This window comes from Dendropsophus ebraccatus, chromosome 1, assembly GCF_027789765.1.
Source record: "Dendropsophus ebraccatus isolate aDenEbr1 chromosome 1, aDenEbr1.pat, whole genome shotgun sequence".
Lineage (NCBI taxonomy): Eukaryota > Metazoa > Chordata > Amphibia > Anura > Hylidae > Dendropsophus > Dendropsophus ebraccatus.
Genome location: NC_091454.1, coordinates 220,731,838 through 220,800,380, shown reverse-complemented (window position 1 = coordinate 220,800,380; position 68,543 = coordinate 220,731,838). Strand labels below are relative to the sequence as shown.

General features: G+C 42.8%; 4 protein-coding genes across 4 annotated transcripts; all 4 read right to left on the bottom strand.

The window, feature by feature from the left end:
• Window positions 1-8,170: 8,170 nt before the first annotated feature.
• On the bottom strand, window positions 8,171-15,611 carry LOC138784784 (extracellular calcium-sensing receptor-like). The gene is made up of 7 exons (XM_069960473.1): window positions 15,572-15,611; window positions 13,691-13,934; window positions 12,442-12,733; window positions 11,530-12,363; window positions 10,432-10,659; window positions 9,288-9,411; window positions 8,171-9,084 (listed from the first exon to the last, which is right to left on the bottom strand). The coding sequence occupies exons 1-7, from the start codon at window positions 15,609-15,611 to the stop codon at window positions 8,171-8,173; spliced, it is 2,676 nt and encodes an 891-aa protein (XP_069816574.1).
• A 6,443-nt stretch (window positions 15,612-22,054) lies between these two features.
• Window positions 22,055-37,969, bottom strand: LOC138784773 (extracellular calcium-sensing receptor-like). Its single transcript, XM_069960465.1, has 8 exons — window positions 37,847-37,969; window positions 31,691-31,771; window positions 31,489-31,559; window positions 29,852-30,143; window positions 24,211-25,041; window positions 23,588-23,815; window positions 23,354-23,477; window positions 22,055-22,959 (listed from the first exon to the last, which is right to left on the bottom strand). Exons 1-8 carry the CDS (start codon window positions 37,967-37,969, stop codon window positions 22,055-22,057), a joined length of 2,655 nt encoding a protein of 884 aa, XP_069816566.1.
• Window positions 37,970-41,333: 3,364 nt separating this feature from the next.
• On the bottom strand, window positions 41,334-54,268 carry LOC138784767 (extracellular calcium-sensing receptor-like). The gene is made up of 6 exons (XM_069960453.1): window positions 54,183-54,268; window positions 53,098-53,389; window positions 50,610-51,449; window positions 49,642-49,869; window positions 44,209-44,326; window positions 41,334-42,238 (listed from the first exon to the last, which is right to left on the bottom strand). Exons 1-6 carry the CDS (start codon window positions 54,266-54,268, stop codon window positions 41,334-41,336), a joined length of 2,469 nt encoding a protein of 822 aa, XP_069816554.1.
• A 4,058-nt stretch (window positions 54,269-58,326) lies between these two features.
• Window positions 58,327-64,162, bottom strand: LOC138784757 (extracellular calcium-sensing receptor-like). Its single transcript, XM_069960440.1, has 6 exons — window positions 64,053-64,162; window positions 62,804-63,095; window positions 61,378-62,202; window positions 60,868-61,095; window positions 59,765-59,888; window positions 58,327-59,231 (listed from the first exon to the last, which is right to left on the bottom strand). Exons 1-6 carry the CDS (start codon window positions 64,160-64,162, stop codon window positions 58,327-58,329), a joined length of 2,484 nt encoding a protein of 827 aa, XP_069816541.1.
• Window positions 64,163-68,543: the final 4,381 nt, after the last annotated feature.

Here is a 68,543-nt window from a genome sequence, read left to right as displayed (position 1 = left end):
ATGTCTCACTCCATCAACCAACATCACGTTGCACCACAGACTTTCCAGGAGTTGGTGGTTGCTTTAGTCCAGGTCTGGGAGGAGATCCCTCAGGAGACCATCGGCCACCTCATCAGGATCATGCCCGGGCCTTGTAGGGAGGTCATACAGCCACCTCATCAGGAGCATGCCTGGGCCTTGTAGGGAGGTCATACATCCACCTCATCAGCAGCATGCCTGGGCCTTGTAGGAAGGTCATACAGCTCATCAGGAGCATGCCCGGGCCTTGTAGGGAGATCATAAAGCCCATCAGGAGCATGCCCGGGCCTTGTAGGGAGGTCATACAGCCACCTCATCAGGAGCATGCCCAGGCCTTGTAGGGAGGTCATTCAGCCACCTAATCAGGAGCATGCCCAGACCTTGTAGGGAGGTCAAAAAGCCACCTCATCAGGAGCATGCCCGGGCCTTGTAGGGAGATCATACAGACACCTCATCAGGAGCATGCCCAGGCCTTGTAGGGAGGTCATACAGACACCTCATCAGGAGCATGCCCGGGCCTTGTAGGGAGGTCAAAAAGCCACCTCATCAGGAGCATGCCCGGGCCTTGTAGGGAGGTCATACAGCCACCTCATCAGGAGCATGCCCAGGCCTTGTAGGGAGGTCATTCAGCCACCTCATCAGGAGCATGCCCAGACCTTGTAGGGAGGTCAAAAAGCCACCTCATCAAGAGCATGCCCGGGCCTTGTAGGGAGATCATACAGACACCTCATCAGGAGCATGCCCAGGCCTTGTAGGGAGGTCATACAGACACCTCATCAGGAGCATGCCCAGACCTTGTAAGGAGGTCATAAAGCCACCTCATCAGGAGCATGCCCGGGCCTTGTAGGGAGATCATACAGACACCTCATCAGGAGCATGCCCAGGCCTTGTAGGGAGGTCATACAGACACCTCATCAGGAGCATGCCCAGACCTTGTAAGGAGGTCAAAAAGCCACCTCATCAGGAGCATGCCCGGGCCTTGTAGGGAGATCATACAGACACCTCATCAGGAGCATGCCCAGGCCTTGTAGGGAGGTCATACAGACACCTCATCAGGAGCATGCCCAGACCTTGTAAGGAGGTCAAAAAGCCACCTCATCAGGAGCATGCCCGGGCCTTGTAGGGAGATCATACAGACACCTCATCAGGAGCGTGCCCGGGCCTTGTAGGGAGGTCATACAGACACCTCATCAGGAGCATGTCCCAGAGTTGTAGAGAGGCACGGCACGTGGAGGCCACACACAATACTCAGCCTCAGTGTGACTTGGTATAAGGACATTAGTTGGATCAGCCTGGAGTGTTTTTTTCCACTGTAATTTTGTGTGTGACGCCAAATCCAGGCCACCATTGGGTAATACATGGGATTTCCCATAATGATGTGTTTGGAGGATGTTGTTGTCAGCACATTCAGCTTTGTACATAAAAAATTATCACTGAGAAGGTTTCATTCATTCAGATCTAGGAGTTGTTACTGGAGGGGTCCCTTTATTTATTTATTTTTTTAAGTGTATATTTGTGTCTATGAGATAACTATGCAAAAGGACTATGGGTGGCCGGTCCTTTCAGAAGATGGCCAGCATGTATGGAATATGACTAAACTGAAAAAGTGGTCTAGATAAGGGGGGCAGGGGTCTTCTGAAAGAGGTGCCTTTTTTTTTTTAGAGGTTTCACTGTATAATAAACACGTCAGGTGATCGGCTGTTAGAGTTATTGAAAGCTACCGTATGATCGGTCACACATGTTAAAAGAATCCATGTAATCCATGGATCATCATCATTTTAAAGGATTTTTTCAAACTAGTAAATTGATTCTCCAGGATCACCAGGACCTGAGTCTACAGTTGGAATGAAGTTGCGGGGTAGCGGAAGTGAGCCATTTTTTTTCTAGTTAACTCCTTATAATGGGGTACTCCAGCTAAATTTTTTGTTTTCCAAATCAATTGTTGTCAGAAAATTATGTAGATTTGTAAATGACTTCTATTTTAAAATTCTCCAGTATTCTAGTACTTAGCAGCTTCTGTATGTCCTGCAGGAAGTGGTGTATTTACAGTGCTCTCTGCTGTCACCTCTGTCCATGTCAGGAACTGCAGAGCAGCAGCAAATCCCTATGGAAAACCTCTCCTGTTCTCCAGACTGGAAAGGATACACCACTCCCTGCAGGATGTACACAAGCTGCTAGGTATGGGATGGATTGAGATATTTAAATAAAAGTAAATTACAAATCTATATAACTTTCCAACACCAGCTGATTTGAAATATAATTTTTTTTTTTTCCGGAGGCCTCCTTTAAAGAGGTGAAAGAATTAGAACACTGTGGTGCCCCCATCCCCCCCGCTCCCCCCCCCCCCCCCCCCAAAAAAAAAAAAAAAAAAAAAAAAAAAATCACTATTCCCCAGTGTACATGTGATTTTGAAACTAAGTTTCATCGAATTGAGTGGAGCTTAGTTGTAACAACCTGGGGACAGGGATGGCGTTAATTTTTTTGGGGAAAGAGCTGTTTTATTTTTCTAAACCTACAGTAGATAACCCCTACAAGTTACATTTATGTAACCTGAATGTAATGAAATAAATAAACAAGGCAACAAATCTGCTACAGATCCAGTACTTACCTTTTTAATACCCTATGTATCCTAGCATAGCTCTATTCCCCTACTGGACAGCATGCGATGAATAGGCTGCGGTGTAGCTGGGCATGGAGGATACACCAGATTCCATCCATCACCATCCTTTCTAGGTATAGAGTCTATACTGAGCTTCCATATCCAAGATTTCAAGATGTTTTAAAGTCACTGGTGGCGACAGAGAGCAGGCGGCCCGGAACCTGGCAATAGCAGCGGAGCGGGACAGGTAAGTATAACCCCCAACTAACCCACATACACACACACACTCTCCACACGCATCCTCTGCAGCAGAAAATACATCAAAATATTTTATTCAATAAGGTTTATATGAATTTCTTTTTATTATTATTATTATTTTTATTTTATTTCAGACTACAATTAGTTGGTGTCTTTGGTTGTATCTATCCTGTTTTTATTGCCTTCTTGTTGTTGGTCCTCTGTCCATCCTATAGAGAAGAGTCCCACATACAGAGGTCATCAATACGACCATAAAAGGAAAAGGAATTTCACTCTGACCTTTTTTTTAAAATAGCCGAGCCAGAATCCTGCTCCACACTAATGAGGGGCAACACCCCGAAACAGCTGTCTGTGGATGGATACCTGGCTTTGATATTTCTTAGACTTTGAGTGTATATTGACTAAAAAGGGCAACTTAATATGGTGGTGTTGGTGGTCTCCTTACAGGAGTCACCCCTCGACTAGGTTCTTCCTGGAAAGATATCTAGCTATTCCCATGTTTCAAGACTCTTAAATGAGGCTTCATGGACTCTTTTTGCATATTTGTATTTCCCAGGGGGCAATGCACCTAGGTTATCACTGTGTTGAGCACTTTTACTAGCAGCCTACAGTGTCTTCTATAGTTGGTCTCCCTGAGATAAGTGATTGTTTTACCATGGTGGTCTACCAGGCATTGCTCCTGCCTAGCTAGAATCCTGCTCCATATTAATGAGGGGCAACACCCTGAAAAAACTGTCCGGGAATGGATACCTGGCCTCTGTATTTCCGTTTGGAACCGAATCTTCTACCCAAAATTTGCAAGAGCAACAAACCAAACTTCAAAAGTCTGCTTATCTCTAGTTTATATATCGGTACATTAAATCCTTGTAAGGATTCTCCTATATTGTCTCCAATTGTGAAAAAAAAGAATCTCCCCTTCCCTCTCAGTCTTGGTGATTTTTCTGATTTCACACCATCTAAGGCTGCGGGCTACAATGTGTAACCTATTTTCCTAACTACACTAGATATAAGATGGCTATGCAGTGATCAAGGGGACCCGGGGTTAAGTGCTTGGGCTAGTTGTTGAAGTGTGGTAGGTTGCAAACCTCCGGATACACCGACACGTCTTCTCTTGGGTCAACGGGTTGTGTGTAGGGTGGTGTACAGCACGCTAATGAAGAATGAGTCCAAATAACTTGAAACAGACAAAGTCTTTACTGAGAAAGCTTGGTAGTGCAATACAAGTCATACATTCTCCTGAACACAGGTGTAAATGGTACACAATACAACACTTGTGGTGATTGAGATCCCTTGGATGGGGTTTGACTTTTTGATATATACTTGAATAGGTTGTTAATTGAAGTTGCAGCTAGATGCTGTTGAGCAGATACAGTAGGATGGATTCGAATTTAGCTATAATGTAGTGCAGGGGGGGGTACTCGAAAAGATGGCTTACCCATATCCAAAGAGAAAGGTCTGACCACCATGGAAGTGGCAGCAAACAGTACATGTGCCCAGGGGGGTGAATGTCCCCCTTTGCTATACTGTGGGCACAGAGTGACGCATGATCAGGAACAAAGGTTCCAAATCCAGGCAAGCTAGCAATTGGAGGGACCCCTTAGGTATCCTTGTGACTTGCAATAGAGTCTTGGTTTAAAAAGTGCACTTAGCTAACTGCTGCATCGACCTATGTTCTATGGAAATCCTCCTTAAAACTCCTCCGATAGCCCTTCTGTGTGGATAAGATATCCCCTACCTCTTTCACTCCATTAAGGTATCTCTAGCCACATGGCTAGCTCAGGAACTCTTTTATATACTAGATAACTCACTCACTGGAACCTCACTAGTCTACACTCTTCTCTTCTCAGACTAATAACTGGTAACTGACTGAAATTAAAACTTACTTTTCTCTTACATCACCAGGGAACTTTAGGATTGGGGGAAATACACCTTGTGACTTAGAATAAGGCCTCTGATAGGCTGGGAGTTAGGGGAGGGCTTTGTTTCCCATTGCATACAATACACCTAGTATTATACGTCGTCCCGTGGTTAATGATCAATGATTCATTCCATTCTATCGAGGCCCACAGTTCACAATATTACAATTAGTATATGTGATTTATTACAGGAACATAAATATCACAACAAGTGTAGGTAATCTTTATTAATCATCAGAAGACAGTGACAATTACATCACCAGCTACCTAATCTTCTTGTATCAGATTAATAACACATAACAATCCTCATTATGCATAAATATTAGAATCCGTCTTTCATTCTAAGTGCTTGTTATACTTCCCATACACATTCAATAATTGTTTGCTTGACAGCTATTCTTCCCATTCCCTGCTCACACATGCTTACCTGGCTGGTCTGAGCATGCGTATGGCTTCATTACAGAAAGAAGAGAGAGCTTCTGTCAGGTGCTATCACAAAATATCTGGAAGGTTGAATCCGATAGCCCAACACTTCTATCTTTCCAATATCATGGGTTCGTCCAATTTAAAAAAATGTATTCCATCTAGTGGGCCACTATATTTTTTCTTTTATTATTACCTTGGCATAGATATATGTATAAAACAGGCAGGTTTACATTCACTTACTGTAGATTTACCAACCACATCTGCTCGAGGTTTCCCCCAAGCATCTACAAATTATTTGGTAAAGTAATATTTCCTCAAGTTGTTCAAGTTCATGTGTTTGGATTCTTTCCTCCGGGATCTTATTTAGACCTTTCACATATAAGGGTTTCCATCATGTCCTCCTTTCCCTTCTTCCTCCTGTAACATATACAAAGGTTTCCATCATGTCCTCCTTTTCCCTTTTTCCTCCTGTAACATATATAAAGGTTTCCATCATGTCCTCCTTTCCCTTCTTCCTCCTGTAACATATATAAAGGTTTCCATCATGTCCCCCTTTTCCCTTCTTCCTTCTGTAACATATATAAAGGTTTCCATCATGTCCTCCCTTTCCCTTTTTCCTCCTGTAACATATATAAAGGTTTCCATCATGTCCTCCCTTTCCTTCTTCCTCCTGTAACATATATAAAGGTTTCCATCATGTCCCCCCTTTCCCTTCTTCCTCCTGTAACATATATAAAGGTTTCCATCATGTCCCCCTTTTCCCTTCTTCCTCCTGTAACATATATAAAGGTTTCCATCATGTCCTCCCTTTCCCTTTTTCCTCCTGTAACATATATAAAGGTTTCCATCATGTCCCCCCTTTCCCTTCTTCCTCCTGTAACATATATAAAGGTTTCCATCATGTCCCCCTTTTCCCTTCTTCCTCCTGTAACATATATAAAGGTTTCCATCATGTCCTCACTTTCCCTTCTTCCTCCTGTAACATATATAAAGGTTCCCACCATGTCCTCTCTTTCCCCTCTTCCCTCCTGTAACATATAGAAAGGTTTCCATCATGTCTCCCTTTCCCTTCTTCCTCCTGTAACATATATTAAGGTTTCCATCATGTCTCCCTTTCCCTTCTTCCTCCTGTAACATATATAAAGGTTTCCATCATGCCCCTCCTTTCACTTCTTCCTCCTGTAACATATAAGGGTTTCTATCATGTGCCCCCTTTCCCTTCTTCCTCCTGTAACATATATAAAGGTTTCCATTATGTCCTCCCTTTCCCTTCTTCCTCCTGTTACATATATAAAGGTTTCCATCATGTCCCCCCTTTCCCTTCTTCCTCCTGTAACATATATAAAGGTTTCCATCATATCCTCCTTTCCCTTCTTCCCTCCTGTAACATATATAAAGGTTTCCATCATGTCCTCCCTTTCCCTTCTTCCTCCTGTAACATATAGAAAGGTTTCCATCATGTCCTACCTTTCCCTTCTTCCTCCTGTAACATATAGAAAGGTTTCCATCATGTCCTCCCTTTCCCTTCTTCCTCCTGTAACATATATAAAGGTTTCCATCAAGTCTTCCCTTTCCCTTCTTCCTCCTGTAACATATAAGGGTTTCCATCATGTCCCCCCTTTCCCTTCTTCCTTCTATAACATATATAAAGGTTTCCATCACATCCTCCTCTCCCTTCTTCCCTCCTGTTACATACTGTATATAAAGGTTTCCATGATGTGAAACAACAATGCCAATCAACAAAACCCAACAATCACTGAGCTTGTGGAGATCAGTGAAAAAAATCCAATGGAGCACTCATTTAAGAGTATCTACTGATTGGCCCCTACAAAATTTGAATATGCAAGGAAGGGGTCCGTGAAACCTCAGTTGCAAGTCTCAAAACACGGGAATAGCCAACAAAACAATGAGATCAGTGATTGTTGTGTTTTGTTGGTCTATTTTTCATTGCCCCTGAACCCAGAAACCTGCTCCACACTGAAAAGAGGCACATTCCCTGAAACAGCTGCCTGTGGATGGATGCCTAGCTTTGGTAACCCTCTTCTTATGTTGTTACACTCGCAACAGAGTTAGATTTTGACTTATAGGAGCCCTGGTGTTTCCGTATTTAGGTCCCAATGCTCGCAACAGAGCGAGGACCTTAGGGGCTACGTATCAGGGTGGTTTGGTGTTCTCCCCACTGGGAGGCATCCCTTTGCAATAGGCTTCCTTCTCGAGGGATATCTGGCTATTCCCGTGTTTTCAGACTCGCAGTGGAGTCTCCACGGACCCCTTCTTTGCATATATTTATAAAGCTTTTCATCATGTGCCCCATTCACCTTCATTTCTCCAGGTTGTACAAATTATCCATTATCCTTAGAATTATGGTTTACAATAGCTCATCGGTCAGGGTCTGAGTGCTTGGACAGAGATTAACCCTGAAAATACAGAAAAAAAATGTTCTGAAGCCCTATAGAGAATGAATGAAAAAGTCCCAAATATCGGTTGATTTGGCTTAATATAAGTGTACTGTTCCTTATTACTAATTTGCAGGGGTTTGCCTAGATATAGCATTGACTTCCATATCATGGGTACAGCATCCAACAGAGAACCCAGGGATGTTGTTATGTGGCAGAGGGGACATGTTCCCAGGTGCAAGGACTGGAAACCAGGCCTTCTGTTGCCCAGTCTCCCCTTTTTTTTACAGGTGTCTGTATGGTCGCAATAACGGTACATGGGGGGGGGGGATTTTTCCACTATGTGCAGGAAAACCTTGCTATCTGTCTGCTGCATGGAAAAGCTTTATCTATTGGTGTTTCCTTTAAAGTACTGTTATAATTTTTAGATACGGTAGCAACTTATCACATAGTGCTCTCACAGCAACTCACTGCAATGGGACAAAGTCAACTGTTGGCACCTGTGACACTGGTATCATCAAATAAGTTATAAAAAATCATATCTAACAAAACCAAAACTACACAGTTTTTAGGACATATTTAGATTTCATAAGATATTCTCTAGTATTCTTCTGAGGCTTAAACAATAATATGAAACACTTAGGAAGAAACATGCAGATGATCAAAGCCCAGCTGGAGGCAAGGATAGCAAAGATCTCCATAGCCACTGTGTATTTTCCTTGGGCACTCAAGGTGGCCGGGATATAAGCTATCCAGACACTGAGGAAGGCCATCATGCTGAATGTAATAAACTGGGCTTCATTGAAGGTATCAGGTAGTCTCCGAGCCATGAAGGCCACTATAAAACTTATGGTGGCCAGAAGAAAGAGATAACCCAACATGATCCAGAAGGCAATCGGTGATCCTTCATTGCATTCAACAATGATGATGGTTTGAACTTTAAAACTGTATTGTGGGAACGGAGGAGAGACAGATAGCCAAGTAATGCAAAAGATTAGCTGAATAAAAAAACATATAGAAATAATCAAGTAGGATATTTGAGGACTTGCCCATTTCCTAAGACTGGTGCCTGGTCTGGTAGCCATGAAGGCAAGGACAACCAAAATGGTTTTAGCCAAAATGCAGGAGATGCATAGGGTAAAAACCAGGCCAAATGTAACTTGGCGTAAGAGACATTGGTTAGGCTGGGGGTAACCAAGAAAAGCTAATGAACAGAGGAAACACAAGGACAAAGATGTAAGAAGAATACAGCTCAAGGATAGGTTGTTGGCTTTAACTATGGGACTGTGTTTACATCGGAGAAATAATCTCAGAACAAAACCTGGTATCAAAGAAGAGACAATGCTGGTAATTGTCAAGGTCATGCCCAATGGATCTTTATAGGATAGATAATCTATAGGCTTCTGAAGGCACTGGGATTTCTGAGGATTTGGCCACTGATCACTTGGACACGTAAAGCAGTCAAGGGAATCTAAAAGGACACAATCAACATTGAAAACAGAGAACTGAGCAGGCCGGTTACAAGATGGCAGCAGCAGCACTTGATACTTGATTGCGTGAAGTAGTTGGTAGTATTTTCATAACGACAGGTAGGCTATGCGCATGTCTATTGAAATACTAAGCTGTCCAGGACTCATACGTGTCCCTAAAAGGACAATTACCTCCTCCACCTACCTGTGTGATTCGAGATCTCTCCTTGTGGACAGGAAACACATTCAAAGCAGCAAACAGGCTGTCCTTTAATAGGAGCTTTCCTGAATCCTGGAGGACAACTCTGACTGCAGACCGAGGGAGGAACCTGGAAATTGCCATATGACTTAAAAAGAGCAATCCATAAAAAAGTACATTTTATAATAAATATCATAGGCAATCCTAAAACAGTGTGAAGGCAGTGATCATGAACCTTCAAGGTAAGACATGGAGCTTGAGATCCTTAGACCACATTCAGAGCAAGTAAACAATAAAGGGACTGTGAGTGAACATTGTCATAAAAGATTGAATGTGGCCAGTGGAGGTTAACTTGCAACTAAGAGCCCAAGATGAGCTCTTTTTTTTCACCAAGGCAAAGTTTAGCTTGCAGCCCAAGCAAAGTACTATTGGTCAAGACCTTGTGGCACTCACCAACTTTTTGGACCAACCAGGTATTCCGTACCCAGGATGTCGGGATGTAAAACAAGACATAAAAAAAGTCTGCTTATGCCATTACATACTAAGGCCATGTTCACACACCGTATATTTTGGTGAAAGTACGGTCATTGTTGCTGATTGCAACAGCAGCCATGACTAATACAAAAATATACGTTACGTTGACATCTTTGGAATCCCGGCTGGAGCGTATACACATAGTATACGCACATAGTATACGCTCCGGCCGGGATCCCTAGCAGCGCCGCGAGAAACTGACATGTAAGTTTTCTGTGGCTGCTATTTATTGAAGAGCGGCCGCAGAAAACCTGTTAGTGCACACAATGAAGCATGCGGCTCCAGTCGCAAGCTCCATAGTGTGCAGTGGGGAGTTCTGATGCGGGCACAGCGGGCATGCAGAACTCATTGGCGCTAAAAATCATCCGGCCGGTACTGCAGTACTGGTCGGGATGATCTTATCTGACACCGGTCGCTCCGGGACCCGGCCGGGTCACGGAACGGCTGGTGTCATACAATGTGTGACCATAGCCTAACTTTGTGTATATGTTATGTATAATGGTGATTGCAAAGGTGGTGTTCTTTAATAGAAACAAAAAAATGAAAACATAAATAGAGTGGTTTCAACTGTTAATTTTAATGTTTAAAAAAAATAAAACAAAAACATGCATCCTACCTGGTTGTCTCCTGTGGCCCATACTAGGGCACTAGAGTTGATGGTAAACACCTGACCATCTGGCACAGTCATATCATAACTCCCAACCTTGACTTGCTGTAAGGTTCCTTCGGGACTCAGCTGCCAGTTCACAATGTCATATACGGATGGAGGGTCCCCATTCTCATCGAAGTACAGTTCTCTGCCACTGTTAAGTGTCAGTCTCACTCTCTTCATATAATGTAGAAGCTACAAGGAGATAAAAAATTTCATATAAGAATCTTTTCTTATTTCCATCATTTATCTACTAAAATCACCACAACGGGGCTGATTTACTAACAGGTTCATGGCAGCAAATTGCCAGATTTTTGTCCATTTTCCCTGTTGGTTTGGTGTTCGGATAAATTTACTAGAGGTATGTCACACAACCCGACAAAATAACAACATTTTTGTCCAAAAAAAACACCACTTGGGTGTGTCGTGGGTGTGACATGTGTTAGTTAGTTTTGCAATATTAATGAAATGATTAAATTTATTGATGCAACAAAAAAACAACACATACAATAGCATAAAGGCTTAAAATTGATGCATTGTTAGTAAATGAGGTCATATGACTGTAGGCCCTATACAATTCAGCATTGTAAAATACAATGCCATAATAAAAACAAAATGACCATGAGCATGCCTCCTCCTCGCCTTGCCGCTCCCCCTGCCCACCCATCAGGCGAGTGGGGCATACGTCAGGCATACGCCAGGGAGAATGGGTGAATTTGTGCCTTCTCCCTTGTGTACTCTGCTGCTAGACCCTTTGTAAATATACCCCTTAGTTTTACCGAGTGTCCATCAGGTCTACTTTTCAGATGTTGTACCATACCATAGTAGGTATACCATAGTAGTTTTTTGGCTTAAAGAAAATTCCTTGACATTATCAACATTGATCAGTATCGGGAAGCATGGTAGTTTTGTATACTGCCGGATATTGAACAGTACACAACATTAGGTTTTGGGGCTTGTACAGTATATAGAATGTGTTATTGTTGGATTTACTTGGAAGAACCCCTAGATTTTTTGTGCCTTTGCCTTTTGTTTATGTTATTTGTTCATCACATATTACATTACCTGCCATGGTTTGAAATTCCAAATATCTTTACACATGCCTTTATGTAATAGATATGTATGATCACCACAGCTTCTTAGATCTTCCAGAGCTTTGGCTAAAACATGTACTGCAATGTAGACTTTGTTGGTGGTCCTTAGGTTGGAAACATCAGTGTAGCTGTTCCGGACACTATGCAGAGTCTCATTCCCATTGCATTGTTTTTCTGCAGTCTCTACAGAATTTATATGTGTTTGGTTGTCCATGACAAAGGTGCAACCAAAGGTGTATTTCCAAAACAATCTTGCCCAATCCTGTCCTAAAGACATAAATGGTTGGACATTATAAATAAAGTCTTGAAATCCTGGAATAACACCACTGAAGAAGGTCAACCCAACGGTACCAGGAAGAAGCTGTGAAAATTTCTCATTGGAATATAACGTTGATGTGGACCATCCCTCACTAGCCAAAAATGTTTTTCCAGTTAGGTTCTGCTTTAACATCTCTTCCAAAATGGGAGCCAGATCAAGATCGGTAGAAAAAAGAATCACCACCTCTGCAGTGGATGCCTTGATGGTCTGCACTACACGGGGAGCATTGCGGTCTGCTTGACTTATGAGAATATTTTCTGTGAAGGCCACACAAGCTCCGGCTTTGGTTATCTCGTGTTTGACCAACTGTATTCCCTGCTGCCCATAGTCATTGTCAACAGCCACAAGTCCCACCCAAGTCCATCCGAAATACAGCACAAGCTTGGACAGTCCTTGAGACTGAAAGACATCATTGGGAACTGTCCTGAAGAAAGATGGGAATTTTGTCCTGTCACTCAAAAGACGGCTTGTAGAAAAATGACTGACCTGGGAAAGAGTGGATTAATGTCAAATTCCACTTTTTGATATATACTTTATTTAGGAAAAATGCCATTTAGGTCTTACCTGAGGATATCTGTACAGTCCCAAGATGTGGGCTAGAAGAATGGAGTGAGTGGAGACAGCCGGTCCAATGAAACCGGAGAGGAGATTATTCTGAACACATCGGTAGTTAGGGATGGCCTTGTTGGATCCAGTCAGCACTTGTAAGGCGCCCCTCAAGTCGTAATGAAGAACATTACAAGAATCATAAACCTGGAACCCAAAAGTTATGTTGGGCAGAATATTGAGGTTACTGTTTATCTCCTGTATTGCAAATGTCAGAACTTGGATCTGTTGATAAGTTTCAAGGTGAAACCTTTAAGTAAGAGGAAAAATAAATCATCAGAAAAAGATAAATCATATATGTGGGATGATCTCACAGCAAATGGTCCTGATGCATGAGTTATGGAGGACTGAAAATCCATCACATATAATGTTGTCTGGAGAAGGACGTGGTCTTCTCAATGGCCTTGTAATCATTGTATAGGATTTGATTAATATAATTTACCTTAAAGGTGTTTTACATTGATGGCCGTTTCCCAGATTAGGCCTTTAAAGGGGAAGTCCTGCCAGACCCATTTTTTTATCAAGTGCTGGGGAGGGAAGGATATATAACTTGCTTTTACTCCCCCACACTCCAGCTCAGGTGGCCGTATGCTGCCACTCCGGTCTGAGCAGGAAAAAGCATGTTATTTCTTTTATCCTCCCCCTCCCCAGCTTTTTCTAAAAACAATGGGTCTGGCTGGACTTCTGATCACTGGAGTGTGAACATCAAGTACCCATGCAGATCAGCTGTTTGGAAGAGCTGCAGCTGCAGAATACGCACAATGAATGTGGCTGGAAAATGGCTTCATAAATTGTGTAGTGGGTTACTGCAGCTCATTTCCCATTCACTTTAATAGAGGCTAAGCTACAGAAACCCTACACTGCCACTACACAAAGGACAAAGCCTACTGCTTCTTGCCCTTTTTATTGTGTATACTGTGTGTAGAGAAAAAGACTCTGCCGGTGTATCCTTTAGTACATGGGATATGGGAGGAAAATCTAGAAGACAATGGTTTATTGGGTATTTCCTTGAATGGGGCTCACAGCGTAACCCTTGTAGACCCTCAACATAATGGCATGTTGGTATACAAGCCTTTATATACAGTAAATTAAGACGGTTTCTGTCATTAGACACATTGTGTAATATAGTCTTAGGAAACCTATTAAATTTAATTGTACTAAATTACAAGTTATTAAGGCAAGCAATCATTACATTTCATAAACATACATTGTACAGGTAGTCATTGGTGGTTTCTGTCGAAAAGAGATCTCTTGGTAAACCTTATCCAAATGAAGAGGCAACACCGCTCCGAATATTATATCTCCATCCTGCGATAAACCTTCCATCTGCTCAACCTCCAAACGGCAACGTTGGTCATTAGAATAAAAAACAGGGATGAGCTGGCAAAAGATGAGGGTCCATATGGTTTTTGGTAGAGAAATCATCATCCTTCCAAGACCAGTGAAGATTCCTGTAAATGTAATTATTCCATTAATCATTAATCAGGTCAACTGATGGAAGAGTGATCATCTATAAGGACTCACTGGTACCTACCTCATCAAGGCTCTTCTTTATCATATCACAGACTCCAGGTACTCTAGCTGCCAATTAATAGATCAGCATTATCTGGACAGACCATACAGAGCTCTTTATATATCCTCTCTATAATTGTAGAATTCTGCCCTTTTAAACTGAATATCTCTGTGGAATTTTCTAGACTTTCCCAGGAGACAAATTTGTGCAGATGGGTTCTCTATTATAAGTCTTTGTATATTCATGTCATGTGTGCATCCATACGGAAACTCCAATTAAAATTAATATTAATTATTAAAATATACATGGCCACATAAGAAAATGTAGTCCGCAGCCAGTCTGTCCATAAATATGTGCGAAGGTGCACATGTGGCATATTTGCCCTCTAGTTAATATGTGTATACATCCTTTTCCTATCTGGTATTGTATGTTTATACTGAAGTGTAATGGCTTTTTATATCATGGTTCTGCACCCACAGAGGATGCCGAGCCACTGACCTGATGGTGTTGCTACCTCTATATTGTCTTATAACAGTGGGAGCTGTTCTCTTGTTTACTATTCACATTAAAGGGGAAAATCTTTTAGGAAGAGGACCACTACCATTGGAGGCCGGTGCTTACATCTTTGTGAATACTGCAGTGCCGGATACTGATCTGTAGAACCTTTTTGGGTGGGGAGACCTTACTTGTGACTATGTGTGGTGCCACTCCTAGAGCTGTTGTGTGTGGATGTAGAGGGAAGAGCATAGGGCCCAAACTCAAGATAGGGACCCACTGGGAAATGAAGGTTTAGGAAGGTGCTAATAAAGAACATCCATACAATTTAGTGAGGCCCAAGTGAAGTCTGTGGAAACAAAGAAGCTGGTTGGCTGCCATGCTAGCGGAAGAATGGAGCTAAAACCAGTCGGGGTCCAATCCAGATAGTTGACAAAAGCGTATTTTATAACAGTCAGACCCTAGGGACCTAGTAGACCTCAGAAAGAGACATTTATCAAAAAAAAGCATCCATCTATGCATGATGACAGCCGCAAATAATGATCACAATCATTATATGCAACCCTCATTATTTAAAGACGGGAACATAACCTTTGGGCCAATGGTATTGACATAAGCCCGAGATACTCAAGCACCTTCCTGGAAGTCATCTGCATTGCAGAACTTTTGTCTATTTTAGTTGCTTTTCTTTACTGCAGCTATATTTACCTCCTGTCTGTATCCTGTATTATTTTAGATATCATAAGTAAATTTTCAGTAATTAAATATTTTGACTGAGAAGTAAGATGGGATAGTATAAATATGGCTAAACAATAGATTGTCAATGTAGTGACCACAGTAGGGTGATAACCACTAAACTTTTTACATCTTTCTCAACTGCCTACAAACCTTATAGGGTGTGGTAAACTACAAGGCCACAAGTAACTTGTGAATACACACCAATCATTTCCAAGTCATTATGATTGGTACTATACATGTGGCCCTTATCCCTCACCTCAAACAGGTTCTTCCTGTGTGAGGTATACTGTAGCTTGCATGATAGGTATTCAGTTGCCTCTATCTCCCCCTTGGAGCACATACTTCCTAGGAACAAGACCTTACTAGCAAATACTAGAACCATGTCTGCTGAGGACAGTGCCGGAGGGGAAATGTGAGTGTGTAATTCTGCACAGGGGGCTACAGATTCATTGTGCCTGTATCTCATGAATAAGAATGAAATATTGTAGGTGCATCATACTCAGGTGTTGTATTGTGGCCTTCAGTCCAGTGTGACGTTATGGCTGTCAATGCTGAGGGGTGTGTTTGGGCCAGGTGTTGGGTGGTGGTAATAAAGCTGGGGTGGGGGCAGCCCTGGCTGCATAATAGGCTAGCTATCCCTCTTTAGTTTTAATTTTAAAATAAGTGTGTTTTTATTTATATTAACCATATACTGTATAGACAGAATATCTGTCTAAAGATTGTAAACAGTCTGAGGTGGGACAGCAAGATGACCAATCTGGGTAAGGGAAAGGTGGGATGGCAAGATGACCAGTCTGGACAAGGGAAAGGTGGGATGGTAAGATGACTAGTCTAGATAAGGGATAGATAAGGGAAAGGTGAAGTGGCAAGATGTCCAGTCTGGGTAAGGGAAAGGTGGGATAGCAAGATGACCAGTCTGGGTAAGGAAAAGGTGGGATGGTAAGATGACCAGTCTGGGTAAGGGAAAGGTGGGATGGTAAGATGATCAGTCTAGGTAAGGGAAAGGTGGGATGGCAAGATGACCAGTCAGACCAAGGGAAAGGTGGGATGGCAAGATGACAGTCTTGGTAAGGGAAAGGTGGGATGGCAAGATGACCAGTCTGGATAAAAGAAAAGTGGGATGACAAGATGACCAGTCTGGATAAGGGAAAGGTTGGATGACAAGATGACCAGTCTGGATAAAAGAAAAGTGGGATGACAAGATGACCAGTCTGGATAAGGGAAAGGTTGGATGACAAGATGACCAGTCTGGATAAGGGAAAGGTGGGATGACAAGATGACCAGTCTGGATTGGGGGAAAGGGGAACGACAAAGTGACCAGTGGCAATTGGTGTTCAGTAACTTCCCAATTTTCACAGAGTGGTGGCATTGGGCAGCTATTGAACATCATGATTGGGTGTGATTTTATCTGCTCATGACAAGCTCGGGACAAGCACCTACCAAGTTCAAGGGTATGAATACTTTTTCAAGGCACTTCTCTTTTTTCAGATGAAAAAAGAGAAGAATTGCCTGCTCCATAGCACAACAGGCATGACTTTCTTCTGCTCCCAAGAAATTTCTGCTGATCTCTACTACCTTGTCTCATCTTATATAGCAAATGAGCGCTCAGCCAATCACTTGCTGCAGGCATGGATCACGTCAACTAGTTATTTGTAGAAACATGTCAGTGTGGGACCAAAAAGTGGAGTTCAATGGGGTCTCAATCCCCAGTTACCAGAATCACACCAGAGAATCCCTTAAAGAAGTATTTCGCTCCACAACAAGATGTTTTTTTTAACTCTCTCTTACAGGCTAAGTTGAGTGGGAGAAAATGTATAAATAACAGGATTCCAATAACAGTCCACAAGGGTCACATCAGAATTTATTTTTATCAATATAGTAATTTTTACAATTTTTTTATATTTTCATGCCAAAATATTTACAAAGACTATTAAAGTTGTCTCAAAGAAGAAGTCCATCGAAATTCAAAATCACAGTGAGGGGTGGGGTAGACATAATAAAGAAACTACTTAACCCCTTAAAGACAGAGCCTGAAATGGCCTTAATGACAAATTTTATGAATATGACCAGTGTCACTTTATTCATTAATAACTTCGGGATGCTTTTAACTATCCGGCTGATTCCGAGATTGTTTTCTCGTGACATATTGTACTTTACATTTCTGGTAAATTGTAGTCAATACTTATAACAAATCTTTATGAAAAAAAAAAACAAATAACGTGAAAAATTGTGAAAAAATGCATTTTTCCAACTTTGAAACTTTTTTGCTTATACAGAAAGTGGTTATACCACATAAATTATATATTAAATAGCATTAGCAACATGTCTACTTTATGTTGGCGGCATTTATTAAACTATATTTCATTTTTTTTAGACAATAGAAAGCGTAAAACATAAGCAGCAAATTTCCAAATTTTCTGTAAAATTTTAAAATCAGATATTTTTAGGGACCTGTTCAGGTTTGAAGTGTATTTGAGGGGCCTGTATGTTAGAAAGCCCCACAAAGCACCCAATTTCAGAAACTGACCCCCACCAAACTCTGCAAAAGCACATCCAGAAAGTTTTTTAACCCTTTAGCAGAGTCACAGAAATAAAAGCTAAGTGCGTAAGAAATTTGAAAATTTTAATTTTCTGTGCAGAGATTTTATTGTAATCCAATATTTTTCATATTTATAAACTTATTACCAGAGAAATGCACCCCAATATTGATTTCCCCGTTTCTGCAGTTTATAGAAATACCCCATATGTGGCCCTATTGCGCTATTTGACGCAACCACAAGCCTCAGATATAAAGGAGCGCCTAGTGAATTTCAATGGCTCCGTCATATTTGGTCATTTCTGACTGTACCACTTCAGGTTGGCAGAGGCTCTGGGGTGCCAAAACCTAAAAAACACCCCTAAAGGGACACCATTTTGAAAACTAGACCCCTCATGGAATATAACAAGGGGTGCGGTGAGCATCTGGACCCCACAGGTGCTTCACAAATTTTCCTAACAATATGGCGTGAAAAAAAGAAAAATTTATTTTTTACACTAAAACGTTGTTCTAGCCTTCAATTTTTCATTTTCACAAAGGGATGAAAGGAAAAAAAAACACTAAATGTGTAGCGCAGTTTCTCCCAAGTACGGAAATACCCCACATGTGGACATAAAGCGCAATTTGGGTGCAGGGCGAGCCTCCAAAGGGAAGGAGCGCCAATTGGCTTTTGGAAGCTGGATTTCACTGGAATGGATTTCAAGGGCCATGTCTCATTTACAAAGCAATTGTGCTGCCAAAACACTGGAAACCCCCCAAAAGTGACCCCATTCTGGAAACTACACCCCTCAAGGAATCTAATAAGGGGTGCAGTGAGCATATGGACCCCACTGGTGACGGGCACAAATGTAGAAAAATGTGACGTGAAAGTGAAAATTTTCATTTTTTCACTTTCACGGCACATATGTGCCCGTCATCCAGGGGTACATATCCTCACTGCACCCCTTGTTAGATTCCTTGAGGGGTGTAGTTTTCAGAATGGGGTCACTTGTGGGGGGTTTCCAGTGTTTTGGCAGCATGAGGGCTCTGTAAATGCGACATGGCGTTCATCATCCATTCTGGCCAAATCCAACCTCCAAAATCCAAATGGTGCTCCTTCCCTTCGGAGGCTTGCCCTGCACCCACATTGCGGTTTATGTCCACATGTGGGGTATTTACGGACTTGTGGGAAATTGCTCTACACATTTTGTGGCTTTTTTTCTCTTTTAACCCCTTGTGAAAATGAAAAATTCAAGGCTAGACCAACATTATAGTGTAAAAAATGTAATATTTCATTTTAACGCCACATTGTTCCACATTTGTACCCGTCACCAGTGGGGTACATATGCTCACTACATCACTTGTTACATTCCCTGAGGGGTGTAGTTTCCATAATGGGGTCACTTGTGGGGGGTTTCAACTGTCTTGGCAACACAGGGGCCTTTTAAATGCAACATGGCCCCTCGAAATCCATTCCAGCCAAATCCAGCCTCCAAAAGCCAAATAGCGCTCCTTCCCTTTGGAGGCTTACCCTGCACCTGCATGGTGCTTTATGTCCACATGTGGGGTATTTTCGTACTCAGGGGAAATCGCTCTGTGTTTTTTTTTTATCTTTTAACCCCTTGTGAAAATGAAAAAATCAAGACAAGATCAATGATTTAGTGTAAAAATTAAACATTTTTTTACACTAAATGTTGGTCTAGCCTTGATTTTTTCCATTTCCACAAGGGGTTAAAAAATAAAATGAATGCAAAACGTGTAGGTTAATTTCCCCCGAGTACGAAAATACCCCACATGTGGACATAATGTGCTGTATGGGCACAAGGCAAGCGACCAAAGGGACGGAGCGCCATTTAGAGTCTGGAATGGAGGATGGAGGCCATGTCGCATTTACAAAGCCACAAGTGACCCCATTCTAGAAACTACACCCCATAAGGAATCTAACAAGGGGTAAAGTGAGCATATGGACCCCACTGGTGATGGGCACATGTGTAGAACATGTGCCATGAAAATAAAAAATACAATTTTTTTCAATTTCACGGCCCAAATGTGGCCGTCACCAGGGGGCCATATACCCGTGCCCCCCTCGTTAGATTCCTTATGGGGTGTAGTTTCCAGAATGGGGTCAATTGTGGGGGGTTTCTACTGTCCTGGCCGCACAGAGGCTTTGTAATTGCATCATGGCATCCTCTAATGGGAATGGAGGCCATACCTATTTAGCTGGGGAAAAGGGACAATTCTAATTTATTTGGGGGTATTAGGCCAATTATTAGTTTATAAGGTTGAAAATGACAGGTGCCCATCAAATTCAACCTGTGTTGATCCAGAGGAAGGCAAAAAACCCTTGTGAGGCAGACGACAATAGCTTCATCACAGGGGAAAAATTCCTTCCCGACTCCATAATGGCGATCAGAATAATCCCTGGATCTACATGACCCCTGAAATAGGAATAAGGGACAGAATTTAGATAATGTAGAACCCCAGTGACGTGTGGTGCACCTTGAAGCAATCCAGTATGCAGAGGACGGGGTGATCAGGACAGGTGTCACACTGGAAAATGGTGTCCTTCCTGATCCCCCTGTTATGCCACACTCTGCACTTCTTCTGGGGTCTCCTGTTTTCCAGTGTGGGGGACGTCACTTGGAAAATGTTGTCCTGGTGCGATACGGGGTCCTTCATATCCAGAAGCGCTGGGTCCACTCCATGGCTGCTAAATATTAGGACTCTATTACTACTTCTGATATTTTCGGATCGTGCCGCAAGCTACAGTAGCTCGGGCAGCGAGGGACCAGAAGAGGGGGCGCTGGTATAAAAGTTATCTCCGTACAGGTGGTAACCTCTATCCAGCAGTGGGAAGATCAGTTCCCGAATGATCTTCCCACTAACTCCGAGGATGGGGGGGTCATCTGGGGGCTGGATTCGGGTGTCCCTTCCATCATACACTCTAAGGGTACGTGCACACTACGGAATGGCGAAGGATAACCCTTTGTGCATTCCGCAGCTGGCACCCACCGGCGGACTGATGGAGGCGCGCGTCTCCACTCATGTCACACTCCATTCTATGTACAGGCGTGTACATTCGTGTACAACGTGTTCATTCTTTGGACGGACAACGGAATCCGCCCGTGCATAGAATGGAATCTATGACACGGGCAGAGACGCGCCTCCATCAGTCCGCAGGTGGGTGCCAGCTGCGGAATTCACAAAGGGTTATCCTTCGCCATTCTGCAGTGTGCACGTACCCTAAATCTGTAAGTGTACCCTGAGGTATTCTCACAGAGTTTGGAGAATTTCACGCCATACCGTGATCTCTTATTGGGACGGTACTGGCGGAAAAGATATGTCTGGGGGGCAGCGTACGCTACGCTACCCCCAGACACGTCACTGGATGAAGAGGATGATGAGGATGAATGGAGAAAAGAAGGATCCCCCCATTCATCCTCACTGGCTGTTTCGATGTTGGAGGCAATAATAACGTATGCGTCCGACACCGAAAACACCCTGGGGGCCATCTTTATACCGAGACTAGAATATGGGGTATGTAAATGTGTAGTGGTGTAGTGTAAAACTTTATTTCATGTAGTGTGATGTAGTGTAGTGTTTTTTAGGTTTTTTTGACAGTAAGAAAAAAATATCTCTACGCCAAAAAAGAAGCAGCTGATAAATGCCGCACTTGTGTGCGGTACTTATCAGCAGACAGTGGCGGTAGGATATAGGGGGGAAAAACGCCGATGCTGATCAGTGCGATGCTGATCAGCACTCAGCGCTGTTAGGGCGAATAAAAAGTAAAAAAAAAAAATTGGAAAAAAAAAAAAACTTTTTTTTTTAACCTAAAGCAACTGATCAGTGAATGATATTCACTGATCAGCCGCTAGGGGGCAGTACAGAGAAGCTGAAGAAGACTGCCGAAGATAGGGACCAGGGAAAAGCCAGAAGAGCCGGAAATTGCCGACGGGACACGATCGAACCCGGAAGTGAAGACGCGAGGACGCGCGGGACCCGATCGCTGCTCCGGACGCCCAGATCTGGTGAGTATAGTGCACCTAGCATAGCCCATTCAGCAAATAGCTCATTCAGCCAGACATTAACTGCTGCGGTGTTCCACCTCAGTGACTAACCGGCTAAGCAGGGAATCCATCTGCCGGGTCATGATGTTGTAGGAGGGAGAGATGGAAAATGCCGAGGGAGGTCAAGGAGCTAGACACGGAGCAGTGGGGACATGGGGACCAGCAAGTATACCTTCTTTATTATGTTCCTCACACCTCCTGCCTGTGCTAAACATTTTTTTGTCACCTGACTTAGATTAAGTTTTAATCCAAATCTTTCCTTGTGATGTGAACTTTTGAGTTCAAATTTGGTCTTAACAATATTATAAAACATTTGGGAAGAAACATACAGATTAACAGAGCCCAACTGGATGCCAATATGGCAAATATTTCCATGGCAACTGTGTACTTGCCCTGGGCGCTAAGTGAGGCGGGGATATAAGATATCCAGACACTGAGGAAGGCCAACATGCTGAACGTAATAAACTGGGCTTCATTAAAACTGTCAGGAAGTCTTCTAGCCATAAAGGCCACAATGAAACTAATAGTGGCTAGCAGGAAGAGATAACCCAACATGGTCCAGAATGCAATGGAAGAACCTTCATTACATTCAACGATGATGACAACAGACTGGGAATAGGTGCTGTATTGTGGGAATGGAGGTGCAAGTATCAACCAAGTAATGGACAGAACTAGCTGTAACAAGAATCCAGTAGAAACTATCATGTAAGACACAAGAGGTGTTGCCCATCTCCGTAGGCTGGTGCCTGGTTTGGTGGCCATAAATGCCAGTACCACCATGATAGTTTTGGCTAAAATGCAGGAGATGCACAGAGCAAAAACCATACCAAATGTCGTCTGACGGAACAAACATTTCTCATACTGGGGGTAACCAATAAAAGCCAGAGAGGAGAGAAAACACAAGGACAAGGACATCAGGAGGACACAACTTAGGGAATAGTTGTTGGCTTTAACTACTGGGCTCGACTTATGTCGAACAAAAAGTCTAAGAATGAAGTCAGGGACCAGAGAGGAAAATACACTGATGGCCGTCAAGGATGCTCCAAGTGGATCTTCATAAGAGAGGTATTCTACAGGTTTGGGAAAGCATCTGGATTTTTCAACATTCGGCCACTGATCCAATGGACACTTTATGCAATCAAGAGAATCTGTAAGATAAGCAACATTATCTATGAGGGGTTTCAAATACAAACCAAGATTTACTAAAACCGTCAAATTTTTCAGCATTCTGAAAGCAAAGATGGATACATGAAGGACAACATGTTTCTACTTGACCTAACAACTACCTAACGGTGTCAGCAGTTTAAAACATGAATTGAAGGAGACAGATCATAAGCCACACTCTTTTGCCACAACCACGTCCCTTTACAGAGGTCACACCCTTTTCCAAAAGATTCAGAAAAGTTTCTGAAAAGTGTATACAAAAAGTAAATGTGGCACAAGTTGTGTCAGACAAAAGTCTGTCATATTTGCATTAGTAAGTCTGGCCATTTGTGTCACCTCTAGTTTCCTTGAGAGAAGAATGGAGAAGAAAATACTTACCTGTTTTATTAGTGATCTCTCCATGAGGACAAGGGACACACTCAAAGCAGCAGACAGGTTCTCCTTCTCTAGCTGCTTTCCAAAAACCATACGGACAGCTCCGACTACATACTGACAATGGAGTCTAGATAAAAGGTAGATATGGGATAGATAGATAGATAGATAGATAGATAGATAGATAGATAGATAGATAGATAGATAGATAGATGTTATTTGTAAGTACACTCGTCTTACCTGATGGTCTTCAGTCGCCCACATCAACAGACTTGTGTTTATGGTGAAGAACTGACCAGTGGAGTCAGCCATGTCAAAACTTCCAACCTTGACCTGTTGTAAAGCTCCTTCAGGGCTCACCTGCCAGTTCACAATGTCGTAGACTGAAGGCGGGTCCCCATTCTCATCAAAGTAGAGTTCTTTTCCACCACTTAGCTTAACCCTCACTTTCTTCATATAGTAGAGAAGCTTTATGGAAGAAAAACAGGAAGACATAGAAGATTACCAAGACAATGACTGATGACATATATTGTTGGAAGACGCAACTACAGTGGCTATTATCATAATTAGCTTCATGGATGTAGCTTTTTGGGATGCATAGGTAGTAGTTGTACCCAGACCTTGTTGTCTAATGGGGCCAATAGATGGTTTGTAACAAAAGGAACACTAATATTATAAATCGCACATGGTAGGTGGTCGGCCTATAACAGTTTTGCATTGGAGCCCAGAAGGGGTTGTCCGGGTTTTTAATATTGATGGTCTATCCACAAGGTCTGAATATTAAGGTGACAATATCTGTCAAGGAATACCTCTAATAAGGAAAAAAGGTCTAATTATGCTGGGAGATAAAGTATGATATTTACCTGCCAGGGATTGAATCGATAGATGTCTGCACAGTTATATTGTGATAATGAACCTTTGGTTATCCTACAATTATTCAGATCCTCCAATGCATTGGCCACAACATGGACTGCCTTGTACACATTGTATGTTGTCCTTAAGTTGGAGACATCAGTAAAGCTATTCTTGATGTTTTCCAGATTCTCTTGGCCTGTACATTCATTGACAACATTGCCCAGTACATTTGTTGAGTTCCTTTCAGGGAAGAACTTGCAATTAAAAGTCTCTTCCCAAAATATCTTTATCCAATACTTTTCCAAGGATGATTTTGGGTGAACTTCATTGAGGAACCTGCTGAGTCCTGGAATACTTCCACTGTAGAAGGCCAGGCCAATGGTGCCAGTCAGAAGTCTTGAAAATCGTTTGATGGAGTGAAGGCTAGTGGTGGACCAGGCATCACTTGCTACAAAGGTTTTATTGGTAATGTTATGTCTCAGCATTTCTTCAAGAATTGGCACAAGTTCTACATCTGTGGAAAAGACTACGATTACATTGACAGTAGACTCCCGTATCACATTCACAATGTGAGGAGCGTTGTGATCTGGTTGATTCATAATAATGGTCTCTGTAAAAGCCACACATCCTCCACTTTTTATTATTTCCTGTCTGACCAGCTGGATCCCTTGTTGACCATAATCATTATTAATAGCTAGCAACCCAACCCAGGTCCAACCAAAGTGCAAGACTAGTTTGGCTAGTCCCTGAGACTGGAAGGCATCACTGGGAACAGTCCTGAAGAAAGAAGGAAACTTTTTGCGGTCACTAAGGAGATGACTTGTTGAGTAATGACTGATCTGTAACATAATAATAATAATAATAATAATAATAATAATAATAATAATAAAAGACAGTAAATTATATTGTGATTCTGTTCCATTTTAAAATACAAATGTTCAACGTACAAAGTTTAACGTGCAAAATGGCACAATTTGTGGGATGACCTTCTGTCCTATATTAGGTCTCTTGGTAGACAATGCAGGGAATAGCGTGTTAAATAGTTATAATTTCTCCTAGCAGATATGGGAAAATGTCAATGTTCTCTAAACTTTCTTATATGATATTGTCATATCAGGCTTTAGATGAAGCCTAGTAGACGAGGACAAGGACTTTTAGTAACACAGTATCCAAGTAATATTCACATGATATACACTATACATACGTAGTCCCTACAAGGTACTGTAGTTGGGTAGCATGGCTTAAAAGCTTTGTAAAATTAGGTTTTCATTTGTTAACTAGACAACAATTACTATAATACTGCCCCTATATACAAGAATATAACTACTATAATACTGCTCCTATATACAGGAATATAACTACTATAATGGAGTAGAAAAATTGAGGCGGTCACTCACCACTTTAGATGCCGAAGGTACTTTATTCATCCAGACATGAACATAGCAGGGAAGGGGGAAGATGGAGGAGCCTACATTGTTTTGGGAGGGGTAGAATGTTTTATTAAACAGTTTATTACCTGTAAAACTACTCACGTAGTATATGCCGTTATCTGCCCTTGTCACAAGTACTATATAGGGAAAACTAAGAGGCCCTTGTGGACAAGATTTAAGGAACACCTCTATTCGCTACGTTCGGGTAAAGGGGTCCCCCGCCTTATCAACCACATACGCAACGATCATGCTAATGATGCGAAATGTTTAAAGGTGATAGGTTTAGAAAGGGTTAACCCTCCCGGCAGCGGTGGGGACTGGTTGAAATTGTTGCTTAAGTGTGAGACCAGATGGATCATCCGATTGGACGCTACGGGCGTCTCTGGCCTCAACGAGAGAAATGATTTAAATGCCCTACTATTCTAATTCATTTGCTGCGGCTTGTTTTTAATGTGTTTTTATAATATATTTTTGTAATAGTTTCATACTATTTTCACTTGTATCACATTACCTATAAAACACACCCTCACCTGTGTGACGTAGCCAGACCTGACGAAGCGGAAGTCCGCGAAAACGTTTGTCTGATTGCACCCGCTCCTCCATCTTCCCCCTTCCCTGCTATGTTCATGTCTGGATGAATAAAGTACCTTCGGCATCTAAAGTGGTGAGTGACCGCCTCAATTTTTCTACTCCATTCTTGCTGGACTGTTTTTCTTTGGCACTGGGCACCTCCACTAGCCGTATATTTTATCCAGTCTAGAGCTTGCCTGTCTGTTACATCGCAGTCTGGTTGTGCAGGTAGTAGTGCCAGCCGTTCTGTCTCTACCACATTTCATAACTACTATAATACTGCTCCCTATATACAGGAATATAACTACTATAATACTGCTCCTATATACAAGAATATAACTACTATAATACTGCTCCTATATACAGGAGTATATCTACTATAATACTGCCTCCTATATACAGGAATATAACTACTATAATACTGCCCCCTATATACAGGAATATAACTACTATAATACTTCTCCTATATACAGGAATATAACTACTATAATACTGCTCCTATATACAAGAATATAACTACTATAATACTGCTCCTATATACAGGAATATAACTACTATAATACTGCCCCCTATATACAGGAATATAACTACTATAATATTGCTCCCTATATACAGGAATATAACTACTATAATACTGCTCCTATGAAAAATATTATAACTGCTATAATACTGCTCCTATATACAAGAATATAACTACTAAAATACACGACATGGAGAGAAAGGAATGGCTGCACATCCCATCTATGGCTGATACTAATGCCGCTAGGCCTATTTTAAAATTCAACACCATGGTGTCTGTATATAATTTGATCAAACCATAATAGCACTGTGTACAACGTGCAGGTCCCCTGGTTCACACAAGTCCCTACGCTAACTCCACACCGTGTCGGTCAGTGACCGCCAACCCCGCAAAGCGTGCACATGCAGGGAAGGGAGGCCATGGAATGGCCCTGCAACCCCAATGTCACAGGACAACCCAAATTGCCCAACCAGAACCCGGCCAGCACACCGGTGGGGAAGGCTGCCCCCAAACAACACAATTATGAATATGGTTTTACACTCACCACTGCTGCTCACACAGAATGAGGAAGACATAAGGTACTGCCATGTGAGCACAGACATATCCTGCTAATTTTGGTCATGTGGGTCTTATAAAGGAGTGCGAGCTGTTCAGAAAAGGGAGAACTGTAAAACCCGACATGAGGAGAAAGGAACGGCTGCAGATCCCATCTATAGCTGATACTAATGCCGCTAGGCCTATTTTAAAATTCAACACCAGGGTGTCTGTATATAACGTGATCAAACCATAATAGCCCCGTGTACCACGTGCAGGTCCCTGGTTTACACGGGTCCCTACAACAACACAAGTATGAATTTGGTATTACACTCACCACTGCTGCTCACACAGAACGGGTTCTGGTGGGGCAATTTGGGCTTGGTCCTGTGACGTTGGGGTTTTAGGGCCATTCCATGGCCTCCCTTCCCTGCATGTGCACGCTTTGCGGGGTTGGCAGTCACTGACCGCTAGGTGTGGAGTTAGCGTAGGGACCCGTGTAAACTAGGGGACTTGCACGTGGTACACGGGGCTATTATGGTTTGATCAAATTGTATACAGACACCCTGGTGTTGATTTTTAAAATAGGCCTAGCGGCATTAGTGTCAGCCATAGATGGGATCTGCAGCCATTCCTTTCTCTCCATGTCGTGTTTTTACAGTTCTCCCTTTTCTGAACAGCTCGCACTCCTTTATAAGACCCACATGAACAAAATTAGCAGGATATGCCTGTGCTCACATGTCAGTACCTTATGTCTTCCCCATTCTGTGTGGGCAGCAGTGGTGAGTGTAATACCATATTCATAATTGTGTTGTTTGGGGGCAGCCTTCCCCGCCGGTGGTGCTGGCCGGGTTCTGGTGGGGCAATTTGGGCTTGGTCCTGTGACATGTGGGTTGCAGGGCCATTCAGTGGCCTACCTTCCCTGCATGTGCACGCTTTGCAGGGTTGGCGGTCCCTGACCGACACGGTGTGGAGTTAGCAAAGGGACCCGTGTGAACCAGGGGACCTGCACGTGGTACACGGGGCTATTATGGTTTGATAAAATTGTATACAAACACCCTGGTGTTGTTTTTAAAATAAGCCTAGCGGCATTAGTATCAGCCATAGATAGGATGTGCAGCCGTTCCTTTCTCTCCATGTCGTGTATAATCACTATAATACTGCTCCTATATACAAGAATATAACTACTATAGTACTGCTCCTATATACAAGAATATAACTACTATAATACCGCTCCTATATACAAGAATATAACTACTATAATGAACAATGAATAAAGGATAAAAGGAGGCACTCACCAGCAGTGTATTCAGACCATCCGGCTTTTATTGCTGTGCGCAGGGGGAGCGGGGGAGACAAGGTGGGTGACCGCAGTTTCGCGGCTTAGTGCCGCTTTGACGTCGGCCGGATGGTCTGAATACACTGCTGGTGAGTGCCTCCTTTTATCCTTTATTCATTGTTCATACAGCATGTTTATTTCGGATTGAGCACCACCACATACCGGACCCAGCCTGAGATAGTGCCATCTAGTGGAGAGCCAGGCAGTGCCATCACTTTTTTCTTGTTTGTTGGATAACTACTATAATACTGCTCTTATATACAAGAATATAACTACTATAATGGAGCAGTAGAGTGCAGTCGGCACTGCCAGCAACACTAACAGTATAGGACGTGTAGCCAGAGATATGACCTGTATATGCTTGTACTTGGGGTGCGTATGCAAGAGATAGCGTATGCAATACAATCGAAGATAGCAGAAACTGGGGTACTCACCGAATCTTCCAAGATAAAAGTCCATTATTGCATTAGACTTCAATCCAATAGGTGAGGGAGGACAGACGGACTTGCGGGCGCTTACACCCCTGGAATGATGTTTCACGCTCACTCAGCGCTTCTTCCTGCAGGAAGAAGAGCCGAGTGGGCGCTGGCCGGGATTATCTTTTCAGAGACGTACTCATATGAGGTCTGAACATGGCCAAATACTGCATCTATATACTAAGAATATAACTATTATAATACTGCTCCCTATATACAGGAATATAACTGTTATGAATGCACATGATAGAACTTTGGCACAGTCCTCGGTGCGTAAGGTACGACGGAGACTGTATTTTTGGCCATAACCTTCCACTTATTCTGTGTTTTGTTTGCCTTTGTCTGTGCCCGGTCTGAACTCTGTCTTATGACCTCTGGTCTGGTCTAATTCTTTTCCCTGCCCCACCCGTGTCTGTTCTGCTAGGTTTACTCTGGTCATCATGGGCAGATTAACTTTACTATAGGCCCCGGGCTGGTCTTCAAGCCTGAGTGCTGACAATTCTTATTGTGTTTGTTCGTCTTGTCTTTTGTTTCACGTATCCAGGCCAGGAACCGTCACCATTTGAGGGCAGATAGCGGCAAGTAGGCAGGGACAGTGGGCGGGGCTGAGCTTAGGGTACACTGTCCGTGTCTCTCCTGCATCTCTCTGTGACCTGAGTTGTGACAATAATTTCTATAATACTGCTCCTATATACATGAATATAACTTTTATAGTCTTCCTTAGATTTGAAGAAAATACAATGTCATAGTAGAAGCAGAGTTGCACAGTAATGGTGTTACCTGAGGATACCTGTAGAGCCCCAGGATATGCGCCAGCAGGATTGAGTGAGTGGAGATGGCAGGTCCAATGACTGCGGTAAGGGGGATTTTTGAAGTGCAGCGGTAGTTGGGGATTGCTGAGTGAGTTCCTGTTAATACTTGCAGTGAGCTTCCTATGTCCAGATGGAGAGCATCACACGAATCATAAGCTTGGAAGCCCAGTGTGACATTGGGCAGAATATTGGGGTCTTTGTTGATCTCCTCTGTGGCAAACATCATTGCCTGGAGCTGCTGATAACTCTCAAAGTGGAACCTAAAATATAAGGAAAACATGTAAATATGCAATGCAGAATATATAATCTAAACATATAGTATAGCAAGGAAATTAGTATTAAGACATACCGATCAGCAAAGTCCACATGACTTACTTTGTAAATGCCTAGTACATCTCAAAAATCAAGAAAGTGGTGGTCAGCTTACCTAGATAATGTTATATGCTAACAGTTCATTTCTGAGGGTGCACAGATCCAATGGCGGCCGACCGTAAATTAAGAAGAAGTACAGTAGTTCCAGTGGTTCCAGCACACCAAAAGGAGGTTAAAATAACAGTCCATTATTGCATATCTAAGTTAAAAACTTTGCTGCTCTACATGACCAACGTGTTTTTTGTGCATGGGCACTTACTCATGGTCATGAATAAGCGCACGCAAAACGAGATGGTCATGCAGAGCAGCAACGTTTTTAACTTGGATATGCAATAATGGACTGTTATTTTAACTTTTTTGAGTGCTGGAACCATCACTACTTAGAAGCTTCTGCTAGTACATCTCAAACTTTAACATCAAGGAAGTCTTTTTTTTTTTTTTTTTTTGCAATATAAAAAAAAGCCCTTAAGGCCCAGCTTTGTTAAGCTTTGTTCAATAGCTCTACCCCTCACACCCAGATACATAATATGGAGCCACCAGCAAGGCAGTACTTGTGGTACTATAGATGGAATAGGATACTACATGAGGTATAGATGATGAAGGATGGAATTCAGGGATCTTACCGTAGGTATCATGAAAGATGGTCTGAAATTAACACTCATTGACTTAGAATAGTTCAAAAACTTAGACCTGCCACCCCAAATATAGTCACTTCACTATTTGCTATTTTGCTTAATCTCAAACTCAAATTGGATTTTTCCGATTTCGAAAAGAACAAAAAAACAAAACAAGAAAAAAAAATACCCCTCATGGAAGTCCCTGTTATATATAGGTCTTACTTACACTGAGCATGCAGGTCTGGGAGGCCTCTTGGTGTAGGATGGTTGTTGATAGTCTGTGGCAAGGTGAAGAGGAAGCACAACCCCTAACGTGATGTCCCCTGGCTGTGTGACTCCTCGAAGCTCTGAGATGTCCACTCTGCATTGCTGTCCATTGCAGCAGAGAAGTAGAATAAGGTGGGGCATGGTCATGTGACATACTGCTCTGCAGACTCTTACCATTATGCTTTCTGTAGACATGTCCATTTACTGCATCTCTAGGTGTTATAAGAAGGGAATCTGATGAGTCCTAAATATGGTTTCTACCTACATATATGGCCTTCTATCTTTCCAGCCATCTACATTTCATATGCAACTAACGTCAAGAAAATAAATGTTGTTTTTGAAATCTGACCTGCCATCAAAACATTTCAGAAGAAGATTGCTGGATGAATTTTCTAATTTTTCAACATTTCTATAGAAATTCTGGAAATTTCCAAGCAACAAAATCTCTTCATCCTATCTTCTACCAAGTCTAAGAGCTCTCAAAGTCATCCTCAGTCATCTCTTTCATCAACATGACTTTAGTAACAAGATACAGATGTGTCCTTCCTTACCTTTTCTCGAAATATCCCAAGATACATGTCATGAGTTAGCAAGCTTTGAAAATTAAACATGATTTTGTAATACATGATACTCTGTATATAACATATGAGGAAATGAGTACTTAATTTGTAAAATGAGAAATTTAGGTCCTTAACAAAAATTGGTGGAAAGGTAAGGTTGGACACATCCGGACAACTACTTTGGACTACTGTAGGTTTTATGGTCTTCAGATCTTCTGATGATAGGAACTAGGGCTTGAAGATAAGTTGATGATGAATTTGATTTATATTTTATATAGGAATGTCGGTTGCAAAAAGATTTTATCAATAACGATGGATAAAAATAAAGTTGGTGCAACCTAGAAAGCTGGTTACCTATAGCATATGGTACAAGTTGTGTGAGCTGTTGTGAATCGGTTCCTCACATTTTCTTTTGCCTTTGCTCTTTGTTTATGTCCTCTTTTTATAGCTTCTTACGCCCCAAGCTTACGTATTAACTCTTTATTTCTAACATTATCTTGCGGTACAACTATTAAAGTGCAATTAGCAGATCCTTCACCTTTAGACAGAAGGGTTAAGGACTCGTTGATTCTCTATGGAACATTTCATATAAGAAAAAGGTCCCTGGAAATCTAATTACATAAATGGTGGCGTCTCGGGATTCCTCAGCTGCAGTCTCTTGTTGAGAATACGTCAAATGGGGAAATGACTAAGCGGATGGGAATTTTTTGCTCGTGACAATTCTCTTAGGTAAGAAAATAATATAAAGCTGTATCATTGTCCTATCAATGGTAAAGAAAATTGTTAAACTGGCTTCCTTAAATTTTTGGATTTGCCTCTTATTTGTTCATAGAATGGTTTGGTAATGCTGAATAAATAATAATGTAATAAAGAGGGCTGTTACGAAGCCTTATAATAGAACTTCCCAACTTCTAATAAAAGTCTATATAATAAAAATGAATGCCAGTAGGTACGTCTGACCCCAGATTTGGTACATTGGGTGTCTGGGATGGTTTGTATAAGCTTACTGGGCATACACAGTTCACATACACAGCACTCGCTCAGTGTTGTTCTCTGTTATCAGACACAATCCCAGCCTGTTGTCTATAGGCGTCCAAAAGCCTGGTTGCTGTGGGTATTAAGGAGAACCTTATGGAGGGGATTTATGAAGACCGACATACTTTAATTAGGCCAGGCCCCCTTTTCCCCAGCTGGATTCACTAAGAGGCGCAAAAGCAGGTGTACATTTGAATCATGAATTACGCCTGCGAGCCCCCCTAGCCCCACCTGCCCGCCCATCGGGTAAGTGGGGGATAAAGTAGCGGTAACCCAGGGAGAAGGGGCAAATCTGCGCCCTCTCCTGGCATACACCTCTGGCGAGATCTTAGTAAATGTCCCCTTATATGTATATGTACAATACATCTTTCCCTTTGGCCCCAAATGTGGGAGTTAATTTGGGAGTTAATCTGGGAAGGGTGTCACAAAAGTCCTGATTCTGCCAGATGTATACAACACTTACTCACTCTTGTTCTCTGTTATCAGCCATTATCATAGGTTTGTATCTAGAGGATATATACACCGTTGATCTCTGTTATCAGCCTTTATCAGAGGTTCCAGCCTATGTTAAAGGAGTTATCCAGAGATAGAAAGAAATAGCTGCTTTCTTCTCAACCCCTGGTGGTCCCCTCCCTTGAGCAGTGTATATCCCCCTACCCAGCAGTGGATATATCCCCTCCCCCAGCAGTGGATATATCCCCTCCCCAGCACTGTATATATCCTCTCCCCCCAGCTCTGTACATATCCCCTCCCCCAGCAGTGTATATATCCCCTCCTGTCAATAAATGGTGGGAGTTGTAGTGCCTGCAGTCGTTGTAGTTCGGTCCTAGGTGCATCATACACTGGATGCTTACTGGGACATCAGAAACAAATATTTTCACCTCACCAGGACAACCACCATTAGTAACTTAGTAACCACATAGTAACTAAGGGGTCATTCATACATCTTTAGAATTCTATACACGGACGTTGTTCTGCAGAACTGACCTGGGAGCTTGCAGCATCAGGATTGATTATGATGTCGGGAGCACCTAGGCCGTGTAAAAGTTTGCGCTAGTGTACTGTAGTGTCTGCAGGCCTGTGTCCGTACACTAGCGCAAACAATACACTAACCCATTTAGGCATCAATGGTACACAGGCTCTGCACACTATAGAAGTGATTACAGTGCAGTTACTAATGACTCACAGGTGATGTCTTCTCTGATTGCATTCCCTTACTAGCTTTCTTCGCCATCTGGTATTACAAAAACTTCTCTGCCCACAACTCGTCTTCAGGAGAAGTAGCCTGGGGTTACAGGGGGAGCAGCTGAGGGTGACAGGGAGAGCAGCTTTGGTCCTGGGGGAGCGCCTGAACATGGACGCTGTCATCTGACTGGGTAAGTGAGGGCCCAGTCAGAAGACAGCATTGATAGAGCAGCGGTACTATATCAGTGTCGGGGGGCTCTGCCACCCAACAGTCAGTTAGTGTGCCGCATGTGTGTATGTGTGTGTGTGTGGGGGGGGGCTACCGGAGGATCCTCCAGTGGGCCAGCTTGACACTGCCTGTATATATTCCCTCTCCAGCAGTGTATGTATCCCCTCCCCCAGCATTGTATGTATCCCCTCTCCCAGCCTTGTATAAATCCCGTCCCTCAGCAGTGTATGTTTCCCCTCCCCCAGCCCTGTATATATCTCCTCCCCCAGCCCTGTATATATCCCCTCCCCCAGTAGTGTATATATCCCCTCCCCAGCAGTATATATACATCCCGTCCCCCAACCCCTGTATATATCCCCTCCCACAGCAGTGTATATATCCCCTCTCCCCCCAGCCCTGTATATATCCCCTCCGCCAGCAGTGTACTCCATCTCCCACCAGTCCTGTGACTCCATCTGCTACCAGTCCAGTTACTCCATCACTAACCAGTCCTGTGACTTCATCTCCCGCCAGTCCTGTGACTTCATCTCCCACCAGTCCTGTCACTCCATAAGGAATAAGGAAACTGAGTCAGCTCACCATGTGCAGGGTAACATAGCAGAGTGAATGGTTTCCCAATGTAGGACTGGAGAATGTGTAGAGGGCTGGGCTACACCACCAGCTGGATAATCATAGCAAGAGGAAGTTCACAGCTCCATAAAAGTCCAAAAGTTTATTGGGTGTCCATAAAATACATACAAAAGTTTTAAAATACACGCGTGTATTTTAAAACTTTTGTATGTATTTTATGGACACCCAATAAACTTTTGGACTTTTATGGAGCTGTGAAATTCCTCTTGCCTGTCACTCTATCTCCTGTCAGTCCTTTGACTCCAACTCCTACCAGTCCTTAATTGGAAACAGCTGCATTTGCTTCTGTCCATTGTGTAGCATGGGTGTTGCAGCCGTGTTAAACAGCTGAAGAAAAAGGGTGCTGGTGGTTGACACCCTGCTTAGCAACAATTGATGGTCTGTCCTTACAATAGGTTATCAATTATTTCAGACAAGAAAAAATTTAGGAAAGAATGTATGAGTGCTCAAAGGCCACCTAGAGGCCAAGAATATTTCTTACAAATTCAATTTTTTTTATAATAGAATTTCTTACTAAATATTCTCTAGAATTTATTTTGGGCCTAAACAATATGACGAAACATTTAGGGAGAAACATACAGATGATCAAAGCCCAACTGGAGGTCAAGATGCCAAAAATCTCCATACCTGCTCTGAGCACTGAGGGAGGCCGGAATATAAGGTATCCAGACACTGAGGAAGGCCAACATGTTTACTGTCACTGTAATGGTCAAGGTGTTTTCAAAAAAGGAAGAACATAATAAACACTAATGAAAAAAATAACTCAACACGGACTACATGGTGAAAGGTGGAGGTGAAGGATCTTCTTGGCCAAAACACAAGACATAAAGACCCTGTTGGAAGAGATGACCTATACGTCTCTATTAGGAAAATTTTTGCAAGGTTTTTTTTTTTTTTCAATTAGTTTAAGATGACAGCCACTCATCTAAAAACATATCACCTGTCCACTCATTCCCCCCCCCCCCCCCCCCCCAGTATCCTACTCTGTTTCTGTGGTGTCTCCAGACGCTTCCAGCCAGCTTACCCAATTACTGACTGAGATGAGACAGCCAATGATTGGCTGAGCAGGCTGTCACTCTTGTCTGGACAGCAGAGCCTGCTCGGCCAATCACTGACTTGGCGCTGTCCCGTCTCAGTCAGTCACTGATTGGATGAGTTGTCTGTCACTTTAGAGATGAGAGTGACAGTCTGGACAGCGACATGGTCATTGATTGGCTCATGTCTGGAGAGTGACAGCCCACTCAGTCAATCACTGTCCATGATGCTGTGTCTCAGTCTGTGATTGGCTGAGCAGGTTTTGGCTGCAGGGGACACAAAAGACTAGAACAGACCATTTAGAGGACAACAGAGGACACTTGCAATTGTTCAGCTGTTTTATTGCAGTTTATTTAAGGTTCACTCTGGACAAATTCTGAATTTTAAGCCAAAAATAGGCTAACCTGGTTAACTAAACATTTACAAAATTTCACTCATCTCCAGTCTCTATATAAAAAATATTTCATTAACTTAAGCAGGTATTTGGATTTATTCCAGTTTGACCTTGCATCCCATGGACTCTCAATGATCTAGTGTAAGGTCCCATTCACGTCCCCAAAATTTGTCTATAATTGCCGATCCTCAATTGCAGATAAAGTTAGATCCCATTGTTTTTTTCATGCCTATTCACACTTCTCCAATTTTTTTCTGATCCACATTTTTGGCTGATCTGTATAAAAAAGGACATGTCCTAGTGCGGGCTGTCATTCTAAAACAAACACCAACAGAAGTCTATGGAATCCAAATTTTTGGGGGACCTCGGTAACATCCGCAAAAAAAAAAAATATGGATCTTCAAAAATATACTCATGTGTGAATGAAGCCTAAGTACAAAGTAAGACGTAAGGAGTACAAAAATTATGACTGCATAGACCATACAATGATATTGGACTTATAAGAGACTTTCTTATTTATTTATTGTTTTCATTGGCAATCCATGGTCTATTCTGATACTATATTAGGATGAATACTATAGAATATAATTGTGCTGTATTGTCAGAACCCCATGAGATGGCACCACAGCACACAGGATGGATATTACTGCATAGAACAGATGGTTGCAGTTAACGCCGTGGAGTTCTCTGGAGGATTTTAGAATAGTCTAATACACTGCGGAAATCCCGTCATATTGTCATGTGTCTCAGCTGCTCCTTTAGGAAACATCAAAGGAAAATTATAATTGGAATTATTAAAATGACAAGAAAATGAGAATAAGCTGTGAGCACAGACTCTGTACGGAGGCACACAAGGTCCCAAAGGCTGATAGAGTACAATAGAACTAATATAGTACGATGGTGCAATCAGTCCATGTTCTGCCAAATGGAAGAAATAATGTACAGTCCTATGGAACTATTTTACCTTACAATAATAATATTATTCTTCATAGGACACAAGGAATTGCATTTCCCATGACCTGTACATACATATTTCTATCTCTGCCACACATTAGTCCAGATTTCCCCTTGTTTAGATAGTGTACGTTTTATGGAGGATTCACAGATTGTAAGAACAGATGCCCACACAATATCTAAATGAATTGATATACAGGGTCTCACAAGAGTCAGTACACATACACACCCTCACATTTTTGTAAACATTTTATTATATCTTATTATAACAGTGTAAATTTGGTGTACCCTCAAAACAACTCAGCACACAGCTATTCATGTCTAAACCCCTGGTAACAAAAGTGAGTATACACCTAAGGTGAAGATGGCCAAATTCTGCCCAAAGTGTCACTATTTTGTGTGTCTTTCAATCCTTCCTGATGACATTAAAGGGGAAGTCCAGTGCATGTTATGTTCAGCCTCCTCCTTGGCTTCAGTGCTGGGGTCCGCCCTTCTCCGCTCCAGTTCCTGGTCACCTGGCCACTTCCTGGTCTGATCGGGGACCAGGGTCGTGATGATGTGTCAGGCCCCCTCAGCCATTCAGCAGCTGGAGACAGGGACATAGGTGCATATTGCTATGGTTAGCCACCTCTTCCCTGGCTCTTTTTAAAAACAGGCCTTTCAGAAGGTGGTGGATGTAAGAGACCTTGTGCTCCTCCAGCTTACATTTGAGGATGCCCCACAGATGCTCAATAGGGTCTAGGTCTGGAGACATGCTTGGCAAGTCCCTCACATTTATCCTTAAATTCTCTCGCAAAGCAGTGGTCATCTTGGAGGTGTGTTTGTCGTTGTCATCATGTTGGAATACAGCCCTGTAGCCCACTTTCCCAAAGGAAGGGGATCATGCTCTACTTCCATATGGTACGGTGCATGTTGGCATTCCTGGTATCCTCAATGAACTGCAGTTCCTTGAAATGTCCTGCTTTAGCAGATGGCCCCCAGTATAGTCACCCTTTCGTAGATGAAATGTAGCCCCCCCCCCCCAGTGTAGTCCCCCTGTCAGTATATGGCCCCCAGTACAGTCCCCTCCTTTAGAAGATGGCCCCCACTGTACATAAATAGACAAAGGAAAAAAAAACCTCACCTCCCACACGCTTCCCCAAGGTTGCAGGTCCCCCGGTTTCCCCCCCCCCCCCCACACACACACACACACACACACGCACACCGTTTTCTTTTCAGGCACAGGTAGCACGTGTGACAAACGCTGCCTGTGCCAGAAGTCCTAGCTGCATCTGAAAGGTGGGCGAGACTTCTGGCGCAGGCAGCATCCATAATGCATGCTGTCTGTGATGGACAAGAGAACTGGAGAGAAAATCACCAGGAGACCGGGCGACAGAGGGGGGGCTGTATGGGAGGTGAATGTAGTTTTTGTTTTTAGTGCACTTACCGGCACCAGAGCTGCACATCACTTGGGGGCCAGTAAATCATTTGGTGCCCCCCCCCCCCCGAGTGATGTGCAGCTGCAGTGAGATCAGATGTGGGTGGTTTGGATGACCCTTCCTGAAGCCTCCAGCCCCAGTAAGGCCCTGGTCATTGCCTGAGTAAGCCGGGTGCTGGGGCCAGCCCTGACTGATCTCCCACCGGTCTGATCACTAATAGCCTGATCCTCCAACCCCTGTAACTTCTGCAGCAATGCTGGCAGCAATCATACATCTGCACTCAACTCCTTTGGTCGACCATGGCGAGGCCTGTTCTGGAACCTTGTTTAACCCCTGTCTGGTCTTGGCCACCATGCTGTAGCTTAGTTTCAGGGTGTTGGCAATCTTAAACCTAGGCCATTTATATGTAGAGCAACAATTCATATTTGGGCCATTATCACTTAGGGGTGCACCCACTTTTTTTTTTGCAAGGGCTTTAAATATTAATGGCTGAGCGTTGAGTTATTTTGAGGGCACACCAAATGTACACTGTCAAATGTCATACAAGCTGTACACTGACTACTTTACATTGTATCACAGTGTCATATCTTCAGTGTTGCAACCCTAATGATGCCCGTGCAGCCCTAACTTTAATAAACACTATACTTACCTTTCCACGCTCTCCGCTGTCCTCCTGCCTGTTGCCTGCTCACTACAGAAGCTGCTTGCACATCTAAAGCTGTCTCTGAAGAGACAATTGCTCAACCAATCACTGACGAGATGTGACAGTGCTGCGGCCAATGATTGGCTGAGCGGCCTGTCACTGCACAGACGGCTGTTCATGTGTCCGTGGCTGCTGAGGTGAGCAGGGAACAGACAGGAGGACACCAGAGAGCGTGGAGAGGTAAGTATAGTGTTTATTATTTTTTTACATACTTTAATTTTATGCCGACCACACACCTTACATAACACGAAGCAATGCACGCTTGGCCAACGATTATTTTTAAACTTGCCAAAAGACAACAATCAAGCCAATTATAGGCTCCTCTGTAGATTACCGTCTTTATTACATGCAGGAATATGTGCCTGATTGGGCAGAATGTGAAATAAGACCTTCAACCTACAATCTGGGGGAGTCCCAATGATGACATGAAGTAAAATATACTGTACCTTTAAAAATCCTACATTTATCAAATAGCATCAGTATACAAGAATTAGTACAGTACCAATGCAGCAACGTTTTCAATATATCACTATACAAGTTAGAAGCAATACCGCCAGACCCTGACCATATGTTACTACATGGTAACTATATTGGAAATAACAATATAGTTGTAGATGACAGCATTACACAAGTGCTGTGCAAGGTGTATAAGGGAGTACACTATAGTTACATCCAGAGATCACAGGTAACATCATAGGGGATGTATTCTATGATTTTATTTGTCAGCCTTGCATTTCCAGTACGCTCTCCATCTCTCTATAAGCAGTAATAGAGTCTCTTTGTGCCCTACACAACAGTTAGGCCTCCTTTTGTGCTCCCATACTGTAATTTGCCCCTTCTGTGCCACTGTATTGTAGTTAGTTTCCATTAGTGCCTCTTCATAGTAATTAGGCCCCTGTTTGTGCCACCATGCTTGAGTCAACTGTTGTCAGAAAGTTAAATAGATTTGTAAATTACTTCTATTTAAAAATCTCCAGTCTTCCAGTACTTATCAGCTGCTGAGTGTCCTGCTGGAAGTGGTGTATTCTTTCCAGTCTTACACAGTGCTCTCTGCTGCCTCCTCTTTCAATATCAGGAACTGTCCAGAGCAGGAGAGGTTTTCTATGGGGATTTGCTGCTGCTCTGAACAGTTCCTGACATGGACAGAGGTGGCAGCAGAGAGCACTGTGTCAGACTGGAGAAAATACACCATTTCCTGCAGCACATACAGCAGCTGATCAGTACTGGTAGACTTGTAAATTACAACTCTATATAACTTTTTGAAACCAGTTCACCTTAAAAATAAATAAACAAAATAAAAATAAATTCACCATAGTACCCCTTTAACCCCTTATGTGTCTACTTATTGTAGTTAGGTCCCATTAATGCTCCTACATAGAAGTTAGGCCACCCTTTGTGCCCCCCTAATATAATTAGGCTAATAGGTGCCCCCTAATTAGCCTTTATGACTATTAAACTGGCCAAACATAGAGTACCACATGTAAGTGGTAGACCTAGCAGAAGGCCCCCCCATGCAAGAACAGTATATAAAGGGGTTGTCCTCGATAACATGATTGTAAGCCTATCCACAGGACTACACCCGGCTCTACTGATGAACTCTTTGGTATAAGCACTAGTGAGATTGAAGCCAGAAGTAGATCAACTATTGATAGCCTATCCTGTGGGTTTGTTTTATCCTGGATAAACTATTTAAGCTCAGTATGGAGCACATGCATGTGTTCACTTACATGCAGTCTAATAAACAGTAGGGATCTATTGTTTGATTCTTATTACCTACTGTTGCACATATGATATTTCTTAGGATGATTGGGGTCCATCACACAAAACAAATGTAAACCGAAAATACCCTAAAATATATGTAAAGTTTTTATCTCCTGAATCATTTGAAGTTCATAATCAAAAGTTGGTCAAGTATTATTTATGTGTTGTAGCTGGATTGATTGACTAGGTCACATAAAAGTCGATTCGGCTTTCATTGAAAGGAGTCAAAATAAATTTATCGACTGTAGAATTTCAAAAGTTTATTACCAATATTTCTTACAAATTCAAAGTTATTTTTTTATAATAGAATTTCTTACAAAATATTCTCTAGAATTTATTTTGGGCCTAAACAATATGACAAAACATTTAGGGAGGAACATACAGATGATCAAAGCCCAACTGGAGGCCAAGATGGCGAAGATCTCCATAGCCACTGTGTACCTGCCCTGAGCACTGAGGGATGCTGGGATATAAGATATCCAGACACTGAGGAAGGCCAGCATGCTGAATGTAATATACTGGGCTTCATTAAAGTTGTTTGGAAGTCCTCGAGCCAGGAAGGCAACAATGAAACTAATGGTGGCCAGAAGAAACAGATAACCCAACATGGTCCAGAAGGCGAAAGGTGACCCTTCATTACACTCCACAATAATGATCCCAGGCTTAGATAATGTGTTATACTGAAGGAATGGAGGAGTAAGAGACAGCCAACATAGACACAACAAAAATTGCAAAAAGGAACAACAGAAAATTACCGCATATGATACCTTGGGATTGTTCCATTTCCACAAATCTGGCTTAGTGGCCATAAAAGCAAAAATTACAATCATGGTTTTGACTAAAACACAAGAAATACAAAGAGCAAAAGTCATCCCAAATGTCACTTGTCGGAGGAGACATGTCTCAGGTTTTGGATAACCGATAAACATCAGAGGACAAAGGAAGCACAGGGATAGAGACAGCAAGAGAAGACAGCTGATATAGTAATTATTGGCTTTGACTAGGGGGGTTGTTTTGTGTTCCATAAACAGCTTAAGGATGGTAATGGGGGCTAAGAAGGACCAGAGACTGATAGCAGTAAGTGTTGCGCCCAATGTGTCTCCATGCGAAAGATATTCTATGGTTTTTGGCAGACATTGGGATTTTTCTGAATTTGGCCACTCTTCCCAAGGACACGTCAAACAAGTAACAGAATCTACAAAAAAAAAGTGTAAAAACCATTATTAACTAAAGGTTTTTTTTTTGTTTTTTTTTTGGGGGGGGGGGGGCACACAATAAAGAGAAAAAGAGAACACATAGGTTGATATATATGAAAACCACTACAAGGAAAAAATGTTGCCCCTGGCACCCAGTTCAAGCACCCACATTCAAGCCTAAAGGGGTGTTCCAGGAAAAATTCACTTTTCCTCTATCCACATGATAGGGGAAAAGTAGGAGGTCACGTGTGTGTGTGTGGGGGAGGGGGTGGAGTCCAACCTCTGTACCCTCTAACAATCTCCATATCGTGCCCCCCTGTGGCTCTGTTATGATTAGAAGCGCAGTGACTAGCAGCTCTATTAATTCCTATGTAGCGTCTGAAAGAGTCGAGAGAAGAGCGCTCTATTTGGATCTATCAGTTGGCTCCTTAGGAATGAATAGTGTTGTACCCGATTCTTTATTCTTAATACGGAAGGCGGGCCCAATACGGAGATCGGTGGGGGGTACAGAGGTCAGACCCCTCGTGACCTCCTACTTTTCCCCTATCCACAATGAATTTTTTCTAGAATACTTCTTTAATGTTTCAGATTTTATTTTGAAGCAGTGATTAATTTTGTTTCCAGGAGCAACAACTCCTCTTTTTCCTTGCACCAGTTTTGACAGATCTTCCCTGTAGTTTCTATTACATTGTACATAACAACAATGGAAGTAACGTCTAACGTGTCCTTATTTTAAAGGGGTTATCTGCCCAGGACATTTCTAAGCCTTATGCCTGGGGAGCGGGTGAGTTAAAATAACAACATGTACTTACCTCCCTGGCTCCCTTGCTGCCTCTCATACAGCTCCAGTCCATTGTGCTGCATCTTATGAGTTTGGGCACGCGATATAGCATGCCCAGCCAATCATTTATATTATAGAGGTGTTCTATTTCATCCACTGATTTGCTAATTTTCCCCGCTTTGTCATGTCCCTAAACCCTAAAGTGAATGCACATTGCGAAGGGGAGCAGCATAAGAGCATAAGAGTTTGTAGATAAACAACTAAATCAGACTAATAAGTCAAACATATTTGGTCATTTGAATAAAATGATCCTAGTAGCCACAGAAAGTACATACAATACAGTAACAGGAAGAGTGGTAATGCCCACAGTACTATGTGTATTGGCGCTCCCTGTACTGTACCATCAAGTATCCAGCCTGGTAAACATAGTGAGTGAAGGTGCATACGGTACAGTTTGTTTGTACATTTGCCTGTACGGATTAATTCGCCTTACAGGACAGGGCAAAAGTAGGAGTTTGTTGTGGCTCTGACCTCTACACCCTGCCGATATTTGTGTCGGCCCTGATGGCTCTGTTATGAATAGAGCTGTCGGTACGGTGCGTGACCCGCATCTCTATTCATTCCTATGAAGCTACAGAAAGAGCTGAGTATGCCCAAAGAGCAATGTACTCCACTCCTTCTGTCAGCTCCATAGGAATTAATAGAGCCATGGGTCACAAGCTGTATTCGCGGCTCTATTCATAACAGAGACAGCAGGGCTGTTATGGGGATCGGTGGGGGTACAGAGGTCCCCCCCGTGCCACCTCCTACTTTTCCCCTATCCTGTGGATAGGGTTAAAGTGAATGTTTCCTGGAATACCTCTTTAATGTTAGTCCAAAGCCTAAAGGGGTTTTCTGAGTCCTTTACAATAACCGCCTATCCACAGGATGAACGATCAATGTCTGATCGCCTGAGCTGCAGTAATCTGCGCCCCCATTACACCGCAGATGGTACAGGTCTTCCTTTCCATTTAATGTGCATAAGTTGAGCTGCTCTCTCCACATGCTGATCATTGGGTTTGAACCAACACTCTTACGATCACACATTGAAGGACTATCCTGTGAATAGGCCATCAATATTATAAACCAGCAAAACATCTTCGATAAAACAGAAGCATTTACTAAATATCTTGGCTCAGCACAATTCACCCGTCTGATTGGAGATCTCTCCAGGAGCACAGGGGACACATTCATAGCAGCAGATGGGTTGTCCACTACTAGTGGCTTTCCTGAAACCAGGGGGGCAACTGTCGGTACATTTTGAGACCTAGAAGACAGGAAAGACTAATATATCTCAGTTATTTCCTTTTATTTTTATATGCACCATACAGTCAATGTTCACTATTATCTTGCCAACTTTTTCCTCTTTTCCATTAGTCTGTTTTTATTTAGCAATAACTTTGCCATCTGCCCATGTAACTGCTGTAACTAGAGATGAGCGAACCTGGAGCACGCTCGAGTCCATCCGAACCTGAACTTTCGGCATGTGATTAGCGGTGGCTGCTGAACTTGGATAAAGCCCTAAGGCTATGTGGAAAACATGGATATAGTCATTGGCTGTATCCATGTTTTCCAGACAACCTTAGAGCTTTATCCAAGTTCAGCAGTCCCCGCTAATCACATGCCGAACAATCGGGTTCGGATCGACTCGAACCCGGTTCGCTCATCTCTAGCTGTAACCAATCACTGGCCATATTGGTGATGTCAGAGAGGTTGACATATCACTGATGTACAAATCGATGTTTTGGACTGGACTCCTAACAGTATTCAGTGGCCTATACTGTTGGATTATAGCTTTAGATAGATGTGGCTCCAGAGAGAAGCTACTTAGAGTTATCCAAAGAAGTATTTTTTTTACATTTAAATGTCAATAGAGTATCTGGAAAAAAAAAAAATTATATATATATATATATATATATATATATATATATATATATATATATATATATATATATATATATATAGTAAGGGATTAGGTAGCAGGAACGGGTCTCCTGGGGTAGACAGGCACTCTGGCAGGGACACAGGCAGGAGTCAGTCCACACAAAGGTTTGGTATAACTGACCGCAGTCAGTTTTATTTCTCAGGTTGTAGCAAAACAAAATAAAACAGCAAAATAAAAGCCTATGCCTATCCGGCTCTAACTAAACATAAATGCTCCTGGCTAACTCAGTGCAGGCCTAGTACCTGGCACCAACAAAACAGAATAGCACAGTCCATACAACCTGATGCAGTGTTAGTGCAGGGCTCTCACAGACACTTGGCCTTAGCTCTTTTCCCCAGGGAGAGAGAGATCTGAGCACCTAGCAGACTGTTATACGGCCATCACACCTGAGTCCTGATTACTCTGTCTCAGAGGTCTAAGACCCGGACTGTCTAGCTGTGGCCTGGACATCAGCACCCATTACCAGGCTTTACACCAGACCTACTGCATACATTCTGATAAAACTGATCAACACAGATGAAACTATATTGATAACAGTGTGCAAGCATATGACCACGTCATATCCCACACTCTTAGATAGATAAGTTGTATATAACGATGGACATGGTGGAGTCCTAAAAGTGTGGGTCAGCACATAAACTGCTGAATTGCGGAGCTTTTTGGATGGGTTTTTAGCAGTGGAATACCCTATACGTAGGTTTACCGCTCCTGTTTTGTATATATTTTGTGTATTGTAAGGCTATTTAAAAAAAAAAAATAATTTCTTGATGTGCTACCTTTTTGTGCATATGCTTTTTCTTCATGGTCCTTTTGTGTTTCTTATATACATTGGTTTAGCGCTCAGGTTATAGGGCGGTGCCCACTATACTCTCTGGTTTGGCATACAAACCCGAACTCTTGGCATTTGAATATCAGTGGCTGAAGAAGTTGGACGCAGCCCTACAGCTGTACAGCCTATGGTTGTATCCAAGATTTCAAGTAATCCTTAGGGATGTATCGAACTTCTTTAGCCTCCAGTAATGAAATGCTCAGAGTTAGGGTTCAGAGGAAACCAAAAATACTTGAAGTTCACCCTCTATTGGTCACACATGTGACTGGAAATTAGAGGTCTTAAGCTCTGGTAAATGTAATGAGTTCATTTTCATACAACGCAAGACCCATGGCTACGAGAGCTTCAATAAAATGCAATGAAATTCAAAGAAGAACTTTTTATTCGTAGGATATAAATAATTTTATAAAATAGCTGTCACAGCCGCGGCGGCGTCCCGCGTTCCGGGCCGCCGCCGCGACCGCTTCCTGCCCCATGCAGCAGCCGGTGTCCATAGTCGGGGACCCGGCGCTGCTATCACCTCGGCCCCGGGGGGCGCCTCACCTCTCCACGCTCCTGTCTCCCGCTGTGCCGGCCGGCGCGCGCGTCCCCGCCTCCTAGGGCGCGCGCGCGCCGGCTGTCTCAGATTTAAAGGGGCAGTGCGCTCTTAATTGGTAGTTGCACCTAATCACTCCCCTATAAATCCCAGCATGCCCTGTACCCTGTGTTGGAGCCTCTACATGCTTCCCATAGCGTTTGGCCCAGCTCCCTGTTGTTCCTGTGTCCTGTCCGTTACCTGGTCCCAAGTCCCTGTTCCTGAGTCCTGTCCGTTACCTGGTCCCTAGTCCCTGTTCCTGGTTCCTGTTCCCCTGTCACTCCACCTGTTCCCGTGTCCAGCCTGTCACGTGCTCTCTCATCTGCAGACTATTGCCTGTGCCATCTCCTGCCACGCCTCGCCTGCCGACACCAGCAACCAAGCCAGGGGTAGCGACCTGGGGGTCGTCTGCCGCAGCAAGTCCATCCCGCCTTGCGGCGGGCTCTGGTGAAAACCAGCGGCCCCTTAGACTCCGCTCCCTGGTGAGGTTTGTGCCATCGCTGGTGCCGGTCCAGTGGATCCACTACTCCGGGCGTTACAGTAGGCTCCAACCATGGATCCCGGCGAGGTGCCCGATCTCCGTGACGTCGCCAGAGTGGTCACTCAGCAGGCGCAACAAATCCAGAAACAGTCACAGCAGATCCAGCAACTCACTGCCGCCTTACAGCAGCAGACTACTGCCCAGCGCACACCACCTCCTGACGCTTCTTCTTCACTCCGACTGGCCCTCCCAAGCAAGTACTCTGGGGACTCTAAGTTGTGCAGAGGATTCTTGACTCAGTGCACCATGCACATTGAACTTTTGAGTAGTCAGTTTTCCACCGAGCGCTCTAAAGTGGCTTTCATCATCAGCCTATTAGAGGGTAGAGCCCTGGCCTGGGCCACGCCACTGTGGGACCGTGATGATCCAGTTGCTGCCAATCTCCGGGCCTTCCTATTCGAGTTTCGCTCCGTCTTTGAGGAACCTGCCCGTGCTTCTTCAGCCGAGACTGCTCTCCTCAACCTCTCTCAAGGCAGCTCCTCTGTTGGTGATTACGCCATCCAGTTCCGCACCCTGGCAGCCGAATTGGACTGGAACGAGGCCGCCCTATTGGCCACCTTCAAGAAGGGCCTGTCTAGTCGTGTGAGAGACGTGCTCGCTGCCCGAGACCTGCCTACCTCCCTGAACGAACTCATTCTACTGGCCACCCGAGTTGATACTCGTTTTTCGGAGAGGGAGGAGGAGGCTCGGCATGAACATTTACTAACCCGTTCCCGTCGCCATCCCCAGCTGGCGCCGGTTTTCCAGAATCCTGACCTTTCGATGTCTCAACCCTCTCCTGAGATTCCTATGCAGGTGGAACGGGCTCACCTGACGCCTGATGAAAGAATCCGGCGCCTGGAGCAGAATCTCTGTCTCTATCGCGGGGGTTCCGATCACTTCCGGCTGGGATGTCCCCTACGTCCCCAAACATCCGGAAAATGCTCGCACCTAGGTCCGGTGGGACAGGTGTCCCTAGGTGTGAATGCCACCATTCCAAGTCTGTCTATGCCAGTTTCCATCCGGACTCTCTCAGGACGAAATCATCAGACTACTGCCTTCCTCGATTCTGGGTCAGCAGGCAGTTTTATTGCGGCAACATTGGTCCAAAGATGGCGGCTACCCGTGACCCGACTAGCCAGGCCCCTGACTATCTCCTCGGTCACAGGCGAAATTCTTACCGACCGTGTGTACTACCAGACCGCACCTTTAGTCCTCCAGGTGGGTCCTTTACATCAAGAAAGGATATCCTTCTACGTCCTGCCCCATTCTTCCCCCGCGGTCCTCCTGGGACTCCCGTGGCTGCAAGAACATGCCCCTCAACTGGACTGGAGAACCGGGGAGATTCTCAGTTGGGGTCAGGACTGTTCCAACCAGTGTCTCAGGTCACCTCAGACCAAGTGTACTATGTCGTTTCCTGTCCCAGCCAAGCCTCTATCCGACCTATCGGCAGAAGACCAAGACTCGGCGGATGCCTTCTCTGCCGAGGTGTACCCTCTCTCCGTACCCAAGGCTAAGGTCGGGTCCCCTCACCACCGGGAGAACTTACAGAAGGTCCTCGTCCACAGACCCACAGTCCCTTGCCATGTTTTACCGCCTGATCGCCTAGCACCAGTCGTCACCTCCTCGCTTCGGAGAGTACCCCCCGGAAAGACTCATGTTCACCCTGCGCTTCGAAGAGGTATTTTGAAGTGGGGTCATTCCTCGTTGGAGGCCGGGCACCCTGGAGTCCGTAAGACCGGCCAACGGATCTCTCGCCACTACTGGTGGTCCAGTTTGTTTCAAGATGTCAAAGACTTTGTGGCTTCCTGTGCCATCTGCAGGCAAGAAAGAGGGGGAGGCCAAAGGGGGGGGGGGTACTGTCACAGCCGCGGCGGCGTCCCGCGTTCCGGGCCGCCGCCGCGACCGCTTCCTGCCCCATGCAGCAGCCGGTGTCCATAGTCGGGGACCCGGCGCTGCTATCACCTCGGCCCCGGGGGGCGCCTCACCTCTCCACGCTCCTGTCTCCCGCTGTGCCGGCCGGCGCGCGCGTCCCCGCCTCCTAGGGCGCGCGCGCGCCGGCTGTCTCAGATTTAAAGGGGCAGTGCGCTCTTAATTGGTAGTTGCACCTAATCACTCCCCTATAAATCCCAGCATGCCCTGTACCCTGTGTTGGAGCCTCTACATGCTTCCCATAGCGTTTGGCCCAGCTCCCTGTTGTTCCTGTGTCCTGTCCGTTACCTGGTCCCAAGTCCCTGTTCCTGAGTCCTGTCCGTTACCTGGTCCCTAGTCCCTGTTCCTGGTTCCTGTTCCCCTGTCACTCCACCTGTTCCCGTGTCCAGCCTGTCACGTGCTCTCTCATCTGCAGACTATTGCCTGTGCCATCTCCTGCCACGCCTCGCCTGCCGACACCAGCAACCAAGCCAGGGGTAGCGACCTGGGGGTCGTCTGCCGCAGCAAGTCCATCCCGCCTTGCGGCGGGCTCTGGTGAAAACCAGCGGCCCCTTAGACTCCGCTCCCTGGTGAGGTTTGTGCCATCGCTGGTGCCGGTCCAGTGGATCCACTACTCCGGGCGTTACAATAGCCAAGTGGTTTTAGAAGATATATAATGTTTGAAGTTGAGGTTTTTCTCACTTGTACCTGAGGGGTAGAGCTAGTGATTACCTTATTTCCTACCAAAACTAGCACTGTAAAAAAATTTAATTTTTTTAATAATTTTTTTATTACCATCATACCTGGTGATATTCTACAGTCCACAGAATGGAGCTTGTGTTAATAGTAAACATTTCCCCGGAAGAAGACACGGTGTCATAGCTCCCAACCTTTACCTGGCGTAGGGTACCTTGCTCAGACACCTGCCAGTTCACAATGTCATAGACTGCCGGTGGGTCTCCATTCTTATCAAAATAAAGTTCTCTTCCATTGTTGAGTCTGAATTTTACCTTTTTCATATAGTATAAGAGCTGCAAGGTAAAAGAGAATTGAAGACAACCCATTACTGTTTATTGACTATTACAAAGTGGTACATCAATCTGCCCCCCACCGGGCATCAGGTATAGTTGCCAGCATGAGCTACGTCTTCCCACACCAACTTTTGCAGAAACCAAAAAGCAAAAATGGCCATCATCCTCTAACAAATGCACTTATCCTCTTATGCCCCCCCCCCCCCCCCCCCCCGGGTACTTTCTTAGTTATAACAAAAAAATTCTTACGTGTTCCTACACATAATACAATTGTACAATAGAAGACATAATTAGGTTTGCCCTATACCTTGGAAAAGCCACTTGGCAGAGCAAGAAGAGCAAGATTGTCCCTCTTTTGGAGTTTGGGGAAAAGCTGAGTGTGTGACTTCCGTATGGTGAGTTCACATGTACAGTTTTTTGGTTGTGATTGGTGAAAACAAAGTCAGGAATGGATTTAAAAAGATGAAAAATCTCAATCCTTCCTTAATGACCTGTTCTCTATATAAGGTCTGTTCCTGTCTGTGTAATCTGTCTGTGTAAACACACCCTAAGACATTAAAAACAGAGCTAGAGCTATAGACATGTATCACCACCCTCTTGGTTTGATAGGGTCAGCTTACAACCAAGAATGCATTCCCATTTCCTGAAAAGTAAAGGTACCATAAGTGTGAAGTGTTTATGATACTCATGTTTAATGACTGGCTACAGGTAAATGCTAGATATTGGAATAACAATAATACCTGCCATGGCCTAAAATCCAGTTTTTCAGCACAACCTGACATTGAGAATGGACCATTCCCAAGATGACACCTTCTAAGATCCTCCAAAGCGTTTGCCACCACATGTACGGCAGTGTAGACATTATATGAAGACCTTAAGCTGGATACATCATTGTAGCTGTTCTGGATGTTTTGTAGGCTTTCTGTTCCTGTGCATTGTTTTACTGTCAGGTCAGGCTGAGGTTGTAAAGCTGCAATGTCTCTGTCATTGATATATGTACAGTTAAACATATTCTCCCAAAATATCTTTGTCCATTCTCCCCCAAATGATACAGAAGGATGAACCGTGTTGAGAAATTCCTTTAATCCAGGGAGTGCTCCACTAGAAAAGGTAAAGCCAATGGTGCCATAGAGAAGGTCAGAAAATTTCTCAGTAGAAAAGATGTTGGTGGTAGACCATGCATCGCTGGCAATGAAGATCCTCTTCGAGACATTCTGTTTTAACCATTCGTTCAAAACTGGCATCAGATCAACGTCATTACAGAAAATCACCACAACTTTGGATGTTGACTTCTTAATGACTTTCACAATGTGTGGGGCATTGCGATCTGGCTGACTCATTAGAATGTTCTCCATGTACTCCACACAAGCGCCTCCCTTTATCAGCTCTTGTTTGACTAGCTGAATCCCATATTGACCATATTCATTGTCTGCAGCCAAAAGACCCACCCAAGACCACCCATAATACAATACAAGACGAGCAAGCCCATGAGACTGGAAGGTATCACTTGGAACGATCCTGAAGAAGGAAGGGAATTTTGACCGATCACTCAGAAGAGGGCTGGTGGAGAACTGGCTGATCTGTAAATTAAAGTACAGTTAATAAAAGTAAACTTAAATGTACGGTATATAGCCAACTCTTTATATACTCAAAGAGGTGATCTGTAAATTATAGTAAAGTTACTAAAAGTAAACTTTAAAATCTAATAGAGGATTTATTAGATTATTTGCATTGGTTCCTTAATATTTGAATTGTGGTGATTCCCCTGTTGGTTTTAGGGGTCAGAAATAAATGCTGATCCTGATTGTTTGATCTGTAAAAATAATCAATGTGCTTATTCTTTATTACCTGTTTTTATTTAAAAAAAAATGTAGTTTTTTTTCCCCTGTTAAAAAAAATATGTGTTTTTATTTTGATGGCTGTCAATCATAAAAAAAAAACACAAAAAAGGCAGTTTTTCTAGCAAATCAATTTAAGAAAAGAATTGAAAATTTAAGAAAAGAAAAAAAAAAGGCAAAAATACATGTGTAATTAAAAACCGACTGCTATTTTCCCCTATTATTATTCTTTTCCTTTATTTATTTTATTTACTGCCTAAAAACTGTCTAAAACTAAATGTTGTCTAGTTCCAGGTCTTTGTTGATCAGTGGGACAGTCATACAAGATCTCTGCATCCCCCAAGTAAAGGTAGGCAAGCAGAAACAAAGACAAACAGAAAAACCTAGCATTGTGGTACTGACAATGGACTTGTTAATGCAAAATAACAATGTGTTTTTATCTCTACAACAAAGTAAAACCTGAAGCACTTGTGCCCCAAACTATAACAGGGCCTCCCCTTCATCGATTGCTATTTTTTAATATTGGTGACTTTTTATATGGTTTTAAGGTCTTTGGGCCCCACAATGCACCAGGATTAAGGTAAGAACACTACCAGAACTCCCCACCCCCTAGTAGTATGTCCCTGATAATGAATATAGACTATACTAGTTTAGTTTTTAAATCATTAGCCATAAAAATGACCAAAGCCTGATGACCATGAAAACCGTTTAGCCCAATACCTATGACATACATAGTGTCAAGATAGCAACAGAGTATCTTAACTGTACTGCTTCAGGTGTATGGACCCATGTAAACAAATGAGAGTCCCCACAAAACAGCTAATTGCTACAGTTGCTCCAGTTTCTTGAGGATAGGCAATAAATACGGAGATCTCTAAGAGTTCCTTTAAGATCATGAGCCATCCATTAAAAAGGTTGTCTGGGCAAAATAAACTTTTCAACTAGGGGAAGAGTAATAGATCGCAGGGAGTAAGACTTCTATACACCCCCACCGATCAGCCCTTGGGTTTTGGGTTCCTATGGAGGTGCCAGAGAGTGTTGAGTTAGCACTTTTTTCCGGCTTACTCTGCTTTCTCTGGCACCTCCATAGGAATGACTAGAGCCATGGGTCACGTGGCTCTATGCATGACACAGAAGCCAGGGGACGATTTGGACATCTGCGGGAGTACGGAGGTCGGAACACCCCCACCTGTGTGGATAGGGGAAAAGCTGCTATTGCCCATAAAACCTCTTTAAATGCTCACATTATGGCTTTTAGACTGATTCAATGAATAATTTAGGGAGGACATCCTTCTGTAAATCCAATATTTGTCTCAGCTAGGTAACACACAAATAGTTTAAAGATGTAAAATCTCATATTCTTTCATAGTTTTCAATTTAGAAATTTTACCTGTGTGTGCCTTGTGAGTCCAAGAATGTGAGCCATGGCTATTGAATGGGTTGAGTGAGCGGATCCAAGAACAGCAGTAAGTGGAGACCCTGGAAGACATCGGTAGTTAGGGATGGCCGAGTCAAGCCCGGTCAACACTTTTAATGTTCCTTGTAAGTCCAGGTGAGGTGCATCACAAGAATCATACACTTGTAGTCCTAATGTCATGTTAGGTAGAAGGTTGGGGTTCTTGTTGATCTCCTCCAAAGCGAATACTGCGGTTTGAAGCATCTGGTAATTTTCTAGATGAAACCTTTACAATGAAGATTGGATTGTAGTAAAAAAAAACATAATAATCATAACAATCAATAATCTTTGAGTTTATTTAAAGGGAGTCCCCACCCTACAAATGATAGCATAGTGCTAGTGTATACTACATTAGGAACTGCAGTCTCCAAAGCTTTACTTAGAGGGCATAGGGTTAGGCATTTGTAAAGTCAGACCACCGTATTCAAGTAGTGAATTTGTAACTGGTAACACTATGTAGACCTGTGTAGTCAAGTGAAACTATGGAAGTTTCTCTAGGAATATAGAAGTAGGGGGTTGGGATAGGTGGATTTGCTGAATAAGGCATATTGGAAAAAGGAATGAGTGTTAAGTGATACACAAGGAATCAATGCCAGAGGTTCCAGGTGAAAATCGTACTTTCTCATGATAGAAGTGTAAGTTTGGTGACACCATCTTAACTATTTCGAGTCATAGCCTGGAGACAATACTGAATTTGGTTAATTGATTCACTAAAGGGACAGTCTTGTAGTAATAGCCTCACTTTAGATTCCATAATTCTTGATAACTGGCAGTTCCAACAGAGCCAGCCACATAGTTAAGCTCAATGCACTAGTCTCATGCTCTCGTGAAAGGCTTATGGGAGAGGAAATAGATCGCTTACTTGCCAAAAAGCCTACTCCTTACATATTCAGTGCACCAAAGGGGCACAGTGGCCCTCACCTTCACACATACTACTTAAACAAAATAAATACAGATCTCATAGAGCATCGGACTGAGTTTTCCTGGGCCCAAGCAATGTATAGAATTATACTACTTACATGGTGCAGAGGGTCTTAGGTGGCTTCTCAGTAAAATGAACCTGTTGATAGGTCTTGTCTAGATGAAGCGGGAAGATAAGTCCCATCAGCGTATCTCCATCTAGTGTCCTCCCATAGAGATCTGTAGAATCTAATCTGCATTTTGGGTGATTTAACTTTTCGGAGTAGAGAGCTGTAGTGAAGCAGGAGAAAACAAGGACCCACGCTGCTGAAAACATGCCCGCCATTGTGTTTTATTGGCAAATAAGACATTTAAGTATTATAAAGGAAATTGTTTAAGTTGTTGTAAAACTGCAAAAGAAATGTTGGATATAGGTAGGTCTAGTACTGCCGTCAACTGGCCTTAACACATTGACCCTTAGGGTTCTGTTGGACCAAACATAAGGTTCCTAGCTGAGTTTGGTTCAGTAACATTTTGAGGGATAAGTATACATGATAGATGATATAGTATACATAAAAGATGGAGATACAGGGTAATTAATATTATATAACAGAAGTGATTGTATGGAACGTTCAGTATGTGCTGGGACATAGCAATAGTTATAGGAGCTCTGGATAGTCCTTCTTATACTCAAGCCTCCCATCCCTATTAATATAGACCATTAACCATGTCTATACAGAGTGCATTGTAACAGAGTCATTTTTATACCCTTCACATATATCTATTCTTCAAGGGTTACAATAAAATTATTCTCCTGTCCTATGAATTTCCTTGCATTAGTCTCTCCCTGGTGAGCAATTATCATCATTAACTATTGCGGTGGGAATTCTCATTTCTACACACACTGGCGAAGAGCTACGTGTTTTTTATTTTAAAGAGAAATACATAAAGTGAAGGTAAAATTATTAAGTTATTTTATTTTTTGTATGTTTATTTTATTCTGAGGCACTTTTTACATTTTTAAGACATGATTATGTACATCTATATATGATACTTAGGGAGTATGTGGCAGGACTTGGGGGGTGTCATGTTTACGCTTTTCGCCCTGTGGTAAAACTGACATGTTATCTATATTTCCCAAGTCAGTATGATTACAAACTAAAAGGTTACTTAGATAACTTTAAGGTTATTTTTACAGCATTGTTTTTTTTTTTTTTTTTTTTTAAACTAAACCTTTAAAATTGCTCTATTGCCCTCCTTGTAACACTTTAGTTTTTGGTCTATGGGGGTATTTGGGGTGCCATTTTGTGAACCCCAATCTATACTTTCTATGGGTAGCTAGCTTTCATATATGATCACTTTTTATTACTGTTTTTCCGGATATGATGTGATCAAAAATCTGCATTTTTTTTCCTGCTCACTCCATTTACCATGCGAGATCAGGAATATGATAATTTAGCAGTTTGGGTAATTCCGCACAGGGCTATAGCAAAAATGTTTGTTTTTTTATTTATTTTTATTTATAAAATGGGAAAAGGGGGTGATTTTAACTTTATTTTTTATGACAGTAAGTTGTATGAGCACTGCACTAATAGCTCACAGAGATCAATGCAGTTCCTATGTACTGCGTTGATCTATGTAATTGGCACTCGGTTATTATGGGCTTCTGTAGCCCATAGTAAACAACTGCCATGCTGGAGTCACCTACATAAGGTTGCTGAGGTCCGGAAAGGACAGATAGCCCCTCTGCGATTGCATCGTGGGAGGGCAATCCAGCAACTAGACCACAAGGTTAATGGGTTATAACATTTGAATGGCACTGTAAGTATTGACAGTTAATAACCTGGGTGTGGAGATTGGCCCGTGCCGGCATAAGTATACTGTCCCCGGCTGCTGGAGAGGCGTGGTTCAGAGCGTACTTCAGGTGTAATTTAGAGCTGTGAAAACAGCTTCAGTCTTCCCTTATATGTGTCCTCTAGTAGTGATCTGTTTCTGGATTTTCATTCAATTAAGAACCTGGTTGTGTGAGCCAGCCAGCATCTTGCCATTGCGGTGAGCTGTTGCATTTTTTTAGTGTTTACAATTTCAGCAATAGCAAGGTGCTCCTGCCTAGTGTGAATGGTGTTCTCGTAGAGCTGACCAAATTTGTCTTTTTTTCTGTGTCCCAGATGGGGGAGTGGCTGCCTCTACTTGGTCGTGCACTCCACCTATCCCACCCAGGTGGGTGGTGCAATTATTTTTGAAGGTATGAGAAGGATCTTGCATGCCCAGAGCATAGGCGTATTGTACGCCATGGAGAGGCCATATTACAGTGTAGGGTCCGCCCCGAGCATGAGGCTACCTTATCGTGGTGGGGTGGTTTACACTGTTTTCAAATGATAACCAAAACCCTCATTATTTTTGTGGGGATTTTTTTTTTAGCAGTTGGGGGGGGGGGGGGGCTGCTTTTAACTATTTTAATGTCCGTAGTGGGTCTACATCTTGCCATTGCGGTGAGCTGTTGCATTTTTCTGTGTTTTTGTGTTTACAATTTCAGCCATACCAATGTGCTCCTGCCTAGTGTGAATGGTGTTCTAGGAGAGCTGACCAAATTTGTCTTTTTTTCTGTGTTCCAGATGGGGGAGTGGCTGCCTCTACTTGGTCGTGCACTTCACCCAGGTGGTGCAATTATTTTTGCAGGTATTAGATGGATCTTGCATGCCCAGAGCATAGGCGTATTGTACACCATGGAGAGGCCATAGTACAGTGTAGAGTCCACCCCGAGCATGAGGTTACCTTATCGTGGTGGGGTGGTTTACACAGTTTGCAAATGGTAACCAAAAGCCTCATTATTTTTCTGGGAAATTTTTTTTTTAGAAGTTGGGAGGGCAGCTTTTAACTATTTTCATGTCTGTAGTGGGTCTACATCTTGCCATTGCGGTGAGCTGTTGCATTTTTCTGTGTTTTTGTGTTTACAATTTTAGCCATATCAACCTGCTCCTGCCTAGTGTGAATGGTGTTCTAGGAGAGCTGACCAAATTTGTCTTTTTTTCAGCATTCAAGAAAACACTGGCTAAAATTGGAATCCCTTATTAAACTTTGCTCAATAAGAAAAACAATGGCGACAGGAAGTTCAGTTTGATCTTTTAATAACTGTCAGCTAACAGGTAGAGTGACATGGAGAAATGAGCCCTAAACTAGAACCCAGACCCATATCTCTACCTACTTACCAAACTCTGACGATCCCTGTCCTGAATAGGTGAAACACTGAACAACACAAGACAGACAAAACACAATACAGGAAGGTCAATGATCCAGGTAATAACTGACAGGTAGCAGAGGTACTGAATGACCAAGTAAAAGGCAAAGTCAAGCAAAAGTCAGGGCAGGCTGCAAATAAGAGAAGTCAGAAAGTCTAGCAAAAGGTCAACAATAGCAGAATAAATCAGAAGGATAGAAATAGGGTATGTTGAATAGGGTATTTACTGCAATAGCAAGCAACTACTGCAGTACCTAAGAATAACATATAAAGAACCAGGAGCCTGGTTCACAATCCGATTGGAGCGGATTCTTGGTTTCAGAACAACCACAGCTGACAGTAAGGAAACTGACTGGCCGGAAGATCTGCATGGCCAAAAAGCACAGCCAAAAGCACAGCCTCGGTTATATCCTGCACACTGAGAACCGTGCCAAAATCCGAATAGGTACATTCATAACAGGATGGACTTTAGAATTTTTAGTAATCTCATGGGAGTTACTGGTTTATGATAGTTATTTGATTGTTATTGGTTTTAGTTAGTTACAGCACTTGCCTGCTTTCTGCTGTACATTCTCAAATCGAATTTGGGACCAATGTGACGGGCGGGTCAATATCAACCTCTGTATTAAGCTCAGCACCCTATTAATATATTTGTCTTTGTAGGGTTGAGCTATGTATGGACTTGATGCAAGACATCGGGACCCTCTTTCTTTTCTTCTTTTCTTGGACACTGAAACATACGCCAGCAATTTATATTTCTCTTCCTACTGTTTACCAATTTCCTATCTATTGTGTCGGCATTGTACTGAATTTGAAAAATCTGAATAAAATGTTGTTTAAAAATTTAGAAATTTTAGAAATAATAGATTTTTGCAATATCAAAGACAACGTTATAGATTGACACAAATTAACAAGTGTAAATACTCTCCTGTTCAAATATAACAAAATGTTTATTACATGGTTAAAAATGTATATTTTATAGGAAACATTTAAAACAGAGGTAGAAATCAGAAAATCCCTGTTGATCACGTTTTTTGCTTTGCCATCAGTTTCTCTCTTGAGTTCATGTCGGGTCTGAATATAACAATGAAACATTTTGGAAGGAACATGCAAATAATCAGACTCCAGGTTGATGCTTGGATAGCAAAGATCTCCATGGCCACCATATATTTTCCTCGGGAACTGAGCGATGCGGGAATGTAGGACATCCAGACACTCAGGAAGGCCAGCATGCTGAAGGTGATGAACTTGGCCTCATTGAAGCTGTCTGGAAGTCTTCTGGCCAAGAAAGCCACAATGAAGCTGATGGAGGCCAGAAGACCAAGGTAGCCAAGCATAGACCAAAAAGCCAAAGGTGACCCTTCATTACATTGAATAATCAGCACTCCCGAATTACTTTCTGATTTAACTTCCAAAAAGGGAGGAGAGAGTGTCAGCCAAATAATACAAAGAAAGATCTGAATGAGGATGCATGAGATGACTATGAAATATGATACACGGGGTCTAGTCCAATATCTTAGTTGACTACCAGGTCTTGTAGCCTTAAAAGCTATGACTACCATAATGGTTTTAGCCAAGATACAGGAGACACAAAGTGCAAATACAATACCAAAAGTTACTTGTCTTAAAAGACACATCTCATACTGAGGATAACCAATAAAGACTAAAGAGCAGAGAAAACAGAGAGACAATGACACCAGGAGAAGACAACTTAAGGAGTAGTTATTGGCTCGAACAATAGGAGTTGTTCTGTAGTGAATAAAAAGTCCAATAATCGCCACAGGAACCAATGATGAAGAGATGCCAGTAGCTATTAAGGTGACGCCCAGTGGATCTTCATGTGAAAGGAATTCTTGGGTCTTTGGGACACACTGATCTTGGGTTGGATTTGGCCACATATCCCACGGACATTTTGTACATTGCAAAGAATCTTAAAACAATGTTTTTAAATATAGTGTTAAAGCAGTGGACTTGAGGTTCTACAGTATGTTGTTTTCCAGGAAGAACCTAAAGCGAATGTATCTTTCACTACCTGGTCAGCGTTGGTGCGGAGATCCTTGTGTTGTGGTCCATTTTTCAAAACACCACCCAGTTCCCGCAATCAGTGTCTGTTTTGTCTTGTTCTATGCACTGGAGGCAGGCCCAGTACTCCCAGTGTACCGATATCCCCACCCTTTGTGACATGACCAGACTTGATTCTGATGGAAAAGAGGGGATATCAGTACACTGGGGCACCGTGCCTGCCTCAACAGCATGAAGCGGTCCGAAGTGCACAAAAAAAACTGCAGCCTTTTGTGGAAGCCAGGTGGTGTTTAGAAAGATGGACTGTGCCACTGAGATCTTCGTTCCAGTGCCAACCAGGTAATGAAAAACAAAAATCACTAAAGGAACTGGTACATTTGCTTTGACATTAGACCAAAAAATTTAAATATTTGTTATGTTAAATATTTCTTTGTTTTCTACCTGTTTGATTGGATATTTCTCCATAAGGGCACAGAATGCATTGGAAGCAGCATGAAGGTTCTCCTCTTATGGCAGCTTTCCTGAAGCCTGGTGGACAACTGGGGCTGCAAACTGAAAGGGGTACCTGGGAAGAAAATATATTAAAGAATAATACATTCAAATAATTTGCAGGTAATGGCTTAGAGAAAAAAAAAATGTGTGGATTTTGGGAAAATTCTGAAATAAGAATAACATAAAATTCTTGTCTAAGACCTAGACCCTCATTCAGTAATGTCCTCTCCACTTCCTTGCTTGATTATTATTTTTTTTACTGTACCATGTGATTATGAAACTATATAATTGTCAAATCATAAAACTCTCCTTGTCCAGATCTTCTTTTGATCTACTGTATTTGTGTACTCCCTAAATGGAAAGTTTTTTTTTTCTATCACATTTTGCTCTTAGGCTATGTTTTGATATCATTTCTTGAGGCTCATCTTAAACATCAGAAAAATACTAGAGACGAGGGAACTGGGTTCGGGTTCGAGTTGATCTGAACCCGAACGTTCGGCATTTGATTAGCGGGGGCTGCTGAATTTGGATAAAGCTTTAAGGTTGTCTAGAAAACATGGATGCAGCCAATGACTATAACCAAGTTTTCCACATAGCCTTAGGGCTTTATCCAAGTTCAGCAGCCCCTGCTAATCAAATGCCGAAAGTTCGGGTTCAAATCGACTCGAGCATGATCGAGGCTCACTCATCTCTAAAAAATATCAATTTTCAATTTTAAAAAAATATAATTTTTCGTTCTCTCTCTTTTTTAAGCATTCAGACATTTCTTTTACACATTTTTGGGTTACTACTATTTTTTTTTTTTTTTTTGGGGGGGGGGGGGTATTTTTGCATCTGAAAATACATCTTCTATTCTGTGCCAAATACTCCCGAGCATTAAATTTTACAGTCAAACCAATATGGTTGAAAAATGTAATGTGTTTTCCATTAGATTCACTAAAATCCAAAGTGAAAAATTAGGCTTTTTGTGGGGATGCTTGCTCTGTACTACTGAAGTCTTATCCATGATAATTTGATGGCAATGTGGAAAATTTGCTTCAAACTATGTTTACCCCGAGGTTTTCAGTTCCCCATTGTGTGTGGCTGGTGTTAATGGTAAAGACGTTCCTACTGGTTATACTGGTATCATAGCTGCCCAGTTTGACTTGTTGGAGTTTTCCTTCAGGACTCAGCTGCCAGTTCACTATATCAAACACAGCAGGGGGATCTCCGTTCTCATCAAAAAACAGTTGTCCACCATCAGACATGTTCAGATGTAACTTCTTCATGTAGTGCAACAACTGTGTGTAAACAATATTCATAATTTTAATGCAGCTTCAGCAGGACACTAAAAGACTGAAGAATAAATATTACGTTGCAGGAAGGCAGTACAAAATATCTGACAATCCTCTGAGATGTAGAAAATGCCTGCTCAATCGTTGGCCTCAACGGTGACCAACATCAGTAAGTCATTGACTGAGCACTCTTTCCCTGCATATAGGATTGGAGAAGTCTAAATTACAACTTTATATCTGAAAAACTCTATACAACATGATAAGTTTTCCCACTGAGTTTAAACTAACCTGCCAAGGCTTAAAGTTTAAAAGATTAGCACATGCTCCATTGGGGAATGGTCCATCTCCCTTCTTGCAGTTACCCAAATCATTCAGAGCTTTTGCTACGGCATGAACTGCTAGATAGATATTATAGTTCACCCGTAGATTAGAGACATCATTGAAACTGTTCTGGATGCTCTCAAGACTTTCTTGGCCGGTACATTCTTTTACTGATGAAGGGGTTTCAGGGGATGTCTGATCTTGAAATTTACAGCCGAAAACTTGTTCCCAGAATATTTTTATGTATTGGTTTCCCACAACCATGGATGGATTGATCTTGTTGAGGAAATTTCCAAATCCCGGCACGCTTCCACTATGGAGGGCAAAACCAATTGTTCCAAGAAGAAGTCTTGAATATTTGTTTACTGACAAGAAAGATGAGGTAGCCCAACCGTTACTGGCAATCCAAACTTTTCCTGTGACGTTCTGTCTCACCATCTCATCAAGGACATAACTTAAGTCTATATCATTAGAGAAGATGACCACAGCTGTGGCCGTTGAGTCTTTCACCACCTGAGCAATATGTGGGGCATTTCGATCTTGCCGGCTGGTGACTATGGTCTCTGTGAAAGCCACACAGGCTCCAGCATTAAGTATATCCCTCTTAACTATTCGAATACCTTCTTGTCCGTAATCATCATCAAGGGCTATTAGACCAATCCAGGTCCATCCGAAGTGCAACACCAGCTGTGCTAGACCCCGAGACAGGAAGGCATCACTGGGAACTGTTCTAAAGAATGATCGGAACTGGAGACGTTCACTGAGGAGAGAACTTGTGGAAAAGAAACTAATCTGTTGGAAAATTTTAAAATATGTATTAAGAAAGATATCTATACCACTTTCACAATTTATGACACTATAATCTAGTCTGAACTGCATCCAATCATAAATGGGGAAATATGAGATACACACTGTAGAATGAGTTTCCATTATTTGATTGGTATTATGGCTATATCTATCTATAAAAACATTAAAATAATAAATTGTGATCACTAATTGGCTAATACACAAACCTTTTTCGGAAATGTATAAACACTTCATTTAAAATATTGTGAGAAAATTTTGTAAAATCTAACATTTAGTTGGTCAATTAGAAAAGCCCCAATAAAACACTTGTAGTGCACAATCAAAAACCATACTGGGTGCATATCCTCAGATAAAAATCGCTGACAATTAAAAAGTGTGTGTGTGTGTGTGTGTGTGTGTGGGGGGGGGGGGGGTGTTATCATTGTTCAGCCTGCGGCATACACCAGGGATAAGGTGCAGATTCGCACCTTCTCCCTGTTATTAGACTGCCATAGCAACTCTGGGAAGGGGTGGGGGTGGGGGGGTTGGTGATATTCTTAATATTTTCTATCCATAAATATTTAACAACTTGGGTCCAAGCACTTACTTGTGGATACCTGTATATCCCCAGTATATGAGCCAGTAAAATGGAGAATGTAGATGAAGAATGTCCAATCACTGCAGCCAAGCGGGTGTCCTGGTTACATTGATAGTTGGGAACAGATTGTCCATGACCACTCAGCAGTTGTAGAGTTCCCGACAGTGATTTCGGGATAACTAAGCAAGTGTCAAAGATCTGAAATCCTAAGGTGACATTTGGCAAAAAATTGGGGGTTTTGTTAATTTCTTCCACAGCAAAATGCACGGCTTGGGCACCCTGGTAGGGGTCTAACATGAGGCTGAGAACAATAGAGACAAAAGTTTATGTTTTCTAAAGTTATTGTGCCTAATAAATTAGCTGTAACACAATACATGGACAAAAGAGTATGTCACAGATTTGCCCCTTTTCCATGGCATGCTCCAAGCCATATCCGCAGCTTGCCTGATGCACGACCTCTTCTCGCACCTGGCTTTACATGGTTTACGCCACTCACAGGCAGGTGCAGACCGAAAGACTAATGCCTGTGCCAGGGCCGGACAGCTTTACTAAAAGGCATGCATAGTAAATTTGGTCAGGGAAAAGGGACTGGAGTCCCCCAAAAAAGTTTTAAAAACTCATGGTCTATGATCACTTACTCATCAGAAGAGAACACAAGGTCACTCACGGAAAGGTTGAGTGTAACCCAGTGGACACTATAGCCTATAAAGTACGGAGTTCTTTAGAATATATAACCATTATTAATGTCCATATGCTGCCCGGGACCGTGGCTATTAGCGGGCATGAACCGATCTCCGTACCCGCTAATTAGGCATTTAGATGCAGCTGTCAACTTTAAATGCTAGGTGTCCCCCATCATTGGTGGGGTAGTGGGGGGGATTGCCCCCTCATGACGTGTTGCGAGGATTGATCCCTGCATCTGTACTGGGCCGGGGTCTGCACCATAATGCTGCTCATCCGGGCTCGGCATTCTATCGCTCTCAGCTACAGCAGCCGAAAGCAGTAGAACACTGATCTCATGGATCTATGCAGTATATCTATACTGCGTAGATCTCTATGAGAGATCGGAGCAGTGATACTAGAAGTCCCCCCAGGTAAGTGTGTAAATAAAAATAAATAATTAATTAAAACTTTGGTATTCAGATGTTATTGCCTGAACTATTACATTATCATATTCCTGATCTTGCATGGTAAACAGCGTAAGCAAAAAAATTACCCCAATCCTTAGCTAGAACAGCGGATAAGAAACAAGACTTACGTTTTACAGATTGTAGGACCAGGCTTTTCTTTGAAATTGATCTTTAGATATATTTTGTCCACAAAAACAGGCTTTACCACCCCTATCATTATATTCCCATCCATGGACATGATTGGTGTGAGATCACTACTGATCAGTCTGCAACTAGGTTCAATAAAATTCCACAAGTGTAGGATGCAGAGTGTGAGCAGAAGCCACATGGTCCTCAGTTGGTCATAGATGAGAAGATGTGCAGTTTTCAGTATTAATCCAGCATCTCTAAATCATATAATAAAAATTCATTTAGATTAGTTGTGCCTTTCTATTTTAAAATTCCTGCAATCCTTTCCTTCAGTTGGGTCGTGTGATCTCACCGTGACCCCCTGGAAATTGCATGTGTTTCTGAGCTCTAGAACCTCCTGATAATTAATGAATCTGCATAGACTGTTCCACACAATCTCACCCAAGGGCGGAGTTAGAAACTCCAATCACAGTTATTGATGATGACTATACAGTTATAATTGATGTGATGACAGTTCAGCCTTCCTGATTGTATACTTAGAATGTCTTTATTTTATTTATATTTTTTTTACTTTATGCTTTTTAAAAACATCTTACATAACACTATATTACAATGATTACAATAAACTACAAAAATACTCATCCCCTCTTTCCCTCCCTCTTCAACATGTAAAGAAAACATATTTTCCAAATTTACAGTACATCCCTGCCCCCCCCCCCCCCATTCACCACAAAGAAGAAGAAGAGCAAACAACAACAACAAAGAAAAATCTCTCTTTTTTATTATATTATAATTATCAAAACTTTTTTAATTTTTTTAATGTTAGGAACAGTGGGGGCCACCCACTGCCTTACTATTACAAGTCTTCAATAAAATAACAACATATGAATGATTATCTTTTTATCTTTTTTGGCTATTATTTTTGAAGTATCCCCAAGAATTACTAATTTCCAATTCCCAAGTTATATAGATGTGTCTAAACAGTGTATTACCGTATCTGTACGGTTCTGCCACACTGGTAGCTGATAATCCAGGAAGTGAAAAAAAAATGGGCTCTGTGCCAATTCTCATTGTCTCCTGCTCCTTCTGCTCTCCCACATTAGGAGACAAATATTCCATGCCTCTGTCTCACATTGTGTGTGTTTGCTGAGCACAGGCTGATGATGCAGACAGGGGGCAGGATGTGATGTCACAGGAGGCTTGGCTGGATCCCCCAATCCCCTGAGTGATCAACCAATTTTACTGATTGTGATGGCTGGGGGACTGTGATGATCAGTTGAGGGACAGCATTGCATTTTGGGAACTGCTAAACCAGGAAGGACAGAAACACAATACAGAACAATCCCCCCCTCCAAACAAATGGATATTTGGTAGTTTTAAAACCAGGATAGACAGGTAAGTAATGCTATATGCATCTGCAGAAGTTTCATATTTTCAACCTCTAGCTGGAGTTCCCCTTTAACCATTTGTCCTCCTCACAGGGTGTATAGTATAATCGGTGTACTATATTAAACTGGACTATTCTATGGCGTCCTGCTCTAGAGACCTCTCTGATGCTACCAATAATTCCTTCTCATTGTGTTTCCCAGTTTCTCCTACCTCTGCCTCCCACTTCTTTGCTAGTACCCCCCATGTCTTGTTCCACCATAAGATACACATATAATATTGAGCTGAGGCAGAGAGACAGCAGACCGGCAACTAACTACTCCAATTCGGTCGGATCAACCTTTAGGCCGGGACCTTTTAGCAGACTTCAGCACATGAAGATAGGGGTGCACTTCTCAGAAAATGCAGTGTGAAAACATATAAATCCAAGGAATGAGAATGGAGAAGGCACTCACCATGAAAAATTCTTCTTTATTAGATCCAAAACATTAAAACAGGCAGAGCGTGTAGCAGTCGGCGGGGATGCCAAACAATCACAAGAAAAGTGTAACAGCCGTTTCACGCGTGCATGCACGCATCATCAGACACTACTCCACTCCCTTACCTGCCTTCTTTATGAAAGACCCGTTGCAATCCTAGGAATTTAAGACGTTTAGCATCCCCATCATGAAACCCATTCATATGTTCAATTAATTTCGGTACACCTTTTTTTGTTCTTAATGAACGTACATGTTCATAAAATCTTCTGTTTAATGGGTGAATGGTCTTACCGATATAAAATAAACCACAGCTGCAAATTAAAGCATAAATAACATTTTTGGTTTTACAAAAGATTAAATCAGAGATTTGAAATGTGACACCTCCTAATTGGATAGTTTTACAGGTAAGAAAGGAATCGCACCAATTGCAGTTTCCGCATTTAATGTTCCCTGTTACTGGGCAGTTGATAAGCCAGGATTTATCTTTCACTTTTTTTTGTTTCTCTAAACTTGCTACTGACTAATGAATCTTTAAGGTTTTTACACCGGCGAAAGGAGATCAAAGGTTGGTGGGAAAAATACTTAGATAAAATAGGATCCTGCATAATTGAGTACCAATTATTTTTAATAGTTGTAAGTATAAGATGAGCCATAGGGCTAAACTTAAAGGAAAAAGCAAAACGTGTGGCTTGAGGGGATTTTTTTTTATAATATTCTCACTTTTTTTCTTCTTTTTCAGGAGTGAAGCACGATTGTCAGGAACCGGACAGCAGGACAAGACAAGACAGTGAGCCCTAAGCTCAGCCCCGCCCACTGTCCTCTACCTATTTGCCACAATCCGCCCTAAGATGGCGGCGAGCAACTGGGCGTCAGTCCCTGCACTGGCTAGGTGGGACACAAGGACAAGACAGACAGACAAAACACAATAAAGAATGGTCGACAGTCCGGGTCACAACAATCGGGCAGCAAAAGTACAAAATCACAATCCAAAGGCAAGGTAAAAAAACAGGCAGTATGGTCAGGGCAGGCGGCTAGCAGGAAAGGTCAGAAATACAAAGCAGAGTCAGAATAAACAGAGCAAGAATAGCAAACACAGAACCAGGCAGAGACAAGCTCAATATCCGGCCAAGATATCCCAGACTGAGGTAGTTATATAGGAGGCCAGGGTTCTGATCCAGAACATAATTGGACCATCCCCCTGAACTCCAAGCACAGACAGCTGAGAACAAAACAGATCCACTGGCAGGAAGACCTGTCAGTCACAGCAGAACCAAAACACAGATTAACCCTGACATGGCCAGACAGAACTCAGCAGGTGAAGTCGGGTGTGTCTCTCAAGGTGAGCAAATAACCAGTGTTCACACACTACAAAACAAAACACAGAAACAGAATGCAAGAAAATCAGCACCTTTTCGGCCGCACAGCATGAGCAGAGGGACGCATGACGCTCCGCAAAGATACCATCCTGACAGTACCCCCCCTTTTATGAGGGGCCTCAGGACCCTCACCAGACGAACCAGACCTGGGAGGAAACGGACCTCTTACAATACATGTCTCAACATCGCTAGAGATCTCATCGTCTGTCTCCCATTCATCAGAATCAGACTCCAAGTGATGAACAACTGGTCTCCTGACAGATCTCCCATCACCGCTCAAATCGGTACCAGACACAGAGCCAATTTCAGCATTACATGAAGACACAGATATGGTATCCTCAGTGGGATACCCAGAGCCAATTTCAGCATTACATGAAGACACAGATATGGCACAATCACCAGGATATACAGAGCCAATTTCCACCTTACACAAATCAGCAGACTTGGTATCCTCGGCGGGACACACACTAACTACACCCACCTGGGCGCCCAGATGACCCTCCTGGTAGTCACCTGGACGCTGATGATCTGGCCTCGAGGGACGCTTGGCACAAAAGCTGATGTAGTGTCCACTTTCGCTACAATAAAAACAGAGTCCATTCCTTCTTCTGTGTTCTTTGCGGGCCAGGGATCTATTAATTTTGCCCAGTTCCGGAGGTTCCTCCAGGGTGACCAGAGGACAAGTTATAGAAGGCAAAGGTTTAGAGGGGACAGAGGAAGGAACATCAATGACACAGGGGTGGTCATGGCATGGTCTATTTTCATTATGATCCCTTAGCGTGCGATTGATAAAAATCGCCAGGGAAATGGCCTCTTCAAAGGAGCTAGGGGTGGGGTGACTAACCCAAGCTTCTTTAAATGTCAGATATGTGTTCAGGTCCCCTGCACACTTGTCAGGCTCCTTGAGCGTGACCACTGGGGTGGCAGGAGTGGTAGCTGGTAGCTGCTGGGCTAATAACTGAACTTGCTTGGCCAGCTCAGAAACGAGGGCCGCAAGACCCTCAAAGTGGGCAGACAACTCAAAGTGGGCAGACAACTCCTGTGCTGAGTCCATACTAGCCTCAAGTAAGGAGTAAAAAATATTTAGGCCGGATATTCTGTCAGGAACCGGACAGCAGGACAAGACAAGACAGTGAGCCCTAAGCTCAGCCCCGCCCACTGTCCTCTACCTATTTGCCACAATCCGCCCTAAGATGGCGGCGAGCAACTGGGCGTCAGTCCCTGCGCTGGCTAGGTGGGACACAAGGAC

Excerpts from the sequence above, each read along its gene's own strand:
- LOC138784784 (XM_069960473.1), bottom strand. The coding sequence starts at position 15,611 with ATGGTTCTAGTATTTGCTAGTAAGGTCTTGTTCCTAGGAA. Across the intron at positions 12,734-13,690 it reads CCAATGACTACCTGTACAAT|GTTTCACCTTGAAACTTATC; the intron begins GTATGTTTATGA and ends TCTTACTTAAAG. Across the intron at positions 10,660-11,529 it reads GGAATTTCAAACCATGGCAG|CTTCTACATTATATGAAGAG; the intron begins GTAATGTAATAT and ends ATCTCCTTGTAG.
- LOC138784773 (XM_069960465.1), bottom strand. The coding sequence starts at position 37,969 with ATGACCACTGCTTTGCGAGAGAATTTAAGGATAAATGTGAGGGACTTG. Across the intron at positions 31,772-37,846 it reads GTAAGCTGGAGGAGCACAAG|AGTATCATGTATTACAAAAT; the intron begins GTCTCTTACATC and ends TGTTATATACAG. Across the intron at positions 25,042-29,851 it reads GGCTCTACAGGTATCCTCAG|ATCAGTCATTACTCAACAAG; the intron begins GTAACACCATTA and ends ATTATGTTACAG.
- LOC138784767 (XM_069960453.1), bottom strand. The coding sequence starts at position 54,268 with ATGGGACTTATCTTCCCGCTTCATCTAGACAAGACCTATCAACAGGTT. Across the intron at positions 49,870-50,609 it reads TGGATTTTAGGCCATGGCAG|CTCTTATACTATATGAAAAA; the intron begins GTATTATTGTTA and ends TTTACCTTGCAG. Across the intron at positions 44,327-49,641 it reads GGACTGTAGAATATCACCAG|GTCTCAAAATGTACCGACAG; the intron begins GTATGATGGTAA and ends CCTGTCTTCTAG.
- LOC138784757 (XM_069960440.1), bottom strand. The coding sequence starts at position 64,162 with ATGTCCATGGATGGGAATATAATGATAGGGGTGGTAAAGCCTGTTTTT. Across the intron at positions 63,096-64,052 it reads GGTCCTACAATCTGTAAAAC|CCTCATGTTAGACCCCTACC; the intron begins GTAAGTCTTGTT and ends TATTGTTCTCAG. Across the intron at positions 61,096-61,377 it reads TAAACTTTAAGCCTTGGCAG|TTGTTGCACTACATGAAGAA; the intron begins GTTAGTTTAAAC and ends GTTTACACACAG.